The sequence below is a fragment of the Suncus etruscus genome, chromosome 1, assembly GCF_024139225.1.
Source record: "Suncus etruscus isolate mSunEtr1 chromosome 1, mSunEtr1.pri.cur, whole genome shotgun sequence".
NCBI lineage: Eukaryota > Metazoa > Chordata > Mammalia > Eulipotyphla > Soricidae > Suncus > Suncus etruscus.
This window is the reverse complement of record NC_064848.1, coordinates 168,080,953-168,153,041: the sequence shown is the minus strand read 5'-3', so window position 1 is coordinate 168,153,041 and position 72,089 is coordinate 168,080,953. Positions and strand designations below refer to the sequence as shown.

Here is a 72,089-nt window from a genome sequence, read left to right as displayed (position 1 = left end):
GCCATTCTCCATTTGTACCCTCAGGCATAAGGGAGGACATCTTGGAAGGGCTGCCCTCTCCCCATCTTCCTGTATATTCAACTCTATTTGCATCCGTGAGACATTTTTCTCCCAGTGGTTCTGCAGTGGCTCTCCCACAGTGCCCCAGACAGTGAGACAAATGTTGGAGGATAAGGTGCCATGTTCTCTGGAGGGTTCACTCTCACATCCACGGCAATACCTCCTCAGCTGCTGCCCAACATGGGGCACCTTCTGAGACTTGCCACCCAAATCCTCTCCTTCACAATTGTCATGGGAACCTATATCTCATTCATGCAACCAACTGTTCATTTGCACGTATTTTTTGGGGTAACTTTCTCTGCCCATAATTCCACATCCCGAAGTCCTTCTGTCTGAACTCTGTTCTCCATGCAGTGACCTTTAAGTCCTCTTTATTTAGCTTGGAGGTATAAACAGACTGTGGAAGAGGGTGAAGGCTTTGATGGGTGGTATCTGGACTGAGTGATGTTGTCTCCATTGGCTGAGCTTAGTCACTCCTAATCAGCCCCTATCACTTGCCTTCCCTATGGTCAGACTAACCCTTCTCTAACCATGGGTAGGTATAAGTGATAGGGACTGGTGGGGAGTGTAGCAGAGGAAATGAGAATGGATTGAGTAAGCTATCTGTGTGCTTTGGGGCTATTCCCAGCTCAGTGTTCAGAATTAGTCCCAGCAGTGTTTAGGGGAGCATCTGGCACCCAGGATAGAACATGAGACTCCTATGGACAAAGAATGTGCTCAGTTTACTGATGGATCTTACTGGGTGGGTAGCAAACTAGTCTCCTCATCTCATTCTCAGTAACCTCCAAACATGAGCTCACCTGCCCATGAGAATGATGGCCGATACGTATAAAAAGGGAAAGAAAGAAACAGGTCATGGGCCGAGCGATGGCGCAGAGCGGTATAGGCATTTGCCTTGCCGGTGCAAGCCTAGGATGGACTGGCGGTTTCGATCCCCCGGCATTCCCATATTAGTACCCTAGCCAGGAATGAATTCTGACTGCATAGCCAGGAATAACTCCTGAGTGTCACCAATGTAGCCAACCCCCCCCCCCAAACCCAAAAAGAAAGAAACAGGTCACGTGATCCTGGATAGGAAGGCATGAGAGATACCATTTTTCTGGACAGTTGGCAATGGTCCATTGTAGAAGGTTTGAAAAAGAAGAATCAGACACACGGTCCCTTCACTATAGTGCTAGAACGCCCACATTTCTGACTTAACCTGTGATATTACAGGAGCCTCACAAACCCCCAGAGAACTGGGGAGATAGCTTAAGGGTCAGAACACATGTCTAGCATGCACAAGGACCTGACTTTGATCCCTGAATCTCAGATCTTCCAGAACTGTAGGGTGTAGTCATGGAGGCCCCTTACTACTGTGCCCAAACAAAACCTTATCAACAAATCCTAGCATTGAATTTTCTGGCCTGCTTGCTTGATATCTCTGGGAGTGGACCCTAGAACCCTTGGGCACTGAGGGGTGTCTTCTACCACTATCCCTTGAACCCTCTAAAAAAGGGAAATCCGAGCCAGTGAGATAGTCTTGTTCTTTGTAATGGGCTGAGCTCATAGTGGTCTTGTGTCTTGAGCTCTTGTGTCTCCCACAGCCTAGATGAATCTCGATTCTACCCCAAATCTGCATGAAGAAGGATAGTCACTAGCTCCCTATTCTGGATCCAAAGAGGGGGGCTTCCATTGCAGGCTCTTCAGAGCTGGGTGGGGTGCTACAAGCAACTCCTCATAATGGGTACAGCTCATTTCAGAAAGCGTTATGCACCATGGGGCTTGTCTAGAGGTCTGTTGAATTGAATCTGGCTGGCCTTGTGGGGGCAGTCTGCATTGTGTGGGAGAGGATGGGTCTTGCTCCTTCCTGCTGGGGAGACTGACTGTGAGTCTGCAAAGATGTGGTTAGTTAGTAGAGGGGGCTTCTGGGACCTTCTTGTCCAGTCATTAAGCACAGCTTTCAGTGGCATGTCCCAGCCCAGATCCTCCCCTCTGTGAGCTATTCAGGGAAAGGACATGCTCCATTGAAGGGGCGGATGAAGTTCCTCACTTGTCAGCTGGAGGATGGGACTTGGAGTGGGCTTGGGGCTAGGAGAGATGGCTCAGCTCCCAGATATTCCAGGCCTGGGATAATAAGAAGTGCTCAGCCCTTCTGGCACACCTCCTGAGCTCTTCTGTATATGAGTGTATATGTGTTAGAGTGAAAGTGTGTGAGTGTATTTGAACATTTATATTTGTATGTGTATATGTAATTATGTATAGACTTACATGTGAATATGTATGTGCATGCATGAATATGGGTATGAATATGAATGTGAGTCTGCGTATGTGTTTATGTGACTACATATGAGCGTGTCAGTGTGAGTTTGAGTGTGTGTTAGTGTGTGTGCAATCACTAGGATCCCTGGTCTATGGCCTGTAAAAGGTAAAGCAGGGAAACTGAGTTTTGTTTATAATACATGAGGGGAAGCTACTAGGGATGCATGTGGATTTATTTCACTCTGGCTCCTGGCCTTCTAGAATGTCTCCTCTCCAGGAGGCCAGAGACAGTAGGAGGGAGAGGAAGAGGGTGGCCTAAGGGGCTGATGGATGAACTGGAAATGGGAGTATTACCTAGTCCGGGGACCTCTCTGGGACAAGTGCAAAGGGATCTGAACATCACAGTTGGTAGAGTGACCCCCCAAACTGAATGAGTATTGGACAGAAATTTTTCCTCTGCTCTTGATGGTTGGGCTGCATTTAGAGTTTCTGGAAATCTCTTCTTGTTCTTTTTGTTATTATAAGGTTGATGAAGAAGTGGCATTCCCAGCAATGAATCAGGGGAGAGAGAGAGAGAGAGAGAGAGAGAGAGAGAGAGAGAGAGAGAGAGAGAGAGAGAGAGAGAGAGAGAGAGAGAGAGTGAGAGACAGAGAGAGAGACAGAGAGAGAGAGAGAAGGAAATGCATCATCATCATATCTATTGATTGTGGAGAAGATGGAGTACCAAGTTGGGAATCCTCAGTGCTGAATCCTGAGGCTGAATTTTTGCTGCATCTGCGGTATTTAGCCTGGCAGTAGGTGTTCACTAAATACTCACCGAGGAAACAAATGACTGTCATGTAGACAGCATGGAGCCTGAACTCCAGCCAAACGGAGGTGGGTGAGAGGGAGGTTGGCATGACCCAGACACTTATTAAGTATCAGGATTAGGTTTCTTGGGGAACAGAAATTGGAGTCAGAGTTCCTTGCCCTGACAGAGCTCTCTGTTCTAGGAGAGAACTAATCCACTCACAAATGGAAGAGTTGAAGGGAACTTGTGTGAGAAAAGACAGACTTACTAAGGGCTCTGAAGTAAGGAGCAAACAGTTGTGGGATTAATTAAGAGAAGATTCTCGAAGAGAGTTGGCTTTTATTTGGATTGGTGGAGGGGAGCTCGGAGGCATTCTTGGTGAGGGCAACAAACAGAATAAAGGCAAGAAGAACGGATACTTATGGGAAAGAGCAGTGAAGAGATGAACCTGTTACGTTTAATAAGATCTCAGAACCTCAGGGATACTCCACCATCCAACCTTTCCTTTCTCTCCCTCCCTCCCTCCCCTCCCTCCCCCCCTCCCCCCTCCCTCCCTCCCTCCCTCCTCCCTCCCTCCCTCCTTCCTTCCTTCCTTCCTTCCTTCCTTCCTTCCTTCCTCCTTCCTTCCTTCCTTCCTTCCTTCCTTCCTTCTTCCTCCTCCTCCCTCCCTCCCTCCCCTCCCTTCCTTCCCTCCCTCCCTCATTCCCTCCACACCCATTTGTGCTCAGGGCTTTCTCCTGAGTGCTCAGGGTTCATTCTTAGTCCCCTCACTTAAGGCTCAGGGGACCATATGTGGTAATGAGGACCACACCTGAATTGGCTATATGCAAAGCAAATGTTGTTCTTGTTATACTGTTTTTCTGATCCCTTTGCATTTTTCTTAATGTCTTGAATCTTAAAATTGTTTCACTTTGGAGAAACAAGAAAATTCCTTGCCATCCCTGAGGGATGGAGGAGGAGAATGTGAGTGTGTGTGTGTGTATGTGTGTGTGTGTGTGTAGAAAGATGATGGTGTGTATGTCTATGCATTTAGGAAGATGGTGTGTGCATACATGCAAGTATATGTATATCTGTGTTGTGTAGGAGGAGAATGGTGCATATGTGTGTCTGTGTGTGTAGTGCATGTCTCTGTGTGTCTAGGAGGGGGCTGATCTGTGTGTGTGTTTGTGTGTGTGTGTGAGTGTGTGTGTGTAGTTCACTTGGATGGGGGCAGAGCCCAGAGCAATCCTGATACCTGTCTGCTTGACTTTGCCTTGGCTGTGGAGGTAGGTGGTTTCCTCACAGAGCAGATTCACTCTCCCCCTTTCTGGGATATGGGACGTGCTCCTCACTTGACCCGTTAATCTTTTCTTCTTTTGTGGCCAAACTCCGTCTCACAATGATGGCTTTGGGCAATTCTGTTTTCCCTTCCTCTGACACCCCACTGGCACAGATTTCTCTGGCTGAGTCTGGCTTTGTTTCCGGAACCTCTGCTGTTTTAAAAGAAAAAGAACAATGCCCTTCTTTTACTTCCAGGGATGAGGAATGATTTACCAGGCTCCGAAAAATAGACTGTGTGCTGGCAAGGAATAGATGAAGGCTAGTTATCCCCAAGACTATAAGTAAAAGACCAGAGTCAGCTCCTACCCCAAGTCTCTGCATGACCCTTTCACCCAGTCTCTGTTTAACCTCCGGGAATAGACAGAACTGGACTTGCTTCTCTCTAAGGTGCATTATTTTTTCCATTTAGAATTTCTTATTTCTGCTGCACTATTCAGGTCAGAGATGCATATTAAAATGCCTTTGGTATGGCCCCCAACTTTCTACTCCCCCAGCTCCTGCATGGATTGACTTGAGGTTCAGCTGCAGAGCTATGGGTCTTCTCACTCACCCTTTCCTACATTAACCATAGTGCTGGTTACAGGTCTGGGCTCTGTAAAATAGTCTGACTATTTTGCTTAACATCCTGGCTCCATTTGCTTTGGTTTCATAGGCAGCCTGGTTGTTAGTTCCCTCATCTATGGAAATGGGAATTCTTTTTTATTAAGGGGAGGGGGGCTCACACCCTGCACTGAGGTATCACTCCTGACAGCGCTTAGAGAACAGCCTGTACTGCTGAGGACTGATCCGGGTTGACTGTGAGCAAGGCAAGCAACAACTGTAAAATCTCTCTGGCCTGGAAACAGGAATCCTACTGATCCAGATGTGACAGCTGAGGTAATTAATGGGAGTGATCTGGGAAGATGGAGAGAGAAGTTGTTTAGATAAAGTGCTTAGTGCCAATATTGGCATATAGGGAGCACTTAGCACAAGGAATGATGGTAGTTATGATGGTAGCTTTGTTGTGTATCTCAGCAATATCTGATCCCCACCCCCAAATCTGGATGAAATTCTTCACTCCCACCATATCTGGTTTTTGCTTGTTCATTGTTTTGTTTTGGGGGCCCACACCCAGTGGTGCTCAGGGTTACCCCCATCACAGCATTTGGTGTTGCTCCTGGCAGCAGGTATGGTGATAGGGATGGAACTCAGGATACTTGCATGCAAAGCCTGTGCTCCACCTTTTGATTTAACTCCTGGGTGTTATGTGGCTCAGCCCTGCAATCTAGACCATGTCTAGACCATGTGTCCTGATTAATCTTGATTCCCTTTCTTTCTTCCTTCCCCCGCCAAAAGCCCCACAAAAATTTTTACACTCCATGAATATTTCACAGGTAACAATCCTCTGAAGTTGTGACTTTGGTTCACTCTCAAATATCTTTGTACAAGTCTCTTTGCTAGGTATGCCTGTCCTCATCTTGTATTCCAAACCTGATCCAGATGCTCCTTTATCTTTATCCATTTCTCCAACTAGTCAAACCGGCAAAAACTACTTTCTCTGAGGGAGGGTGGAATGTCCATCTATTAAATGGACCTGCCAGTAGACCACACTTGTTTCCTGACCCCCCTTCCTGCTGAGCAGATGTGAGCTATCTGAGAATGCAGATCACTTCATTGCTGTCTCTTCATTGTTATTCCTGTCCCACTGCTGGGTTCACTCAGTTCCCAGCCACACCATCTTTTCCTCACACATTGAGCACAGAACTGGTGGTCATTGAAATTGCTTGAATTTCAGAAAGAAACACTGAAGGTGATGGGGCCAGAGCAATAGGAAAGGTAAGGCATTTGCTTCACACAACCTGACTCGGGTTCGATTCCCAGCATTCTATATGGTCCCTCAAGCCTTAGAAATTACAAGGAGTAATTTCTGAGCACAAAGCCAGGGGTAACCCCTGAGTGTTGCCAGGTGTGGTCCCCAAAAGGAAAAAAGAAACAGTGAAGGTGAATATTGGGCATTTCAAAGGAAGGGAGCAGCTGACCCCATATCACTTCCCTCATTCCCAGAAGTCTTATTTGTTTGTTTGTTTATTTATTTATTTATTTTCTTGAGTTTGAGGTCACACCTGGAAATGCTCAGGAGTTATTCTTGGCTTTGCACTCAGGAATTACTCATGGTGGTACTCAGGGGACCATATGGATTCAGGGGATTGAACCTGGGTCTGGTACATGCAAGGCAAATGCCCTATCCACTGTACTACCACTTCAGTCTTGCAAGTAGCCATATATAATCTCAGAATATTCCTCTGTTATCTCTATTTCTACCACCAACACTTTAGTTCAAGCTAATGTTATCTTTTTAAAAAAATATCTTTATTTAAGCACCACAATTACAAACATGTTTGTAGTTAGGTTTCAGTTGTAATAAAGAACACCTCTTCACCAGTGCAACCTTCCTACCACCAATGCCCCCCCCCCATCTCCCTCCTCCCCACCCTCTGCCTGTACTCAAGATAGACATTCCATTTCTCTCACTCTGCCATTGTCATGATATTTATCAGTGTACTTAATTCTCTTACTGAACTCACCACTCTTTGTGGTAAGCTACACATCGTGGTCTGTCCTTCCAGCCCTCATCTCTATTGTCTCTGGATGTTAATATAATAATGTATTTTATTTTTCTTAAATCCCACAGATGAGTAAGACTATTCTGTGTCTATCTCTCTCTCTGACTTACTTTGCTCAGCATAATAGTTTCCATGTTCATCCATGTATAGGAAAATTTCATGACTTAATTTTTCCTGATGACTGCATGGTATGCCATTGTGTATATGTACCACAGTTTCTTTAGCCACTCATCTGTTGTCGGGCATCTGGGTTGTTTCCAGATTCTGGCTATTGTAAATAGTACTGCAATGAATACAGGTGTGCAGAAGGCATTTTTGTATTGTGTTTTTGTGTTCCTAGGACATATCCTTAAGAAGGGGATAGCTGGATCATATGGGAGCTCAATTTCCAGTTTTTTTTGAGGAATCTCCATATTGTTTTCCAGAAAGGCTGGACTAGACAGCATTCCCATGAGCAGTGAATGAGAATTCCTTTATTTCCACATCCCCACCAGCACTTATTTTTTTTTTTATTTTAGTGTGTGTGTACCAGTCTCTATGGCATGAGATGGTACCTCATATTTGTTTTGATTTGCATCTACCTTATGACTAGTGATGTGGAGCACTTTTTTCATGTTTCTTTGAGGAAGTGTCTGTTCATTTTTTCTCCCCATTTTTTGATAAGGTTAGATTATTTTTTTTTCTTGTTAAATTCTGTCTGTACCTTGTATATCTTATCTAATGGGTATTAGGTGAATAGTTTCTAATTCTTTTGGTGACCTTTGTATCCTTGTCACTGAATACACTTTTTTGTATGTGGCTGACCAGATGTCCCAACACCACTTGTTGAAGAGGATTTCCTTGATCCATTTTGCATTTCTTGCCTCTTTATCAAAGATTAATTGACTGTATGTCTGGGGATCATTCTCTAAATATTAAGTCTATTCCATTGATCTGAGGGTCTGTCTTTATTCCAATGGAATACTGTTTTAATGACTATTGCTTTGGGGAAGGTGATGGCTCCCATATTCTTTTTCATAAGGGTTTCTCTAGTTATTCGTGGGTGTTTATTGTTCTAAATGAGTTTCAGGAGAGTTTGATCCACTTCTTTGAAGAATGTCATGGGTATCCTAAGAGAAATTGCATTCAATCTGTACAATGATTTGGGGAAGTATTGCCATTTTAATGATGTTAATCCTCCCAACTGATGAACAGGGTATGTGTCCACATTTCCTTGTGTCCTTTTTATTTATTTATTTATTTATTTATTTATTTATTTATTTATTTATTTATTTATAGTTTTTGGGTCACACCCGGCGGTGCTCAGGGGTTACTCCTGGCTGTCTGCTCAGAAATAGCTCCTGGCAGGCACAGGGGACCATATGGGACACCGGGATTCGAACCAACCACCTTTGGTCCTGGATCGGCTGCTTGCAAGACAAACACCACTGTGCTATCTCTCCCGGCCCCCTCTTTTATTTCTTGAAGCAGGATTTTATAGGTTTTTTTGTATAGGTCCTTCACCTCTTTAGTTAAGTTGACTCCAAGGTATTTTAGTTTGTGTGGCACTAATGCGAATGGGATTGTTTTATTAATATCCATTTCTTCTCTATCATTATTTGTGTATTAGAAGGGCATTGATTTCTGCATGTTAATTTTGTAGCCTGCCACTTTGCGATATGAATCTATTGTTTCTAGTAGCTTTTTGGTAGTCTTTAGGGTTTTCTAGCTAATATTATCTTTTGCCTGGACTCTGACAATAACTTTCTAACTGATGTGTTTATAGTCACTCTAGAGCCTTGCCTGTATCAATTCAAATTAGGCTCTGTTATGTATAACAAAATCAAAATTACAAGGAAGAGTATGCTGTTCAGGGCTAACCTAGAGGCTTCGGTTCAAGGTATTGTTAGGCTCTGAACATACTTTTATTTTAATGTGCTGCCCTTTTCACCTTATCATCTCAGGGCCCAAGATAGTTGTTGTGACTCCAACCATTATATCTAAAGTCAGCCAGCAAGATGCACAGTCCCTCTAGTGGAAAACATTCCTGGATAGTGCACACATCACTTCCAAACTTCCAAGTTTAAATTTACTGAAAAGGAGTCATGAAGCCACAGCTAGATGGAAAAGACTTTTGGACATGCTAAATTGATAAAGCAGAGGAAGAAGTTATTGGGGGATACTCAGTAGACTTCTAGAAAGATCTATTGTAGCTTAACTATTTCACTCTCCTGCTTAAAACTCTTTGATGACTTTCAAAATCTTAATATCATTAGTCTTTTCTGGTTCATACCCAGCAATGCTCAGGGCTTATTCCTGACTGCACCTACAAGCCACTCTTGATGGGTTTAGGGACCCATATGTAGTGCCAAGAACATAACAAGAACCTTACTATTTGCAAAGCAAGCACCTTCCCCACTATAGTATATTTCCAGTCCAGATTATTTTTTTTAGAGAAGAGGGTTTGGCCACAACCAGTGGAGCCTGATTACTCCCAGGGATGCTAGGAAGAGAATCTGAGCCTCATGTGCTCCAGCTTTCCTTGGCCCTTAACTTGCTTCTTTAAAAATTATCTGACCTCATTGCCTTAAGCCTTTTCATAAACCCTTTGTGAAACTCAATCATAAGCAAATTTGTAACTTTGTGTCTCATGGTGATTCAATTAATATCCAGAAACAATTCAGACTAGGGCCAGGAGGACCACTCAGTCCATTTTAGAGTAGAGAAGAAACCACTATGACAATGATAGTTGGAAGCATCACTCTGGATAAGGACTGGGCGCTGAAAGGAGGTAAAGTGATATGCATGATATTCTTTCAGTAACAATGGTGTGGGGGAATGAATGCCTGTCACAGAGGCAGGCAGGCGGAGTGCAGAGAGGGGGCTGGAGGGAATCAGGACACTTGTGCTGAGAAATGTGCACTGGTGAAGGATGCTATACATTGTATGACAGAAACTCAATCATGAATAGCTTTCTAACTGTGTATTTCATGGTAATTCAATTAAAGAATTTATTTATAAAAATAAATCAAGGTATACAAAGTGAAACAACTGTTTTGGTTTTAACCAATTTTTCTCTCACATTCAGGCTTTTGCTTCACTCCTTTTGCCTTCAAAATACTTTTCCCTTTCTACCTTTCTCCTGTCTCCACCCACCTACTTGCCCTCCCTCTTCTCTCCCTCCCTTTATCTTTCTCTCCCTCCCTGTCCCTCTTTCTCTCCTTTCTTTATTTCTCACCTCTTTCTTTCCTTTAATTTTCTATACTCTTTCTTTCTTTCTTTCTTTCTTTCTTTCTTTCTTTCTTTCTTTCTTTCTTTCTTTCTTTCTTTCTTTCTTTCTTTCTTTCTTTCTTTCTTTCTTTCTTTCTTTCTTTCTTTCTTTCTTTCTTTCTTTCTTTCTTTCTTTCTTTTTCTTTCTTTCTTTCTTTCTTTCTTTCTTCTTTCTTTTCTTTTTCTTTCTTTCTTTCTTTCTTCTTTCTTTCTTTCTTTCTTTCTTTCTTTCTTTCTTTCTTTCTTTCTTTCTTTCTTTCTTTCTTTCTTTCTTTCTTTCTTTCTTTCTTTCTTTCTTTCTTTCTTTCTTTCTTGCTAGGATGATTGTCAAGGGCACCAGAAGGATCTGAAAAGAGCACCAAAAAGGGGTGAGGAGCCTCCTTGGAATGGGTACTTTGCCCGAGATTGGAACCCTGCGCTGGCATCTTTGTCATGTCTATTAGAATTCTTGCCATGGAATGGATGGGGAGACACATGAAACATCACTGAATAGTCCAAGACACTGTCTCCTGCAAGCTAGACTGAGAGAGGAGATAAAGTCTTAGACCCGAGTCTCCAGGGTGGATGGTCATGAGAGGTTTTGTATTAATAGTGAGACACTGATCCTGAGAGATGATGTGCTGCTCATTCCCAGAAGTCAGACTAGAGCTACCAGGATCCTTGACACACAAGACACCATAGGTATAGATACCACACACTAGTGTTCAGCATGAGTAGTCCATAGATGGTAGCAAGAGAAAAATCTATGGACCAGGGCGAGGGCTCAAGTGGTAATAGCAGATACATGCACTCAGATTCTTGTCCTTAAGCAGTCAATATTAAAAGAAGTGGACAGGGGCCGGAGAGAGAGCACAGTGGTAGGGCATTTGCCTTGCATGCATCTGACCCAGAAAGGTCCTAGTTAGATTCCCGGTATCCCATATGATTCCTTAGTCTGCCTGGGGTTATTTCTGAATGCTGGGTGTAGCCTAGAAATCAATCAATCAATGAATCAATAAATAAAGTTAAAACAAACAGGTGGACAAAAAGTTGAATGGCAAAACTCAGAAAAGACTTTATTTGAAGGAAGAGGAAGGAAAGGAAATGGAAACAGGGAACCTCCAAGATCATGGAAGGGGTCTTCTGAAAAAGGGCCCCACAGAAGGGCAGAAACCTTTCTGCTTTTATGCCCTTTTAACAGATGTGAGTAAGTGAGCATATCTTTATTATGTTATAAGAGTGTGGCCAGTTAAAACAGGAGAGAGGATGCTGAGATGATTTCTTCTGGTGTCTGGTCAATAGGGCCTGGACCCTCCAGGCAACACTTAGGTCGCCCTTATGATATTCCATATTGATAATTCCTTTTCTTTAAGACCACATTCTTTTTTTTTTTTTTTTTGTTGGTTTTTGGTTTTTGGATCACACCATATGGGATGCTGGGATTCAAACCACCATCCTTTTGTGTCTAAGGCAAACACCCCACTGCTGTGCTATCTCTCTGGCCCCAGGACCACATTTTTAATCTCACCCTGCCTGATCTCTTTTTGACTCAATCAGTGGGACACATGCTTTGCCCATGCAAAATTCCAAGTTTGATCACTGGGACCCAAAATCCTATGAACATGACTAGATTTAGTTCCTATGGAAAGAATTTATTATGAGTTGACTGAGATGGAGTTACATGAAGAAATGTGATACTTCTCCATCTTTAGTTTGGAGCTGGCAATTAGACCATGAGCCTTCCAACTCATGGGAAGCCCTGGACCTTTCAAAAAAGACCCTGCAGTATCTGCACAAGTATATACAATACATATTCCCAAGGTACGTGGACAGTCACTTGACAAGAGGCATCTCAGGCTAGTTTGAGAGTTACTGGTTACTGAATCTGAGCTGTCACTGATGCTAGGGGATCTGCATTGCCACCAAAGCTCTCCTCTGGGACTGGGGCAGGTATGAGAAGTCACTTAATGAATAGGATTCATCTGCAGTTCACAGACATTTTTTATAGATGATACTATTGGGTTCTGAAGTGAACGATCTCCCCAGAAATGTGCCTGGTCTGTCTGTCTGCTTCACATCAGTGTGATGGCAAGGAAAAGGTGTGGTTCATGGACCAGAATTTTCATGAGACTTGAGTTTTCTCTATTTGATGATGACAAAGGGAGAGGGCATCTGGGGCTATCTTTTGAGGGCCTCTCTTGCTGTTTCTCTGCCTGATAGCAGTAGTTAATGGGTAACCACAGGGAGAACCAGATGAGGACAAGGCAAGTGAGAAACTGACCATGGCTAAGCAATAGAGCTCCGTGGTAAAAAAAGCTAAATGGTGGTCAGTGACTGGCCTCAGGAGCTGCTGTAGCAGTGGGCAATGGACCTTGGGATCTTGACTCATTACCTTTCTGCTGGAGTTTTTATTTTAAGGCGATGAAGAATGCATCTGGGAAATTCAGTGACAACATGGGCTTATTTGGGGTCCCGCGCAGATCTGAGTACTACAAGGCATGTACTGTGGGGGAGCTCCATTGTCATTGTTGCTGACTTGATTTCTGTGCTGCTCTGGTGGACAGTTCTGGGCATGCTGCCAGCATCTTATCTCAGGCATGCAAAAGCACCACTGCTTCTCTGACTCGGGGCTTTCTCTGAAGCCAGAGAGGGCTGCTCAGTCTGCAAGAGTGCAATGTGGGTGTGCACAGGAAAGCGACAATGGCCCCTGGAGCCTAGAGTGGTACCCAGCTCTGGCTTCAAAAGAAAAAATTTTGAGATTCATGCCACATAGACCTATTTGGAGAGTCTTGAGTGTTTCTAAAAGCAACGAGCTCAACAATTTGCCCTTTTATTTTGTTCTCCAATTATTGATCTGTGTCCCTTCCCCATCTTGCTCTTCTCTTTTGCTAGCCCTTATTTCCTGGAAATTTCTTCCAAGGACCTGGCTTTACTCTCTGCTTTGAGAGGAACCCACTCCATGACATAGATTTTTCTCCCTGGAGCACTTATAATTACAACTTAGAGTTTCACCCATATCATTGTTCCTGAATTCCTCCTGACTACTAGGGTCAGGGGACCCTGACCTTTCTTATATAAAGGACCCTTCTTATATAACTATCCTCCAAGCCTCCCCGATAGAGTGCCCAGTCTGGTAAAGGCGCTCAGTAAATATTTGTTGAACAAAACACTCCCCAGCTGGAGAACAATCACCAGAGACAATTGTGAGTCTTGGCTCTCTCCTGCTCACAGGCACGATGCTGCAGTGCTGGGAAACGCCAGTGCTGGCTCCCTGTGTGGGACCCAAGTCCATTATCTGCTCCTATCAGACTCTAATACACCTCAGCAAGGGGTCTTAGTAACTAGGCTGGATAAGTGCCATACTGAACACCGCCCCCCACCTCCTCCTCGTCCTCTGGCTCAGCTCCCCCTCCCCAACCAGCCACATTAAGTAAGTAAGTAATGAGAATGGCTAGAAATTGAATTTTATGAAAAAGTAATCTGAGGCTTAGAGAACAAGCAGGGAGGAAGGGAGAGGGATTTGATGAGATGGGGGAGATGATTTTAAGGGCCGTGAGAGGGAAGGCAAGAAGGAGAGGCAGGTAAGAGAGTCATTCAATTAGGAAGGCTGAGATGGTGGTGAGAGTCATGTCCCCCTTTGCCTGCTTTTTAATTTTTTTTCCTTCGTCGCTCTTCTTTTCATCTCATCTATGGGTATTTTGTCTTCATGTTCACAGGGTGGCAGGGAGGAGGACGAAGACAGAGCCAGCAGCAGTGGGGAGCAAACGATGCTCAGACCACAGAATAAATTATTCTGCCTGCAAGTCTGAGAAGGCAGCATTGAGCCTGAGCAAGAAGGGAAGGTGTGGGGATGGAGGAGGGTGTGGAGAACCAGCAGGACCCTGACCCAGTCCAGTCCAGCACAGCGCGTCTCCTCCCTGGCCTCCCTGGCTCCCAGGCCCAGTTGTGAGGGTGAGCCTTGCTGTGGGACACCCTGTGGGCAGAGCAGGGAGTGGTCCTGACTGCAGGTCTGACATGCAAGCCCTCTCCCAGGCAGGTATGTGAGTGACCATATTTTATCCTGAAAGCAACTTGGTAGTGCTTCTCCTTTTCTTTTTCTGTCCTTCCTTCCTTCCTTCCTTCCTTCCTTCCTTCCTTCCTTCCTTCCTTCCTTCCTTCCTTCCTTCCTTCCTTCCTTCCTTCCTTCCTTCCTTCCTTCCTTCCTTCCTTCCTTCCTTCCTTCCTTCCTTCCTTCCTTCCTTCCTTCCTTCCTTCCTTCCTTCTTTTCTTTTCTTTTCTTTTCTTTTCTTTTCTTTTCTTTTCTTTTCTTTTCTTTTCTTTTCTTTTCTTTTCTTTCTCTACTCAACTATACTCAGGGTTTACTCCTGGCTTTGTTTCTCAGGAGTCATTCCTTATGGTGTGCAGGAAACCATGTGGTACACTGAGTTCTCTCTCTGGGTCTTGCCTTATTCGATTTGCTTGTTTGTTTGGTTTGGTCACACCTAGCAGTATTCAGGGCTTATTCCTGGCTCTGTACAAAGCAACACTTCTTCTTTTTCTTCTTTTTGTTTTATTGGTTATTTTATTATTTTAATTTTTATTAATAAATTTTAATTGAATAACCATGAGATAGTTACGAAATTGCACATTGCTGAGTCTCAGTCATAAAAGTTCCAACATTCATCCCTTCACCAGTGCACATTTCCTGTCCCCAATGTCCTGTTTCCCTCACACCAAACCTCCTCAACCTGCCTATGTAGTTGATATTTTTCCTCTTAGTTAATGGATCTTTCCCTTTTTTCCTTTCATCCACTGTGGTTTGCAATATTGTTACTGAAGGGGTATCATATATATTACTGGACCTCCTTTCAATACCCAGTTTTTGTCTAGAGTGGCCATTTCCAGCTGCCATTGTCATAATAATCCCTTCTCTGCTATCACTGCACTCCCAGGAATCACTTCTGGTGGGCATCAGAAAACCAGATGTGGTGCCAGGGATTGAACTGAACCATCTGTGTGTAAGTCAAACATCTTACTTGCTGTGCTGCTTCTCTGGTCCACATATTTCATTTTCAAGGTAAGTCAAGTGCGGCCCATAGAAGGGCAGTGAGTTCCTTGAAGCAGTGGTCTCAAACTCAATTTACCTGGGGGCTGCAGGAGGCAAAGTCGGGGTGATCCTTGAGTGCAAAGTCAGTAGTAAGTCTTGAACATTGGGGGGTGTGACCCAAACAACTAAATCAAAACAAAACAAAAAAAAGATTTCTCTAGGGCAGGGCCACAAAATGTTGTACGAAGGGCTGTTTGCGGCCCGCGGGCCGTGAGTTTGAGACCCCTGATTAAGGGGACAGAGTGTTGCCAGCCTGACCCAGGAGTTGTGCCAAACCCTATGATAGCTAATATTTGTGCTTGTGAATAGAAAGTGGTCCATGGAGGGCTATGGTGATGGTCAGGGGAGACCTGTACCCGTGAGCTCGCTCATAGGGAGCTAGATCCCATCTCACCTGCATCTTCAATGGTTCTCTACTTTATGTCTTCTGGAGAAGCCCCCTCCCAGATTTCTGCCTCCCTTACAAGCTCTTATTCACACACCCATATGCCCCCCCCTCAACTCTTACCACCATTTGCAAACAGTTAAGTGGAGCACAGCTTGAGCTTGATGCTCAGTGATGATGAGTTTCCCAGCAGGGGAAGGGTTTGCTTTGCAGAGACAAAGACCAAAGTAGCAACATTAAATCTTCCTGCTCAGCCACTCTCAAAAGCAAGAAGGTCCAGACAGTCTTCAGGGAAGGGGCAAGACCAGAACAAACAGAAACCTTGGGGGGCTAAATGCAGCAATAGAAATGACCAAGAAGGGCTGATGAGATAATGGAGGTGGGAAATATGGCCATTAACAGGCAGAGGAAAGGGCAGAACCACAGAGCAAATAGGCTGCAGGGAGAGGATGCTGGAGTAGGAAGTAAGGGGACATGGATGCCAGGCTGGGGCTTTTTTAATCCTGGATTGTGGGTACAACAGGATCTTTCTCTCTCTTTTAGTATTAGGGCCACACCCAATAGTGATCAGGGGTTTACTCTTGGCTCTGCATTCATGGATCCCTTGCAGTGCTCCTGGGTCCTTATGTGGTGCCGGGATCAAACCCAGGTCCATTGCTTGCTAGGCAAGTCTTACTATCTATCACTCGAGCTCCAGAATATTTTAAAATTTAATTTTCTTATGATTGAGGCAATAAGGTGTCTAATAATGCTAACCCTTTTTCTCTAATTACATAATTGTGCCCAAAGCCCTACACCACTGTCCCTAGGTTAATTGAACTTTGTTGTAAATGGGAGGGGAGAATTAGATTAGATTGCATTTAACTCCAGGCAAGCTGCAGTTTAAATAAACAACAACAGCCTATAATGTGTTACCTCTGGAAAGGGACCACATTTTTGGAGTGAAGGAGTAGATGTCCGTGAGTAACCCCACAGACATCGATGTCTTTGCACCCAGTGAGCATGAAAAGAACAGCCTATGGACCTTTGCCCTGGACTGTAAGCTGGAGAAGGAACTTGTCTAGCTTGAGGAGCTGATTTGAGGCTGGATGCAAGGAGCTGTCTGTCCCCCATCTGTCTGACTACCTGGTCATAGAGCTGTCCAAGGTGCTGACTAGGAAGGCACTCAGGCATCACACTGCACCCACATCCCCAAACCCTAGGGGCTGGGGAAGGGGAGTTTCATGAGGGATTTGCTTCCAAGTAAGTGTAAACATCTCTAAATATCACCCTCTCCTAACCTTGGTGCCTCAGGACACTTTAGTGTCCCAGAAACTTGTCATTACTCTGATTAGCTTGTAATTTCCCCTTCTGGCTGTCTGTATACAAAGTGGTCTCCCTCATGAAGAAAGTCAGGGGCTCAGAACACCAGCATCATGAACATGTGGTCCCTAAAGTTATTCAAAGGGAAGTTATACAAAGGCTTTCACAGTGTTTTGCTATGCCAACAGGCCTAGGGCTAACTGGTGCTCAGTGCCTGGCCTTCAGGTACCATGTGCAGGGGAGAGGGCCCAGAATGAGGATCCCCCCCCCCCATTCACCGCTGGAGCTGGAGGGCAGATGGGGATCCTTTGCCTGCTGCAATTTACAGCCTGCTCTCTGCCACTTAATTGCACCCTCAGCCCTGGGCATCAGGGGCCAGGTAAGGATGGATGGGCTGCTATTACAGGCCTAATGGCTGCAGTAAAGTGTGGCATTTATGGTGTTGAATGTCTCAGCCCACCCTAGGAGGCAAGAGGCCTTCCTTCAGCTCCATGTTGGGGTCAGGAGCTCAGTGCATCTGGACTGGCTTTGGTTGGTGTCTCAGAAAGGGGCTTTTTGATCCTCCACCTCTCTCACAAACCAAGGCAGTAGAACTGTGCTGGAAACATGGTCCAGGAGAGGCTCCTCTTCTCTTCCTCTCTTGGAGTCTCTGAGCCAACTGGCAACTGCCAAAGTCTATAGGCCTGGGATTCTCCAAGGCAAAGACCCCATCTCTATCTCAAGATGGGAAAATCCTGCTGGTTGAGAGTTAGACTCACTTATCAGTTTGGGGTACCACTGGAAAGAGCTCTATTTCCCTCACCAGTCTTGGGGCTCCACCTTCATCCTTCAGACTGACATTGAGCATGTGGTCCAGAGACCCTGGAAGTTAATGGCTCTATTCATTAGTCCTTGACCTCTTCAAGTCTCAAATTGCTCATCTGGGAAATGGACTGTCACCATTGATGAGAGTGAGAGATTTAACACTGATCCTCCAGCAATAATTCGCACCTCAAGACTGTAGGGTTTCAGAGTAGAAGGACGAGACCACACAACTGGAATAAAGTTTAATATCTTAATCTGTCTGCCAATAAGACCCCTGAGCCTGGCCAGCCAGGGCTATCCCCTGAAGGAGATGAACCCCACACAAGGTCATGAGGAAGATTATATAGGGAAGGGATATAGGGAGGTTCCAGCTTTCTGATGATCCTTAAAATGATTGGCTCTTGTCTAGGGGTAACTTCCTACTGCTCCCTTGTCCTTCCTTAATAGGCTACCTGCTATGGCCAGGTAGATTGAGGTGGAGTCTATGTAAATAGGCTTGTGAAGCCCCAGCATGTGGCTTACACCATAGGGTCCTTACAAATTGTGTCTCTCCCTGCTCAGAACCTAAGAAGAAGCCTGCCATGTGGTTTTTACAAAATGGCATCCCTCCTTGTTCAGAATTCAGGTCTCAACAAAGACCATCTGAGAGCTTGTTGGAAATGACTCTCAGGCCTGCTCTGAGATGCATAAGATGGGGATCTCAGAGCAACAAAATCCTGCTTGCTTGTGAGGGATTTGTTGACCAAGTGCACAAGACAATGCTTCAGACGCATATGGCTCCGATGCTTTTTGACCACTCTCCTCTTGATTTAGAAATGTTTGGTTCCCAATTTCATTATCAAGGCTTTGTAGCCACTCTGAATGAGTTGTAGGTATTCCCAGGGGCTGGTATACAGTGGGTGCTCAATAAATAATTATTAAGCACAAGCAGAAAGACATTGATCTAAGCTCTCCAAATCCCCAATTCCTCACTGCACAGGCCAGCCTCTCCACATGGGAACTTCTTTCATGCACTCATAATAATCTCCTTCTATTTTGATTCACTTTGACTCTAGTAACAAAATCAGACCTTGGTGCTGAGAAAAGAAGACCTTGACTCTATTCTCAGGGAGTCCTGGAAAGGGTGTGGGAATAGAGAAAGTTCTCTGACACAGAGAAGAATGATTATTTCTTTGATCTGGGAACCCAGAGCAAGAAGACCATTATTGTAGTGGACATGGGAGAAATCAGGGAAGCTGCCTAGAAGAGGGGGTTATTTGAGTTGATCTAGGAAGGGAAAAAGGATTTCAGTGGGTATACTGATTGTCCTGCATAGATGTCTCATAAATCCACCCCTTTCCCTTTACCTTGCCCACTATCTGCCTTGGTTCCTGCCTGCACCCATCTCAGGGGTTCTCTTAACACCTGTTTTTATCACCCTGTTTTTGGTCCACCCTCCTGTTACTACTTCTCTATTAACATCTTAGTGTTTCTTCTCAGCTCTCACTGCCCTGGAGCAAACCCCATGCTATGAGATCCTGAGGTCATGTGGCTTACTACAATGCCCCACTTTCTCCATATTTAACAGCTATGACCCACTCCAAGCTCACTAAACAAGCATGCACTTTGCACTGACGACCCTGAGCCCTGGTACCTGCTATTTGCTTGTATGGCACTTCCCAGCCTGCCTTCCTGCCGGCCAATCTCCCCTCTATCATTCGAAGCCATCCCTGGATGCCAGGCACCCTATGCATGCCTGATGCCCTCACAGCTCTTGAAGCTCTGCTTCAAGGACATTTCAGGGTGAAATTTCAGTTTAAAGCTGTAGGGCTGTGTAGTAGCCTCTGATTTGGTGTTCAGTTAGCAGTGCCAACTGTAAGTAGATACTTAGAACATATTGGGGGCACCAATAACCAAGCCTCTAAGTGGCATGCTAGGTCAGAAACAACTCAGGCCATGCTATGGAGGAGTGACTGCAGTGAGCTGTTTCTTGAGGCTGGAATAGAAGTGGGAGTAAGGGCAAGGACTATACCCTCTGAATGCTCATCCTCTCCTTGGACCCGAGTCTGGGAGCCTGCCCAGCTTTGCCAGCTGCCCAGCTTTGCTTTCCTCATTGCGATTCCTCCCCAGAGACCAGGAGGCGGAGAGATGACTTAGGTGCGGCAGTTCTCAGATCCATTCTTATCCAGCACCAGGCGCCTGCGGCCGCCCGTATATCAGGGGCTCTGTCGGCTTGTTGCTTGCTGGAAGGGAAGTGGGGGAGATAATTGTGTCTCTTCGGGAAGAAATATGGGTGCAGGCAGCAGCATCTTTCTTTCAGCTTGGGGGGGAAGAGACGTCTACTCAGCATCCTTCCCCAGAGCAGGATGGGGCAGGGCAGGTGTTAACCCTTTCCCTGCAAGTGCTCTTGGCCCAATCACTTCGCAAAGTGGAGAAATGCTTAAGAAACTGGGGAGCAAAGAGGTGGCTGCAGGAGAGGGTGGGAGCCAGAGGAGCAGAAAACAGGTGGGGCATCTTACAAGGGTTCCAGGCGGCAGTCAGATACTTGGTACAATACAGGACCCGTATAGGGAGACCTAGATAATCCCAGTGGTTTTGGGAGCTTCCAGAACTGCACCTGGCAATGCTGGGGATCATTTGGTGTTGGGAATCAATCCTGGTCAGGGCGCATGCTGAGCATGTGTGCTAACTCCTGGCCTCCCAGTTTAGTCTTTAAAAAAATTAGAAAATAATGTGCTCCAGCCCAGTGAGTCATCTTCATCCCTGTCTTAGTCTCTGGCCTCTCTCCTTATGAATATTTGTCTAGATTCTTCTATTGTGCCAGAAAGGAGAAAAAATGCTAAGGAAATGCTAGGGAGCAAAGAGGTGGCTGCGGGAGATGTGTGGGAGCCAGGGGAGCAGGAAGCGGGTGGGGAATCCTACAGGGGCCTTTTCATATTACCCATGTTGAACATGATCCCTGGAGCAAGGCTGGCTGGGCAGAACTGGGCAGGGCTTTTTCTCTGGACCAGGCAGCCATCCCTCTGTTAACTTGATTTTCAAAGAAGCTTAATCACACTATCCTCCTTCATGACCCAAGCTGAAATTTCTCCTAATTAATGATTGCAAATTGCTAAGTAAAGAGCCACTCAATGGGGCTGCTATTATTAATGGCTGGGAGTGGACCCAGAGTAAATGCTGGGGGTGGGTGGGTCATCAGATTTCTGTTGAGATTCTATTGTGCTGGGTATAGGGCCAGTAGCCCATGAGGAAGGCAGAGTGAGGAAATGTCCTCTCTGTGTCTCTGTGGCTTGGGTAGAAGGAAGGTGTGGGGCTAACTAACACATCTATAATGGTGGCCCTGAGATATCGAGGCCAGGGTGAGGGCCCAGGCCTCTGATGGTCAGAACTATACCTAGAAATATAGGAAAAGGAAACTGTAGGGCCTTGCCAATGATTTGATCACCAAGAAACAGAGAGGCAGGGGAAGGTCAGGACACCAGCATAAGCTGAGATTAGATATCACATGCCCAGACATTCTGGAACAGTCCATAGTGAATCCACTCTGCGTGGTGTACTCAGAGGCAGATGGGAGCTGGTCTGCCAGAGGTGGAGGAAAAGGACATTTCTTTGCAACTGGGAAAAGTGAACAAACTCCTAGGAGTAAGAACTATTAGAGTTGCAACTTCTGAGCATGGTAGCAAGGGAAAGCACTGACGGTAACATACGTGTGTGCATGTGTGATACATGTACTGGTGTATGCACACATGGGAAGCCAATGAGGAGAGAGGTATGATGAGAGGCACTAGCTGCTACCTGGGTGATGGTGATGATGAGGGGCCCCAGAGGTATCTAAGCCCCAGTTCAGACACTATGCTCTATGCCCTAGCTGCTTAACTTCTTTGCTTCATTCATGCAATGGAAGTAACAGCAGTGTCCACCTTTTAGTACAACTGTTGGGTAGAATCAAATGACTGAATACATAGAAAGTGCCTAGGTCAGCTCAGGAACTATAGGTTCTCTGACATCTATGGGATGTGCCATTGTTGCTACGTGTTGACCGGCCCCATTGTAAGCTTTGGAGGTTACTATCAGAGGAGGAGACTATCAGAGGAACTGGGTCCAAAATGCCCAGTGGGGCATCCAGAAACAGGGTATTTGGGCTTCTGCAATGACTTGGGCATGAAGCCTAGTATTTATGAGAGGAAGAGGCCATCAATTCTACATAATCCTATAAAGTGTGGGTCAAGCTTTCTCTGAGGGACTACTCTCACTTTTTCTCCTCTCTCCCCCCCATCTCCCTGTCTTACCTTCAGTTTGAGACCCATATAGAAATGGGGTGAGTGGGCACCTCCTGAAGTGTAGACTGGTGAGAGACAGACTAGAGGGTTGTGAGGCAAGTTCAGGGGCTATGGGAACTCAGCCTGGGGTCAGCCCTTTGCACTGAGAGAGACAGTCAATCTCTTTTCCTTCCATAAATGGAATTGCTGAAGGGTTGAGAGAGTAGGGTGTGGGGATCCAAAGGGAAGACCAGGATTTTGACAGCCATCACTTCCTACCACTCAGGGGAAGACTGATTCCATACCTGAGACTCCTGCTGGATCTCTGAGGATTTATTTTTTCTCACATTCCCCAGCAACTGGGGTGTCCCTGTGATGAGATAAAGTAACAGGCTCAGTTGTACCCATGTGGGCTCATCTCTGGGTTTGTCTGCTTTTCTGTTCCCAGCAGCTCATTTATTTTTTCCTTTGTCAACATAAGGATGCCTTTTGGTTTTAATTTACTAGCTACTCTCTGTCACTTTTGCTCTCTGCACCCTGGTAGCCTCCTAGCATGAATGTCTTTATGTAGTTTTCAATTCAAATTCTGCAAAGAGCTGGGATGTTGCTCAGTGGTAATATGCTTGCTTTGCCTGTGTGAGAGCCCAACAATTCAATAGAAAACCCAAACCAAACAGCACAAAACTTAGAGGGGAAAAAAGAGGCAAATTCTGCAAAGAGGGTATGAACTGCTTCTTTTTGGGGTGGGTTTTCCTAGCTTGGTGATTGGAAAAAAAGTACCCAAATCTGGACCCATCAACTGGGACATGACCAGCTGCCTTTACCTGCTGTGTATGACACTACAGAACTTCACTGACTTGAAGAGAATGTGGCTACTTCAACCCCACACTCTCTTCCTTCTAATTAACAAATTAAAAGAAGTTAAGAGCATCATACATGTATGGGAGTCTTCTCCCTCCAAAATGGGACCTCAAACAGTTACCATAACCAGAGATGGGCTTGATGTCCAGGTTAAGAGTTTCCTTCTGGTTTTGCTATATGGCTGTACTAGTTCTTGAGGCTAGTCCTGAGGTCCAAACTTTGGGTTGTCCCAATTACATTTCTCTTAGATTCCAGTGGCACAAAAGCAGTAGAAACAGGAGACCACGATCCACTGCCCCCTCCCTTCTGAGTCCCCCCCCTCTCTCTCTTTCTCTTTCTCTCCCCCTCTCTTCTTCTCTCTCTTTCTCTCTCTCTGAGGCATCACCCCTACCTGCAGTGGTGGGTGCTACAGACTCATGTGGGGATAGGATGCTGACCATGGTGTTTCTCAGTGAGGCTCTCTGCCAGAGTCTGACTTCTGTGTCTCAACTTTTCCCTTGGTGAATGAAAGAAAGCATCTCTCTTCTGACTAGAGCTACTCACTGAGTGTAGTTCTGTCCAGGCTGATTCAACTATTGCTCTCCAGGGGTCTCAAACTCAATTTACCTGCGGGCCACAGGAGGTAAAGTCGGGGTGATCCTTGAGTGCAAAGTCAGTAGTAAGCCTTGAACATTGGGGGATGTGACCCAAACAACTAAAACAAAACAAAACAAAACAAAAAGATCCCTCTAGGGCAGGGCCACAAAATGTTGTACGAAAGGCTGTTTGCGGCCGTGAGTTTGAGACCCTGCTCTAAGCTCTGGCCCCCATTACTGTGACAGTGATAGTTAGAGATTGAGGACAGGCTCTTATGACCCAAATCCCTGGTCAGTTCGACCCCATCAGGCTCTCAAACAGAAAGTTTAGGGGGCCTAATCTGCAGTGATGGCAGAGCTGAGAAGCTAGAGGGGGACTATCTCTTTATCCTCCATGGGATTTTACAAATCCCAGGTCCTCTCCCCATCTTTTCCCCTCTGTCGCTCTTATTGTTAATTGAGTTTGCTCCTGAGAAGCCTTAGGAGCTGTGCTTGGAGCCAGGTGAGGTTGGATATGAAGCTCATGGCGCAATGCACGCTAGGCAAGTGTTCCATAACTCATCAACTTTCCACTGTTTGTTTATGCTCCTCCCTCAGTTCAGGCAAGTGCCTATCACCTGCTCTCTAGTTCCACTGCCAAAGTGGAGTTTCAGCTTGGCTTGGAAGTTTCAGATCTTAGCCTACACCAGCCCTTGCTGTGGGGATGACTTCCAGAATTCTCATGGAGCACTGATCCAACTCATATCTATTTTTTTTCCCAATTCACTCTCCTAGAGATCTTCATGCTCACCATCTCCTTCTGAGCTGCTGGTCTGCCTGCTTTGTTTCTGTGTTTCTTTCTTACCTTCATCACCTTTTCTGCTAGGTCTAAGACCTCCTTCACAATCTCCATATCTCTCCTGCCTCCAAACATCTGGGAAGATTTATTTATTTATTTATTTATTTTTATTTTTTTTGTTTTTTGGGTCACACCTGGCAGTGCTCAGGGGTTACTCCTGGCTCAGAAATTGGTCCTGGCAGGCACAGGGGCCCATATGGGATGCTGGGATTCAAGATACTGTCCTGCATGCAAGGCAAATGCCTTACCTCCATGCTATCTCTCTGGCCCCTGGAAAGATTTATTGACACCCCCTGTCCCACAACGTTTTGTTGACACTCTGTCTTAAAAGGATCAGAGGCATATATGTGGCTGGGGTCCAGGGTGGGGACTTGGAAGGGGGGTGGGTGGGGTTTAGGATTGTTTGCTGGGTTGAAGAACAATCTTGTTCTCTGATTGTGACTTCTCAATTACTGTTGAGAAAATTAATAATCTTTTAGGAAGGGGTCCAGAGAAGGCACTTGCCTTGCATGTGGCTGACTAAGTTCAGTATCTGGTACCCCCATATGGTCCTTGGAGCATGGACAGGAGTGACCCCTGAGCACAGAGTAAACCCTGAGCACTTCTAGGTGTGCCCCTTCCCCAACAAAAAGGATGGAAGAAAAAAAAAAAAGAACTTCTAAAAACATAACAACAGACCTCTCAGGTTAAACACCTCTTCCAACTTGCTCCCTTCTCTACTGTTGCTGTTGTTAATACAAGCCTTTGTTTTACTGGGTGGTAACTAATGTGCGAAGATGTTTTCTGCTTTTCCCACTTAATAATATTTTACATGGACATTTCTATTGTGTCCACTTAGTCTGCAGAGCTGTCATTTTTAATAACTATAGCACATTAATTTGACCACCGTTGGCTTGCTGCTGTAGTTGGGCATTTGGGTGGCGGCCAATTTTCTAACCTTGCAGAGTGTTGCCGCAAACATCTTTGTCAAATGTCCCCCCCCCCCCCGCCCCCTTTTCTTTTCCATTGGACTCTTTCCCAAGGATTGATTCCCACAATGAGAAGCCCCAGGTGAAAGGACATGGATGGTTTGGGACTACCATTCTATATGGCCAGATTGCTTTCCCTAAGGACAGACTGGAAATACAGTGTGAATGGCTGTGGTACTGGAAAGGGGACTAAATGGCAGAGAAGGATTTCTGCTGAGTGAGCTAGGACCTTTCTTTCAACTTGCCATGTGATCTTAGGCAAGTCAGTTTCCCTCTTTGGGGAATTCAGCTTTTTTTGCTTGTGAAATGGAATTGGATAAGATTCTCTTTGGTGGGGGTGAGGGCACTTCCGCACTTTCAGCTGACTTGATGGGTGGGCCTGGTACTTTCAGACTCTGAGATTAAGACCCTTTATTCAGCAGTGGACAGGCTGACAGCATCTGTGTCTATATTCTGAGAGCATTGAAATCATGTGGGGTGTGGGAGCTACAGCTGCCTGATGCTGTGGGGGTCTGGTCTGTACCCACCAGTTGTCCTCATCATTTACTCTCGGCATATCTTCTCTTGGCTGACATTCATGGGGGCTGCTCTTGACATGTTTTGGGGGCCTCCAAAGCAGTACTCAGATCATCTGGGGGTGACCTCAGTGATTCTCAGCTGATGAGCTGCTGGTTCAGGTGAGAATGAGGGACTAATCTGGACCTGTGGTGCTAGGGGCCACAGTGGCCATTCTAGTATTGTTTGGGAAGCCATTCATTGCCAGGAATCAAGCCAAGGTTCACCCTCATACAATCCTCTAACTTTCCTTATTGCTTTCATATTTATTTATTTGGGGGTTTTGGATTATATCAATGGTGTTCAGGGGCTCTATTTTTTTATAGTTGTAACTAATTTTATTTTACAAGAGAAGGTCTCAAATCAATGTCTAAATTTGTGCCCAAGAAACTAGGAAATAAAAGAATAAATCAAAATCTAACAGTAGTAAGAAAATAATAAAGATTAAAATAGAGGTAGCTAAAGTAGAAAACATTGGAGTCTAGCAATAAAACTGGGATAGAGATTAAAGATTGCTTATAAGGATTAAGGTATTTGCCAAACAGAAAGTCTTTTGTGAGCATGGTTAGGAGAAATCAGTTCCCAAATTCAGAGCCAGGATTAGTCCTTAAATAGTTTGAGAGGCAGAAACAACTACATATGGTTCAAAAATCCAAAATTAATTAAAAAATTACTAATCAAAACATTAAATAAATTAAACAGTATTTTTTAGGGGGGCCACACCCGGCGATGCTCAGGGGTTACTCCTGGCTATGCGCTCAAAAATCACTCCTGGCTTGGGGAACCATATAGGACGCCAGGGGATCAAACTGTGGTTGTCCTAGGTTAGTGCATGCAAGGCAAAAGTCCTACCACTTGCACCACCATTCCGGCCTCAGGGGCTATTCTTATCTCAGTATTTGTTGGTTGTTCTTGGCTATGCTCTGGGGAAAATACAGTGCTAGGGCTTAAACCTGGGCCTCCTGCATGCAAATTATTTAGTTGACCCCACCTCCATTATGTGTTATTATTTTTTAATGGATTTAATTATTTTTGTCATCCTTGCACAGGGGGCATGCTAATCTTTTCTGTATCGTTCCAATTTTAGTATATGTGTTGCTGAAGCTAGCACTGGTTTTAATTATTTTTTATAAAATAAAGGCTTTAACTGAATCATTGTGAGACACACAGTTACAAAGTGGCTCAAGATTGGGCGTTAGTCAAACACTGTACAATGACCTTCACCAGGGTAAATTTTCTGCCCCCAGTGTCCCTAGTTTCCCTCCTGTTCTCCCCACCTCCCTCTCTTCTGCCTGCATCTCAGGCAGACAGTTTTCTTTTCCCTCACTCTCTCTTCCTTTTTTCTTTTTTTGGGGGGGTTGGGGGGCACACCCAGTGGCACGCAGGGGTTACTCTTGGCTCTGCACTCAGAAATTGCTCCTGGCAGGCTTGGGCCACTGTTTATTAAACTCCAGTCTGTCTTAGGTCGTCAGCATGCAAGGCAAACACCCTACTACTGTGCTATCACTGCAGCCCCAATCTTCCTTTTTCTCTTTTAAACATTGTGGTTTGCAATATTGTTATTAAAGAGTATCATGCATATCAATTTATCTCTTCTCAGCACCCAGTTCTTGTCTGGCATGATCATTTCCAACTATCATTGTCATAATGATCCATTTTCTACCCTAACTGCACCCCCCACTATTTGTGGCAAGCAACCTGCTATGGACTGGTTCTCATCTCTGTTCTCTCTAGATATTACCATGCTATTTTTTTTTTTTACAAATCCCACAAATGAGTACAATCATCCTATAATTATCCCTCTCCTCTGACTCATTTTGCTTAGCATAATTCTCACCATATCCATTGTGTTTTGTTTGTTTGTTTGGTTTTTGGTTTTTGGGTCACACCCGGCTGCGCTCAGGGGTTACTTCTGGCTCTAGGCTCAGAAATTGCTCCTGGCAAGCTCGGGGGACCATATGGGATCCCGGGATTAGAACCACCATCCTTGTGCATGCAAGGTAAACGCCTTACCTCCATGCAATCTCTCCGGCCCATATCTATCATGTTTAAGCAAATTTCATAGCTTCATTTTTTTCCCCTAACAGCTGCATAGTATTTCATTGCATAGATGTACCACAGTTTCCTTTTTTGTTCTTTTTTGTGTTTTGGGGGCCACACCCAGTGCTGCTCAGAGGTTACTTCTGGCTCTACACTCAGGGGTAATTTATGGCAGTGTTTGGAAGGTCATATGGAATTCCAGGGGTGGAACCTGGGTCAACCACATGCAAATCAAATGCCCTAATACTGTGCTATTGCTTAGACCTGATACCACAGTTTCTTTACTCATTCACTTGTTCTTGGGCACTTGAATTATTTCCAGACCCTGGCTATTGTGAATAGTACTGCAAAGGACATAGAAGTTCAGATGCTTTTTTTCTGCACTGTTTATGGGTCCCTAGGGTTTATTCCCAGGAGTGGTGTTGCTGGATCATACAGAAGCTCAATTTTTAGGGTTTTTTTTTTTTTTTTTGATGAGTATCCATGTTGTTTCCAAAAAGGCTGAACCAGTCAACATTACCACCAACAGTGAATGAGAGTCTTTCTCCCTGCATCTGCTCCAGCACTGGTTGTCTTTGTTCTTTGTGAAGTGGGCCAGTCTCTCTGTGTGAGATGATATCTCATTGTTGTTTTGATTTGCATCACTCTGATGATTAGTGATGTGGAACATTTTTTTCATGTCCCTTTTGGCCATCTGTATTTCTTATTTGAGGAAGTTTCTAATAATCTTTTATTCCTATTTTTGGATGGGTTTAGATTTTTTTCCTTGTTAAGCTCTATCAGTGTCTTATATATATTAACCCAGGGGTGGTGAACAAATTCGACACAAAGAGCCAAAATTTTGAACTGTGAGTCAGAGAGCCATACCACGCAGTGACCTGCCAAACAGACAAACACTCACACAAAAGCATCTAATTTTAACAATAATATATTAAACACATATTGCATTTTGCCATTTTGAATGAGGGTAAAAATCCTGCAGTGATGGTGAGGGTGTGCTGCGTCCTCCACACTAAGAACTAACAGCAAGATGTGACCCAGCATGTGACACAAGGGTCCTCCCCCACCAAGGGATGGGAGACGGGGACTATGCACTAGGAGATCTCTCCTCAGAGGTCCCTCCTCAGAAGCAGCAGAATAGAATCCAAACTTGGCAAAGAGCCACAGTATACAAAATCATGATAAGAGGCAAAGAGCCGCATTCCTTTTGGCCAGGAGCCGCATGTGGCTCGAGGGCCGCGTGTTCGCCACCCCTTACTAGATAGGTAGATAGGTGAATAGTTTCTTCCAGTCCCTGGGCAGTATTTTTCTTTTTTAATTTTTGTTCTGAGACCACACCTAGCTGCTCTCAGGGGTTACTCCTGACTCTGCAATCAGAAATTACTCCTGGCTGGCCCCAGGGGCCATATGGGACATTGGGGATTAAAACTGGGTCAATTGCATGAAAGGCAAATACCCTACATAATATACTATTATTCTGCTTTCACATAGGCACACTTTTTATCCTGGTTACCATTTCCTTTGAGGTGCAGGAACTTCTCAGTTTAATGTAGTCTCATTTGTTTATCTTTGCTTCCACTTGCTTGGTGAGTGATGTTCTGTCTTTAAAAATGCCTTTAGCTTCAATGTTATGGAGAGTTCTGCTTGCATTTTTCTCTATGTACCATACGGTTTCAGGCTTGATTAAGGTCTTTAATCCATTTTGATTTGACTTTTGTGCATGGTGTTAAAGAGAGGTCTGTGGTGTGCAGCTGACTAGTTTTCTTAGCACCACCTGTTGAAGAGGCTTTCCTTGCTTAACTTTGTATTTCTTGGCCCTCAATTGAATATTAATCAATCATTTATTTTAGGATCTGTCTCAGAATATTCAAGTTTATTCCATTGATCTGTAGACCTGTCTTTATTCTAGTATCATGTTGTTTTACTTACTATCACTTTATAGTCAGTCTGAAGTTTGGGGAAGTGATGCTTCCAATCTTGTTTTTTCCCCCCAACGATTGCTTTAGCTATTTGTGGAAGTTCATTGTTTTATATGAATTTCAGCACTGTTTAACCTATTTCTTTGAAAAATGTCCTGGGTTTCCATATAGGGATTGCATTAAATCTGGACAATGCCTTGGGGAGTATGCCATTTTAATGATGTTAACTCTCTTAATCAGTGAGCAGGGCATGTGTTTCCATTTCCTTGTGTACTCTTTTATTTCTTGAAATAGTATTTTATGCCCTCTTTTTGTAGAAGTTGAGTGTGTTTGTTTTGCTTTAAAGTACCCCTTTCAGATCTTCTTTTAAAGTTAGCTTTCCTCTGTGGAAAATAAACCAAGGAGATTCTTCAGGGTGACTAGAAAGAGTCTTGTCTGCTTAGGAGCCACCCATTATGACCTTTCTGACTCTGTCAATCATGCTAGGAGCTGGGCTGACTGTGCTGTGACCATTCTTCTGTTTTATACCTGGCCACCAACCACAGCAGGACCTGTGAGTTCTGGGGCAGGAAGGGGCCAATGTTTGAGGCCCAGCCAGTGTGAAGGCAGCAGTGTGGGGTTCTCTGGCCTGAATCTCTCATCCCTCAGATGTCCAAAGTGAGCAGTTATAATAGACATGGCAAGGTTTGCAAAGTGAGAACTTTTGCATAATGTGATATATTAGTTTTGTTATTGTTCACATCTAGCGATACTAGGGGACCCGAGGGCCACACCCTGAGGTATTTAGAGTTAGCAGGACCACACAAGTTATGGGGGGCCTGGGGTGTGTCCTCTACTGTTTATCCCAAAGTACATACTGTTTCCTGCTGGCTCTAGGGTTTCTATACTGTTCACTTTGTCTCCTGCCAATGAGGAACTGGCAATGGGGGTGGTTCTAGAGGCCAACATGGTCAAGAGGGCTGGACTGGGACCAGCAGTACCAGGACAAATACCCAATCCCCTGCTTCCAGGTTCCTTAGAGAACTGAGCTAGCACCTCACAGAAGGATGAGGAGCTCCAAACAGGCTTACTCACTCCCCATATCATAGTCTCTTGCCTTCTGAGCACACCCCTCACTGGAGTGGAGAGAATTTGGGGTAGAATAATTCTGGGGACTTCAGTGTCTTTTCACACACATCTTCCTTCATACCTCTGTCAGATTTATAGCAATAGGAGCACAGTGGAAAGGGGCAGAGCTTTAGCCTCTCACACCCTGCAGGCCCTTTAATTTCATTGTGTCCATCTGTGATGTGGGCACCCAAGATACTGGCTTCCAGCTCCCTACAGAGAATTCAGACACAGTGGCAACAGGCTGAGCTGACTGTCCCCAACTCTTCTGTCCCCTCCCCACCCCCAGACCCAGGGATGTTCCTGCACTGAGGCCAAGGCAAGAGATTCTTGCTCCTAGAAAGTGTCTTTCCAAGCTCAAAAACAATGCAATTAGCTGCCTCTATGTTCAAGGTATTAATGAACTTATTATTTTTTTCTTCCTTGAATGTACCTTCCTCTACGTACTGCCCCACCCCACCAGCCCATCATCTCTGGGGTGCTGGCAGGGGTAAGGCAATTAGATCTTTGTTACAATTAATTATGGCTTTCACACTGCTGGAGAAGCTGGGAGGAATTCCTCGACAGCACAGTCCAGGAGAAGGCCTGCCTTGGGAGCAGGCAGCAGGCCCTCAGCTGAGCTCTGGGGACTGGAAAAGAGGTGGTGGTGGCCAGGTCATGGTGCAGCAGGGAGGCAGGCCTGGCATCCCACACTTCTGCCCAATAACTTTCAGTAGCTCCCTTGTCCCCACTGAGCTGTGAAGACCCAGCACCTTGCTTGATCATGCGCAGCCAGAATTATCTAGTCTTCTTGATCACATCACATCACAACCTCTCCTGCCTATGTTCTAATCCCTCCTGTGAGTCTGTTTGATTGCATTTCCCTTGTCTAGAGGCTCACACTCTTTCCTTCCCCTGGAAATCCTTCCCCTGCCCCATACTGTTCTGCCTTCTAGCTTGACTGGCATTACCATGTGGCAAGGATCCTTGCCAGAGCATCTTCCCAGAATGAGGAGGAGTGAGCCTGGGACACAGATACTCTTGGACCATGATTAAATACCCCCTGGTTCAGAACACCAGTCCTCTCCCCTCTAAAACCTAATCAGGGTCTAGAGGACCCTGGTGAAGATCCTGTGCTCTGTTCCCAGCTTGTCTGTATCTCCTTGGCACCTCCTCCAAGAGCACACTGTGACCAGCATTTACCTCTGCTTTCTCAACATCCCACCTGGGTCAGGGAGGGGCCTGCTGCTATTCCCAATTCTGTGTTCCAGATCCTTAACCTCTGTGCCCAGGACACCAGGATTCTGTGCAGTACTGAGAGTCTCACGACTGTCCTTAAAGACTGTGATCCTCCTTTGGGGATTCCTGGACTACTTCAGTGCTTTTGGGGTGCTCTGGCATGTTCTGTGCTCTGTGTCCTGCCAGTAGAGCAGCACCATGTGCTTCTGTCAATGATAATTTTCTCTAGGTTCCTTAGATTGCTCCTCTTTGGGGGTGGCCCAATGAATCTGTGTCAAGGGCCTTTTCACTGTGGAACAATGAGCATCGAAAAGGAAGAAATGCTCCACTTTGAAGTGTTTCACTGAGAATTTTGTGCTGGTTCACTCTTCGTGTCATGGATGATGACACTGTTCTTATTGGCCTGTCCTGGAAAGTACCCTAGTCTGACAGGCCAGGAAGGCACATGGAAGTCTCAGATCCTGGCCCTTCCATGCACATATGTGTCCTGTGTGACACAAGATTGTTCCATGTATATGTGTGAGAACAGCTGTCTTGACTGTATATGCATGTGCATATGGACACGACTATGTGTGGATATGGTTGATATAGTGGATATAGTTGTTCTATGTATGTATGTAGGTGGATTTGTATATATACAGTGGTTGTCTGTATATATACATAGCTTTCCTCTGTGTGTGCGCATGTCCATGTACACATATAGCAGTTCTGGGCAAGTAACTTTACTGGGCAAGTGTTTTTTATGTGCATGTATATGGCAGGTCTCTGTGTATGTGTTTGTGTATATGCACTGCTTGTTGTGTCTATGGACATAATTATCCTGAACTGTGCATGTGTGTATGGTTATCTTCTGCGTGTGTATTCATGTTGTCTTGTGATGTGTATGCATGAATGTCCTCTGTGTGCATGGCTATTGTGTGTTATGTCTGTGCATGCTGTCTTCCGTATGTATATGCACAGCTGTCTACTGTGTGTGGACACGACTATCCCGCATCTGTGCATGGCTGTCATGTGTGTGTGCATAACTCTCTTGGGCCTCTTTCAGAGTATTGACCTGGTACATCTGTGTTGAGTGGCAGGACTGTCTGTGGTGGACTGGGACACCCTGGGAGATACATGTGCTCGGTGACACACCTGTTTCTGCATGTCCCTTAGGAGAAGGGCTGTCAGCAATTGTCAGCCTGCTCACCTGTAGTCTTCAGTCTTTCAGAGAGGTGGAATCGTTTGTTTGGCTTCAGGGAGCCCATCATTCAGGCTTCCTGGGGTTCTGGCATATGACAGCTGATGCAGCTGAGGGGGCCTCTGCTCCTGCCCTTCCCAGTTCCCCCATTTTGCCCTCTGCCCTCCCCAAACACCTTCCATTCTCCACCCCTTGGGGACTCTTTAGCCAGCAGAGGGTCCCTCAGAGCTCCTCATGGAAGCTGAACTGGCCCCCACCCCAAGTTCTCTCACTGCCTTCACACTGGACTTGGGGTTCTTGTTCCCTTCAGCTGCTCTTCAGACCTCACACTTCTCCAGTTTATGCTTTTCTTCATTCTCAAAATTCTTTTATAAATTTGTCTTTTACTCACAACTAACAGTGCTTAGGGCTTACTGCTGGCATTGTACTCAGAGAACACATCTGGCAGGGCTTTGGCCACCAAATGGAATTCTGGGATTAAACCTGGGTTGGCTGCATACAAGACAAAGCCCTTTGTACATATATTGATGTACCATCTATATATCTCCCAACTCTCACTTTTTTTTCTCATCCCGAACTCTTCCTTTGATCTCCTAGGTTGAGCTCCCTGCAGTGTACAAAGTGAATTAATTAGAGTTAATAAAGGGCTTCCAGGAGCATAGTGCTTCTTCTCCCACCCCATATCAGGCCCTGCCTTGTCAATCCTTCACATGGGCTGTGTTTGTATTTGCAGTGGAAAGTGGCTCCTAATAGGAAACTAATGTCCCAGAACAGCGGAGCCCACCTATTGGGAGTGTGGGGCCCTCATTACCCCATGGCTAATTAACTAGTGGCTTAGAGGTGACGGCTTTGGGGAACATGGGCAGGACTGGAAGCCTCCCTGCTTACCAGTGTTCAATCTGCGAATGGTAGTGTCTATTTCAGCCCTAGAGAGAGCTGGGAGCTTGGTCTCTGCTGGGATTGTTAGGACCCAAGCATGCATGCATATTTGTGTACATGTGTCCAGGTGCAGGATGGAGGGGCTCATGCAATCTTCAGTGGATGATGAACTCCAGCTCCTTTTTAGGCCTAGGCCAGATTCCTGCTGTGTGGCTTATCATTCTGGGCTTATCAGTCCAGATAGTTGATGTGAATAAGGGGCTCCTCCCTGCTCAGAGCCAGGGTGGCACTTGTGGGTCTCTTGATCTGTAACATGGCAGCCTGGTCCTCATCAGCTGATCATGTACCCTCTTCTCCCTGCAGACATAAAGACTTGGTCTGTTGCTCTGGATGTGAGGCCTTTGGCTGGTGGTTTGGGGATGAAGGAATGGTTTAAGGAGGTTAAACCAATGGTAGGGGCCCTAAAGGTGATGCTGTTGGCAGCTTGAGGCTGACCCACTGGTCCTTGCAGGTCATCTTGCAGATGATCTTCCCATATTTTTCTTTTGAGTGTCCTAATGAGTACTCAGGGGACCTGGGACTCCTCCCAGTAACTATTGTCCAACTGGACTAGTTATTCAATAGGATTTGAGAATAACATGGTATTCAGGGGCTGGAGCGGTGGCACAAGCATTAGGGTGTTTGCCTTGCCGACACTTGCCTAGGATGGACATATTATTGTTCCATCCCCCAGCATCCCATATGGTCCCCCAAGCCAGGAGCGATTTCTGAGCACATAGCCAGGAGTAACCCCTGAGCATCATCGGGTGTGCCCCACCCCTTAAAAAAAACAAAACCAAAAAACCAAACCAAAACAAAACAAAAAAAACCAACCAACCAACCAACCAACCAATAAAAACCATGCTATTCATAAGGCCTAATGGTGTCCAAGATTTCCTAGGCTACCTTGGTGGTACCTGGAAGACATGCAGAGCTGCCCCTGGTAATGCTTTTTGAGGGGTCATGTGGAGCTGATAATTGAACTGGAGGCAGCTGCTTGCAAGGCATGTCCCTAACCTCTATACCAGGGGTGGCGAACACGCGTCTCTCGAGCTGCATGCGGCTCCCGGCCAAAATGAATGCGGCTCTTTGCCTCTTATGTGCTAAATATATTGTTAAAATTATATGCTTTTGTGTGAGTGTTTGTTTGTTTTGGCAGGTCACTGAGTGATGTGGCTCTCTGACTCTCACAGCTTAAAATTTTGGCTCTTTGTGTCAAACTTGTTCTCCACCCCTGCTCTATACTATCTCTCTTGTTCCTTGTTTGAACATCTTGATGTTTGAGGGCTCAGAAGATGCCTGCTCTGTATATGGGAGTTCGGGTTTGAGCCCCTACACCATTTAGTCTCCTGAGCACTATTGGGAGTAGCTCCAGAACACTGTTCAGAATGACCCCAAGCTCTACTAGATGTGATGCTCATACACCTCAAAACATGCACAATGGAACCTTAACCTTGGAGTCAGTGCTAGGGTTTGGGGTAAAGCACAGGTGTGCCATCGAAGTGGTCAGATCTGGTCCCTGAACATGTAATACAGAGAGATATGGTCTGGGTATAAGATGCACTGGGTGTTGAGAGATTTTTGTATGAAAACTAGAATGCAAAATAAATCACACACATTTTTATATTGATTATATGTAAAATGGTAATATTTGTGTTGGGTTTGGAGAAATATTTTTCCTAGAATTAGGTTCATGTATTTAGTGTAACATTTTAGAATGGGGCTCTTAGAAATGAAAAAAATCCCATTGAACTTCTTTGGGAGTCTAGACTTGCATTTTTCTTCTTTTCTTTTCTTTTTTTTTTTTGGTTTTTGGGTCACACCCGGCGTTGCTCAGGGGTTACTCCTGGCTGTCTGCTCAGAAATAGCTCCTGGCAGGCTCGAGGGACCATATGGGACACCGGGATTCAAACCAACCACCTTTGGTCCTGGATCGGCTGCTTGCAAGGCAAACACTGCTGTGTTATCCCTCCGGGCCCAACATTTTTCTTCTTTTCAATGCATTTCCTGAGCTAGATTTCTCCTGGGTTCAAAAACAACACCTGACCCCTCATAGACTGCAGAGCCTCAGGCAAATACTTAGATGCTCTGTGCCTCAGTTTACACAGTTTACATCTGTAAAATGAGGCTTGCTCTGGATTCCAACACACTGAATGGTTATAAATATTAAATGATTTAATTTGTGCTTTGTAGATAGAAAAACCAATATAAATATTAGACATCCTTCTGATTAGTTAATTCATATTTGTTGAATTAGGCATGGAATTCCTGAATCCTCACCACCCTACCTCTATCCCATCTCCAAGCTCCCATTTATTTGTCATTCAACATTTATTCAGCAAATATTTATCAGAAAATACAATGAGGTGGGCACTGTGATTGACACAGCAGGCAAAGAGGAACATTTAATCGATTAGTGAATCAATTCAGTCGATCTTAAGGCCTTCTCTCTTCTGTACCAGGTACTGGGGGTCTCTGGGGTTCCCCGGGGACAAATACCACCTTCTGGTTCTCTTAGGCCCACTGAGGACACAGCTACTGGTAAGGTCAAAGCTGCCTTGTGTCCTTTGCGCAGGGTCACTGAGGTCCCAGGAGAGGAAGGTTGGGTTGCAAGCAGGTTGAAGAGTGAGGGAGTGTCTGCTTCCTGGAGGCCTGCTGATGTGCCAAAGGGGGACTAGGCAGTGAGGGGCTGTGCTTGAAGGAGGAGAGACATTTCCTCCGTCATCCATCAGATGCAGAGCAGAGAGAAACGGGGTCACTCGACTTAACCTCCAACGCCTTGCCTCATCAATATCCGTCCAGTCGGCTGTTTGTGGCTAAGTGGACAAGCTGGCTGGTTGATTGAATTTTTCACTCATCATTAGGGTGCTGAACAGAATATAGAAACTAGAGCCTTCCAATGGGATCCCCAACATCCCTGAGGGCTTGAGCTCTGGGGTCCTAAATGGCAACACCCAGCTAGTCCCCCCCCCAACCCTAGAGCCAGCCTCTTGAGCTGGCCGGCCGTTTAGTGCACAGCTGGTAAGTTAAAAACAGTTTAGCGATAATTCCACCTCCGCACTGAAGTCTTCCAGCGACTGTTAATGAATTTAAATGCTGGGGATTTTCTCGGATGCCTCATTGCATATGCTCCTCACATTAAGATGCTAATGAGGGAGCTTGGACGCAGGCCCAGGAGTTGGACCAGGGATGGTGGCCTGGATGGGCCGGTCAGGGGGCCTTTCTCATTTCTTATCGGCCTTTAATCAGCAAACTGTCTCCACAGGTTCACCAGCCTTGGAGCCTATGGAGTTTGGGATGATACCAGGACTGGAGGGTTTGGTTTACACATGGGGGTCACCATAGACTTGGGATCATTTGTAGCAGTTGTGTCCTTTCTGGGGGGCACTTCAGATGGGTGGGGAAGGCCTGACAACTCGTGTTCTCACAAGGCTCCCTGCTTGCAAGGGAAGCATTTTCCGTCAGTTCCATTGATTGGGATGGAGCAGGGGAAATGGAGGACAGAAGGGGCAGGTGGAGGAGGGCAGAATGCCTCACAGGGGCTCTTTACCCTGGCACTGGTCAGTAGAAGGGCTTCAAGATTGGGGAATGGCAGGATCACACTGGGAATAGTAAGAGGCACTGCCATTGGCCCACGGTTTCCACAGGTATGGAAAGATAGGACTGGGATCTCCTGACCTTCACCCTCATTTTGATGGAAGAGAAAGAGAAACAAGAGGTGGAGTGTCTAGAGCAGCAGGGAGGTGAAAAAACCAACTCCTGGTGCCAGACAGTCTGGCTCAGCCTTGACCTGGCCTCCACTGCTTATGTGACCTGGGGCTTAAGCACTCGGTACCTCAGTTTCCCCTTTCATCAATTGTGGGTAATCGTAACATCTACCTTGTTCAGGAAGATAAACCGATCTGTTTGGCCAATTATGCCTCAACAAAAGTGAAAGAAAAGAGTAGAAATAAAAACAAGAAGGTTGGAACGAGTGTCTGTATGTTTAGGGCCTGTGAATGCTCCCTTGGGGCAGTTAATCACATTTCTGCTGGACAACATAGCTAGAGTGCTCAGGGATGGACAGTCAGGCACTGCTTCTGCCCCTGGGTCTGGGAGAACACTCCCCCACTCTCGTCACTACTCCCCACACAGCTAGTGGCTGCCAGCATCTTCAGAAACCATTTCCCTAGGCTGCCTGCAAATCCACCGACAATTCTGTAAATTTGCTTAAGGATTAAATCAAGAAGCTGCTCTTTCTTGGTCCCCGCGGCTGTGCATACAGCGCCTTCAGAGGCCGTGTCTGGAGGAAATTAAGTCACCTCCATGCCTGTCTCTTGTTGGAGTGCCTCATGACTGACTCCATGTCATTCTGGGACAGAGACCTCCCCTTTTGTGCTGGGGCAGGTGACTCTGGATGTTCCCCCATTTGTGCCTTTGTTTCCTCCCTTAGACCCCCGGGACCCATGACCTCAGTACTGATTCCTCCATCAGACTGTGTTTCTCAGATAGGCCCTTCCACACTACTCCACCAGGAGGGTTAGAGTCCTGAGCCCCAAGTTCTTCTGAATAGGGAGCAATGTGGGAGGCTGGGTGGTAGGAGTTGGCAGGACATCCTTGACCAGCTGTTTGGACACATCCTTGCATGACAACAATCCTTGTCCCATTTCCAGTGTGGGAAGGTGGAAGCTCTCTCATTCCTCCACTAACCGCCACATGTTCCTGAGTTCCTTTCCCTGATCCCATCAGGACTGGTGTGCTCTCACCCTGATACCTCCCTTGCTCCAGGATCAGAACCCTCCAGGTGAATGTAGCTCTGGGGACCTGGGATAAAATGGAAGACCCAGTGTTGGGCACCCCTTTCTGTGCCCCTTCATCTCTGCAGTCTCTGTCTCCCGCTCCGAGGCAGCTCGCCACCAGATGAACTTTCTGCAGAGTAATTGGTGCTGGAGGGACGTGGCATCCATCCAGACACTGCGCTCCCAGCCTCTGATTAAGGGGCATGGGGTTAACTGGTCGCCATTCAGCAAGCAGGCAGGGAGGAGGCCCACCTCCTGACCCTGCTCCTTTCCCAGCCAGGCGGCAGCTTACTAACAGCTACTGTGACCAGGATGCCTGTGGGTTCTGGGAGGGCCAGGATGGAGAGAAGCTGGGCCCTGCCTCCCTCCATTAGGCCCCAAGACAGCTGGTGTATAAACCCTCCAACCCCAGCCAGGACTCTACTTTTAGAGAACCCTGGTTCCCAGAGCCTCAGAGATGCCAGATCTGATCCTGTCAGACCTACATGGTATCTATCTATCTATCTATCTATCTATCTATCTATCTATCTATCTATCTATCTATCTATCTATCTATCTATCTATCTATCTATCTATCTATCTATCTATCTATCTATCTATCTATCTATCTATCTATCTATCTATCTATCTATCTATCTATCTATCTATCTCTCCAGGCAGTGCTAGCTTGCTTCCAGGGCTGGGGAGCTCACTACCTCTTCTTAGGGTCCATTCATTCTGCAAAGGATTATCTTGTCTGTTATATTGTTTTTTTGGGAGTGGGAGTGGGGTGGGAGGGTATCTGGGAAAATTGGTGAAAGGAAATGTATGCTGGTGAAGAGATGGATGTTGGACAATTGTATAATTGAACCTCAATTACTAACTTTTTAATTCTATCTCAAGGTGAGTTAATTAAAGAAATTGAAAAATTAAATTAAAGAAATATAAAGGATTGATATTGGGGTATCAAACCACAGTTTTTCTCTGTATGGCTCCCTTCTTAGACCTGAGAGGCAAAGTATGGCAAGTCTTCTTTCTGGAACTGATCTTGGAGTCATGTTTGGGTAGAACTGTTCCTTGCCTGCTGAGAAACAAGCTCCTCTTTGCCAATGACAGTTCTACCCTGGAGAAGCAGAGAAGAGAAAAATGAAATCACATGCTGCTAAGGCAGTAACAATAACTGTTCTTTATCCTAAGAATTCTTCTATGTCAATTCTTCTATGTCAATATTTACAGTGGTGCCAATCCAGAATAACATGGCTGCAGTTGTGACCCCTCTGTTTTAATTTTTTTAATTTATATTTGTGAATTGGCCAGGAATTTCTACTGACCACTGTCAGGCCACACACTGGCAGTTGAAAACCAGAAGCCTTCACTTTGCTTGTTGCCTGATTCTGGAAACACCTTGGACTTTGGAGTCTAGAGGTCTTGAATCCTGCTCCGTTTAATAGTAGCTTTGTGTTTTGGGCACAGAGATATGGCTCTCGGATCTACCAAAAGGGCCGACTGCAGGAGAGGGTCATCAGTACAGGTTCCAACACAGCGGAAGTATTCAATGTTGTGATTCCTTCCTCTCAACCAGAGTGTGTCCCCCCCAATTGGTTCAAGCACTCTTGTTACCAGTCTCTAGGCTTCCCATCCCTCCAGCTTTCTGTTCTTTACTGTGGGAAAGGGGCAGGTTGGGTGAGGGGTTTCTCTGGACCTTGAGCTCCTCATGCCCCTACCTCACAGGCACATATGCACATACATGGTAGACACTATTTAGATTTTGCCTTCAATAGTTTTTCACCCTTGGGTTGTACCTTGTGGTGTTCTGGGTCCACCTGGTGCTGGGGATGGAACTTGGGTCTCCCATTTACCATTGCCCCAACCTTTGTCTTAAGTCATGTTATCTTGGTGAATGGTATTGATATTGTGGAAAAATCAAATTGAGTGGTGGCACTGACTAGGATGTCTCTTCCAGCCTGTATGACTATGGTTCACATGTCCTAGTCAGCACCCCTCACCTGGCGAGTGTGATGCTGCCCCTAAGTGCTCCTCTCACATGTCTCATCTCCTGCTCCGTCACACAGACTGACATTCATCTGGTTCACTGCTTGATTCTCTGGTGTCTTCATTCAAGATCAACACCTCCCCAGTCCCCCAAATAGGCCTCAAGTAGAGGGTGGGAAACACCTCTTCAGTTCTGCATGTGCCTGACTACAGCACCTTTCCAGGGGTCCGGGGTTGGCTTGGCCAACAGGATAGAGCAGAGGCACTGTGTTTACAGCTGAAAATGTGGACTCCAGAACTGTAGTTTCCTTTTTGCCTCCTTGGAATCCTGTGCCAGCCTGTCTTGAGAATGGTAGACAGGTAGTCACAAGGTAGGGACAGAGCCTCCTGCCAGCATCCTTGCCAGTTCCAAGGCAAGGACATCTTTCTTCTTCCAGCATAGGACTCCCACTAGTCACACAGAGCTACGTGTACCACATTCACCTTAGTTCAATGAACTAAAGACAGTGCATGCTGCTACCTAGGCTGTTAGCTCCTGGCTCCTATGGTGCACCCTCAGGCTGAGGTCCAGGTTTCAGCCTGGCACGGGTATCTGCAGGTGATCTGGGCAGAAAAGGCTGAGATCACAGATACTCCAGCCCTTTAGTCTATTGAATATACACTCCTCAGCTCTCTGTAGGTCCCAGGACATCCTGATGTGTACTCAATGGGGCTAGTGAACTCCTTTAGTGGGAATCTGGGGACAAGTGGATCTTTTGATAAGCAGAGTAATGATAAGAGAGGTGAATGGTGGTTAGGGCTGGGGTCAGGGATGCCCCTCTCTCCTGAGTCAGTTCTCTATGGTCAGAACCATCCAGCAAATCCTGTACCATTTTGTCTTGTTTAGATCTTTATTTGCATTTTGGTAGTACTCAGGGGCTACTGGATCTGTGCTCAAAGGTCAGTCCTGACAATAGTCAGGAGACCATATTGGGATCAAATCAGGGTGGACCTAAGTGGCAGTATGCAAGGTAAGAGCCTGACCTTCTTTACTATCTCTCTGGCCATCATGACTTTGGAATATTGGAGTTGGCAGGTAAATAGATGAAGAAAAAAAAACATTAAAATTATTTGTACCTGGAACTGAATTCTATTTTCTATGTAAATACAAAGCATCTGTGTCACAGCTTTAAAATGCACAGATTTTTCCAGGAAACCACGTCCAGTAGAAATGGAAGGGAGACTGTACTGTGAGCTTGTGGAAAGGGCATCTAGAGTTAGTCACTATGTTTAAAAAAATAAATCACATTTTTTTTTTTTTTTGGTTTTTGGGTCACACCCGGAAGCACTCAGGGGTTACTCCTGACTCTATGCTCAGAAATCGCTCCTGGCAGGGTCAGGGGACCATATGGAATGCCGGGATTCGACTCACTGACTGTCTGCATGCAAGGCAAACACCTTACCTCTATGCTATCTCTCTGGCCCCAACAATCACATTTTTGATGACTATAGTCTTGGAGGTGTCAGAGTCCTAGACCCAAGCAGGCTTCTTGTGTTAGGCTGCCTGAGATCCAGTGTGTGTGTGGGGCCCAGCTCCAACTTCATCATTTCTGCGAGAGTCGTCAAGCCTAAGCATTTACATATTGAAATATATATTTCATTAAAAGTTAGCCTCATTTTATTTTATTTTATGTTACTGTCAGAACATTATGCTGATTTATTTTCGAAGAATGTGTCTAGGTAGGTTACACCGTCAATGAATTTCACTGCAGGATTGTAAAGGACTTATTACAAACTATTGGTTAGGAAGGCAGCGGCACCCTCCTGCGCCCTGGAACTAGAAGGTGTGTAGTGGTGGTAGAGGTGTAGAGGGAGGTGGTGGTAGGTGTGTAGAGGGAGGGCCAGGGCTGGGGAGATCATTGAACTCCTGTCATCTGGGTGCTTCTGGAGGGTGGGTAGGTGAGGGCTCTGGGATGAATATTTATGTTATTTCACAAATGAGAAAATTGCAAATGGAAGTTCAGGGAGATTAAATGACTCATTGTGATTATTGGGCTCTGCAGTCATCAAGCTGATCCCAAATTCCCTTGGCAACCATTTGGGGACCCCCTATACCATCATGAGCACTGACTGACAGGGACTGCCAGCAGACACACATTTACTGTCTGTTTTGTGGCACTAAGACAAGACAGATCTTCCTGCCCCTCTATTTCTGTATAGATGGAAAATAAACATGTGATCTGGAATTCTCAGCTTTGGTGCTACTGACTCTTGGAGTTTGGTAGTAATCTGTTGTGGGGAGGTTGCTGTGTACTAGATGATGTTCCCAGCCTCCCTGGCTTCTGCCCATCAAATGTGACTACCATTTGCCGACAACACCCAAAATATCTGCAAGGATCAAGCAAAGAACCTTGAGAACATAAAGTCATCCCAGTTGAGAAGCACTATAAATAAAATAACCATGAAGGAAACATTGACTGTAGGGAAGCACTGTAGAGACGCAGGTAGTAAGATGGTCAGGATCAGACCTCAGAGCATTGCCAAATGCCTGCATTGCTGTTTGAATAAATCTGCTCCATTCTCTCTCCAACACCCTCTGAGCTACTTTCTAGACATGGAGACACAAGAAACACAGCAAGTTCACTCTTGAATTGTCATGCTTCGGGGCTACAGATGTCAGTGTGGTAAAAGCAAAGAAGACTGGGGAGACTAGAGGAAGGTGATCTGGAAGATGCTTCATGCAGGTTTTACAGACTGTGCCATGGTGCTGTGGTGGCTGCACTGGGTTGTGCCATGGCTCTGAAATCTGCCTGCTACTCCTCTGACTAGAAGTATGCACACCCAGGAGATCTCAGCTGGGTCCTGCTCTGGGAATTAAACTAGGTTGGGAGAGTTGAATAGCCCAATCAGGGCACCATCCTTCCCTGGGACAAGACAGTCCCAACCCAGACAGATGTTTGCAGCGAAGTATAGTAAATGCTCCCTGCCTGGACCCCTCTGAGGTCTCTTCCTGCTCCTGGCCTGGTGGGATCTTCTGAAGCTTCTCGTATAAATAGACTCCACCAACCCAGTTTTTTTTCCCCCAGGTCATGAGAGATTTCCTGAGATGTTGGTGTGGGAAGGTGGTATTAATAGGACTTGAAGTTTGATGTGTCTAAAGGTGCCAGAATGGATAGGGGGAAGCTCCTTTCTGGGACTCAGCACACTTGGAGGGGAGAGGAATGGATTTAGGAAGGGACAGCAGAGGTTGCTGAGGTCACAGTTAGGTCTGTAACGCCTCTGCCCATCCATCCCAGGAGCTGTGAACTAGGCACAGGCTCACTGAGCCTGGTTTAGAGCAATGGTGAGGGCTGCAGATCCATAGCTAAGCAGTCAGCACACAGAGGAGGATGAAAGCAGAGGCGAGCAGATGTAATTCCTTGAAAATGGATTCTCACAAGACCTAAGGGGTGCTGGGATAACCCCATGATTTTGGGGGGCCTAGCAAAGAATACTGAGGTCAAGGAGAAGGAGAAAGGGCAGATTTGAAGGAAGGAGCATACAGTGTTAAGACTTCCTAAGGGGAAGAGCTACCCAGAACAAAAACAACCCTGACTAAAGAAGGAAGTAGAGCAGTTGATGCTGGGGTTGCCCCCCAAATGTAGGCATTGGTGGCTTGATGACAGTGCCACACAACCCCAGGAGTGGGTAGAGAATTAGGGCTGGACAAGGAGAAGGCAAGATACTCTGAAAAGCATCTCAGAACTGCCCATAACCTTTTCCACTGACCACTAACCTTGCATGTGAACATTACTCAATCCTGGCAGCCTTCCCATTGCCACTGTCTGGCAGGGGAGAAGGGGCACTGCTTGCAAGGGTTTGGAGAGCCAATCTCCTGGAGGACAGAGGGAATGTCATGCCTTTGTTTCCCACCAGGGGGCAATCCCGAGGGCTTAGAGAAGGAGTCTCCTGATCTCAGTCAGACTGCTGTGAAAGTGGAGATGTGATTCCTTCTTCCTTTGGAAGCTAATTTCCTGCAAAATTTTGAAGGCTGGGAGAGGAGAGGGCTTGACTTTCCTCTCAGCTGCTCATCACGACCCCATTCTCCAACCCTTCCCCAAACTGAGCAGAAATCCTGCAGGAATCCGTGCCTGGCATCCATGGTTTCACCCCTCAGGAAGCCGCAGATGGCAGGCTGGATCTGTGTCCACTTCTCACACAAGGAAACTGAGGCTAGAAAAACAATTTTTTCCATACCCATCTAAGTGGGAAGCTAGAAAGCTTGAAAAGAGCCCCCAACTGCCTCAGGTCTTCTGAGTCATTTAGTTGCACACTGTTCCTTCTTAGTCAATGGAGAAAAATTCCCTGACTGATAATCTAGAAATTTCTTCCTGGATTCCTGTTAGTTTGTTGTTTGGGAACAGAGCTTGTCAAGGAGGATGGGGGTGGTGGAAAGGAAGGACCAAGGGATGCTTTTGAGCTGGGTCCTCACTTTCTCAAGCCCATCTCTTCCCATTGTTTTCAAATGTTCTTGGCTCCTGTCTCATCGCCAGTCTGCTGGGCTCCAGAGAAACTGCTCACCCCGTAACTTTAAACTTGGTCCTATTACCGGAACATACCATATGCAGCTGATTATGAATGAATTAAAAATAAAGCTGTAATTATCTTGTTAATAGAGCAATTATATTGCATTGTAATGTCTGTGTTAAGGCAGCACATTGTGAAACACAGGGCTGTAACATGTATACACACACACACACACACACACACACACACACACACACACACACACACACACACTGCCCTCTCTGGAAGACGAGCTTGGCAGTCCTCATTGTTTGAACACATGGGGAACCTCACGAAGGATCACAGCCCCCAGAGCTTCTGGCACAGGCTCTTGCCTCGAGCCTGGGTGAGTGCTGGGCTGTACGCAGGCTCTGTGCTTAATTCCCTGGGCACTCTTCAATTAGTTTTCCCCTTGTAAAGAGCAGTGTTTCCCCTGAGCCTGGAATTCCACAGGCTATCAAAGAACCTGCGGAATCAAAGCAGAGGCAAATTGGAAAGATGACAGAGACCCTGACTCTGCAGTTTCTCTCCTGGACCTTGGGCAGGGGGCTGAGGTCAGCTGGTGGAGAGAAGCATGTGGCCCATTAAGGGAAGACAAAGGTTGCCTGTGTGTGTGTGTGTGTGTGTGTGTGTGTGAGAGAGAGAGAGAGAGAGAGAGAGAGAGAGAGAGAGAGATGAGAGAGAGAGAGAGAGAGAGAGAGAGAGAGAGAGAGAGAGAGAGAGAGAGCCTCCACTTCCTTGCATCAACTCTGGATTCTGAACTAAACCAACTCTGTAGGTACCAGGGATGACAGGAAGTAGCAGGGAGAGAGAAAGATCGAGAGAGACTGAGAGAGAGAGAGGCAGGACAGAGAGAGACTAAGAGAGACAAAGACAGAGGCAAAGAGACAGAATTATAGGGTGCTGTGGCTGTAGTCAGAGTTGATCAGTACATGCTTTCTGGACCATACTGCCATGATCTCCATTCCATAAACCAGGGTCTTAGCATTTCCCTCAAAGAATTTTTGGGTCTCAGGAGGGCAGGCTGGCTCTGGAGCTGAGTGGCTGACTCTGAGGGTGAGCTTGCCACATTTTGGCCAGGCTGACCGCATGTCACTCCGGGTCAGTCACTGACTTTCTTAGAGACAATAACCCTGGTTGCCTGGGGCTTAGCTCTAGTGCAGAGCAGGGCTGACAAAGCTTAAAGCTCAGTAACATGAACCCTCATGGTTTTGTTTGTTTGGGGAACTTCTGTGCTTGCCCTAATCAGGGCAAGGGCTTCATGGACAAAGGGCTTCATGGACACAAAGACTCATTCTGTGCAAGGGTAGAGAGCAGAGGGCAGGGACCCAGCACTCTTTTCTTTCACTCCTCTCTGTCACCATTTGCTGTGACCCAGCGCCATGACCCCACTTGGCTCTGGGGCTTTCGGGGTTTCACACTTGTTTGCAGGTCGGGAACCAATTACACTTCATATGGGCTGGGTTGATGCTCTATCTAATAGAAAGGAGTAGTCCCAAAGCAGGGGCTTCTGGAGGTCACACAGCCTGGGCTTCAGATCAGATACCAGAGCCCCCTGCCTAGGCTCACTTCAGAAAGTGATGGTCCCTGGAGAGGCTGAGGTTACAGCCTCAACCGCCCCTCAATCAGCAATGCAGTAGGGGAGCCCTAAATCATGGTAGCACTAACTGGGCTTTGAAACACCCTCGTCTGAGCATTCCCATTCAACAGAAGGCAGAGGGATTGGTTATGATGCAAGCTGTTCATCAGGTTTAAATCTTGCCCACCCTCCTTCTTCCTCTTCCTGACCTCCTCATTTTTGTTCCCTCCTCCTGTCTCCTACCGACTCAGGGCTCAGCCCAGGGAAGTAAGTATATGAGTGTGGGTAAAGAAGGGAAAAGATTCAGGAAGCCAAGCACTCCTTTGGGAGTTCTCCCACTACTTGGCCTCTCTTCCACCCTCCCCCATTTCCCTCACCTACTTATTTCTTTGCTCATTCTATTTGCTGGATTGATGGTTTACTCATTCATTCATGGGTCCCTCGCATTACAGAGCACTTCTTTGGTGTCAGCTGCTCTCTGCCTCTTGCACCCAAGCATACATTAAGAATCAAGCTTTGAGCTGGAGAGATAACACAGCTGTAGGGCATTTGCCTTGCATGCAGCCAACCCAGGACCAATGGTGGTTCAAATCCCCGCATCCTGTATGGTCTCCCCCGCTCCCCATGGCTGCCAGGAGCAATTTCTGAGCTGAGAGCCAGGAGTAACACCTGAGTTCTACTGGGAGTGGCCCCAAAACCAAAAACCAAAGAAACAAAAAAGAATCAAGATTTGGGTCCATAGCTCAGAATTTCTTCCAGAACTCTAAAGGGTCTGGGAGAGCTGCATGTCAGCTCTGAGAGGCAGGTGGTTTGGAGTCTAGCCTAGATTGAGCCCTCACTAACCCCCTCCTCCTCCCTTTCTCTCTCTCTCTAGCCTGATGATTCTGCTTTTCTCTCATGAGTGCCTCTATCCTGAGCACCAGGACACCTCTGGCCAACAATCCTTAAGCCTCAAGGCCCTTCTTAGGAGCCTCTTTCTGACTGGTTTCACCTTCTCTGTTTTTGTTTTTGCCTTTGGGTCACACCCAACTGTGCTCAGGGCTTACTCTTGACCCTGTGCTCAGGGATCACTTCTTGAAGGGCTCAAAGGACCATATGGGATGCTGGGATTGAACATAGGTAGGCAGTGTGGAAGGCAAGTGCTATATCCACTGTGCTATTTATTGTTCCAGCCTCTTTTTAACTCTCTCTTTAGCCAAAGACTAGCCTGGCTATACCTGTACTAGCCTGGCTATGCCACTAACCTGCTCTGAAGTCCCCTGTGGCTCTCCTTTACCTACCTCATGAAGCCCAAACTTTTACTCCTGAAATTCAAGGTCCTTAGTTTGTGACTTTCATCTCTGGTTTTGTCTTTGTCTTTTCTTGTTTATGTATACTATTACCCTTCAGAAAAATAGCTCCATCTCCTCATGCCTGACCATGTCACAGGACATGCCACTGTAAAGACTTTGCTTATACCATTTTTTCTTCCCAGGTATCACTGTCTCCTATCTACTAGATTAGGCCACTTTTTATTTATTTGTTTTTGTTCAATATTTGAAGATGTTCAGGGCTAATTTCTGTATGCTTATCCTCTGTGCTCAGGAATCACTCTTGGCTGTGCCTGGGGGACCATATGGGGTGAGAAGACTAACAGAGTCAGTTGCGTGCAAAGTAAATTCCTTACCTATCTTCCTAGTTCCCTGGCACTTAAAGCATTAGTTTTGTTTGGGGGCCACACCCAATGGTGTGGCCAAACCCACCAGAGTTTATCCTAATCTTCAGTCAGAGATCAACTCTTGGTGGGACTCAGGGGACCATATGGGGTGCTGACCATAAAACTTAGATTGACTATCTGAAAGCAAGTAGGCTGCATGCAAGACACCCTACCTCCACTATTTCTTTGGCCCCTGGTGACTATTTTTAAGTGCCTCATGTCTCTTTTCCTGGTCCTGTTCTTTCACAGCTGGATTAATCTCTCTCTGGGTTCCCAGAACAATTTGCTTGGGCCTTTCAGACAAATGCTCAAACATTGAATCATGGGATTTGTGGCTCTATCTTGGCATTTCTCAAGGCAGGTGGCATGGTTTGGTCTTGACTATATTTCTACAGCCTTTGTACAAAGCACTGCTCACAAAGGCACTCCCCCATCTTCCCTTGCTCTTGGTCATCTACTGCCCAGTAATTCTCTCTCAGAGAGGCAATCCCAGAAGACAGAAGAGATTGCAAGCAGGTTAGCATGGGGGTAGGGTGGGGCCATGGCATGGCTGATTCCCTTGATTAACATCCTTGCTCTCCCCAGAGCTCCGTCTGCTTACAAGCAGATACAGATGGTGGTGATGTTACTGGATTATTGGGACGATGGTGTAGGAGAATGCTCAGGAGCCTCTAAACACAGCCCCTGTCACTCTTAATAAATGTTCTGCTCCATTTTCTGATCTCTTTTCACTGTTATCTGCTGTGCAGCCTCTGGAAATATATTCATGATTCCACTTGACTTTCTCATTGGCAAAATGGGAAGAATAATCCTTCCCGGGTTAGCTTGTGTTGTTACTGAGAAGATTCTTTGAGAATAGAGATTGTATGAGTTAATTGATTATTTCACAAAGAATTGGGAAATTTCATTTGCTCATGTAACTCAATCCTGGGAAGGCTACAACCATTCTACCTTGGGCACCTGCTTTTCATTTCTCAGCTACTTTGTGTGCACAGAACTTTATCCTCAGAGTGAGAAAGCTGAGCCAGGCTTGCAGGAGCCTTCAATTGAACCAGAAAGGCGGCTTTTCTCCAATCTCAGGGAGAAAAATCCTGGGATTTTTCTGGTCAGGTTCTGATTGCACAGGCCTGGCCACATGACCATTTGAGTATAGGAAAAGGAGAAACTGCAGTGGAGAAATGCTGCTACTTAAGGAAAGGAAAATGTCGTCATGAGATGGAGAGGACAGAAAACTGGGGAGACAAGTGGAATGAATGTCCCCTCTACCCTAAAAGCACTGCATTCATTCACTCAGGACACATGAATTGAGCACTTTCTCTCTGTCTAGCACTGGTGTGGGCATTGAGAAAATTGAGATGTGTGAAACATACTGCTCAGTGCCTCTCTTCCCATCTAGTGAGGAGGTTTTATAAATTAGCATCTGCTTTACGGATGCAAGCTGACATGTGCTAGTCTTCCTATCTTTCTACTTTATGGCTCAAGCTGTTTGCGGTAATGCTAGAGAGTAAGGGGAGATGGAACGAATGAAACAGAGAACAGAGCAGGACATCACAGAGGCCAAGGATGTGTGTGCATGGGGTAAGGGCATCTTACTACCACAACAATAGGGTTTGTTCATATGGTCTCATGCCATCTTCACATATTTAGAGCAACTGTTAAAAGAGACTCTTCATGGCATATTTAGAGGTAAGGAAGCAGGGCTTGGAGGGAAGGGTAGCATGACAAAAAATGGTGACAGTAGGGTTTGAGTCCAGATTTGTCCCACAAATACCTCACAGAGAGGGGCAGTGAATGATCATTCATCCTCATCAGAGAAACCACTGTTCAACATGCCTTTGAATAATCCAGAACTTTCTTGGAAAGAGTTTGGGGCTATAGTTGGGAGATTGATGCATCTAGTCTAGGATGAGTAAATGGTAACTAGAAAAAATAATATATATATTTTTTGTTTTTTCGGCCACACCTGGTGATGCTCAGGGGTTACTCCTGGCTATGCACTCAGAAATTGCTCCTGGCTTGGGGGACCATATAAGATGCTGGGGGATCAAACCGAGGTCAGTCCTAGGCTAGGGTGCACAAGGCAGACATGCCTTATGGCTCACACCACCACTCCAGCCCCTAGATAAAATAATTTAGGAGAGCCAGAGAAATAGTACAGTGGGTAGGACATTTACCTTGCATACAATCAACTTGGGTTCATTTCCTAGCACCACTTCTGGTCCACCAATTCCTTCCAGGAATGAATCTCTAAGCACAGAGCCAGGAGTAAATCCAAAACACCAGCAGGTGTGACTTCCAAAAACACAAAAAATTCAGGAGGCAGTTTGAATAATCCTTGCAGGGGGTTATGTGGGAGAATCTTACACAAACTCCCGTCTCCCTCTTCTAACCCACTCTTTCTCTTCTTTAACCTAACTTCAAATGGCAGATTTATTCTTTTTAATTAACAGCCCAAATGCTGGGAAAATGTCCAAATTCCAGTGCTCAGCCTCAGGCTTGCTGGATTTCCATGCTAAGGGGGCGAGGGGACAATGCCAGGAATAGTAATGAGTGAGGGTAGACCAGCTGGAGAAGTCAACCTCCTGGCCTGAACCTGGGAAGTCCCCACCCACTTCCTCTCATTCCAACCTGAACTTGCTTTGCTGGGGCTCAAGCTGGGCTGGCCTTCAGGGAAGGAGAGGCCAACCCAGTTGGTATGGGAGCACTTGGCTTTGGTCTCAGTTCTCCTGCTGTGTGACCTTGGTTAAGCTACTTGACTTCTCTGATGAATATGAAATTCATCAGTAAAATAAAGAGGATTTGAAGTCCTCTCAGGTCCTAGCAGCTCTCAGTTTTGATTTCGAGTATCTTCTAGAACAAAATGTTCTCCTTTCCTAATTTCTTCTTCAGGAGAATTCCTTGAAATCCCACCCCGAGGACTTGTCTCCTAGGTCTGTCTTTTGAATTGGAGCCTTGTGAACCCAAGGCAGATCCATTGCCTTGTCTGAGAATCACAGAGCCTTCTCTTCTGACTTCTGTCCATCTTGAGCTTGTCCAGACTCTATGGGTCCTTGCTTGTTAGGAGCTCTAGACACACCTGAGTCTGTTCATTCATTGCATACTGAGGATGACAAAGCCTATTTCCAGTGTGTGCATAGGGGGAATGGTTAAAAGTTTTGGGGAGTTCATGAGGGAACATTAACCCAAAGCCTGATGCATTAATAAACACAGGACTCTAGGGCAGGGAAGATAGCATGGAGGTAAGGCGTTTGCCTTGCATGCAGAAGGTCGGTGGTTCGAATCCCGGCATCCCATATGGTCCCCTGAGCCTGCCAGGAGCGATTTCTGAGCATAGAGCCAGGAGTAACCCCTGAGCGCTGCCAGGTGTGACCCAAAACAAAACAAAAAATCCAACCAAACAAACAAAATAAACACAGGACCCACCCACAACCAAAGGTTCACAGCCTCCTCTCTAGCCCCACTTTCTATGTGGATCCTTCCTGGTTTGGGGCAATGCCCAGAGGAGGGTTTGCAGTAATTAGAGGTGAGCAGCAACCACTGAGGAAGGACTTTCAGTCCCTGGCTGAGGCCAGTTTGTAGGAAGCTCTTTAGAATCTAATTCAAAACTTCTCCTGTGGTGTTATCTCCTCATCCTCAACTTGGCTCTATCTTCATGCTGTGCAGAGATCATGCAAAATTATTCCACTAAAATCATCCAGCAGGAAAAGCAATGTGAGCAATCATGGTTTACTGCTGAGAAGCTGTGGCCTTAACCTAAGCTGGGCAGCAGGAGTCTGGTGGGCTTAAGATGAGGTTTGCTTCAGCGTTTTCCAGAGATGAGGAATACATCCCCCTCTGGGCTGCTGTCTTCCAGCAAGAGCTCAGCAGTGAATCCCAGAACCAAAGGATCAGGCAGCCTGGTTCCACTGCAGTCCCAGACCTGGCTGGGTGGCCTCATCAGGTCTTCAGGCTTTTCTGGGTTTTAGCTCTGCTGAAAGGCATTGCTGGCATGAGCAAAGGATTTTGGAACTCCCAGACTTTGCTTCTGAGCTCTCAGAAACATGCCCCCTCCTGAGATCTGGAGAGAAATGAGGATATAAAGGAGGAAATTAGGGCCAAGAGTGGGAGAGCAGGTAGAGGAAAGAGAAAGGGTTGTAGGAAGAGATCTAAGAGTATTGTCCTTTGGAGCATGGTCACATGGGTGACATACGTGTATCTTCACCTTTGTCTAGAATGCTGTGAAGATTCAGAGAATCCTTATCAATGAGTGTGTTAATTCCTCTTTCAACTGGATATATCAAACTTATTCATATATCTATTCATACATCCATCCCCTATTTATTGATCTATAGATACTACATCAATTAATCACCCATCCATATATCCATCCACCAACCACCAACATCCCTACCTCTATATTCATCCATCCATCACCACCCAACCCACCCACCCACCCACCCATCCATCCATTCATCCATCCATCCATCATCTATCATTTTATCTATCCTTTACCATTTATAGAATTAATACCCCATAGCAGGCTCTTTGCAAAGAATAAAAAAATGAATTATAAGGCTCTAAAAGTTTTTAAACTCAATTTTCTCTTCTGTTCTTTATATCCTTGGAGTTTGGCCCACTCATCTATTGAATCTCCCAGTTGGAAACTGCTACCTGTGCTCTGAAACCTTGTCTACCTCCTTGCTCCACCCCAACTCTCTTTCTTTTAATTCACTTCACCTTCCATTATTTCTGACTTTGATCATTTAACTACCTGTTCATTCTCCAGCACCATTATCTTCCAACCAACACAGGAGAAAGCCAGACTTTGGGAAGGGTTTGGCTTCTTTTATCCTTAATTCCATGCCAGGATGGGGTATGGGGTGAGACTATGGAGTCAAACAGAGTTGTTTCTAAGTCTGCTGATTCCCAGCAGTTGTACCAAAGGCAAGTTGCCTAAATTATAAGTCCTCGTGTCTTCTTTTGGAAAATAAAGGAGGTGTCAATACAGTTTCTGAATGTGGAGGAAATTGCTCAGTCAGATAAGAAAGTCAAGTACCTCTGCAGTGCTTGCACACGATAGGGGCTCAGATGACTCCCCTTCCTGTATTTTCTCCTTCCTTCTTTCCTTCTATTCTGTTCATAGCCACATACTTCCTGACTCTGAATGCAGAACTCAGAGAAGTGGGGTCAGCTGCCCCAGGTCTGGCATGGGAAGGAGATTGGATATCTCCCAGGTCTGGCATGAGAAGGAGATTGGATATCTCATCAGTGCTCTTGACCATAGGAAAATACTTTGGTTGCCTCTAGAAGTTTACTAACTATGAGACAAAAGACTCCCTGATGGGGATAAGCCTAGAGAAGCCCAGGGGTCTTTAGTGATCAAGGTGAAAAGGAGGGGTCCTCCAATTGAGTCCCAGGTAAGGGAGAAAGAAGCAGAAAGTGCTCTGTGATTGTCAAACTCCTTTCCCTTATTTAGTGTTGGGCAGAAAAGGAATGAGCTAGGTTAATATTTCTGTTATGGAGCATTGACTTTTTAAATGGTAGAGGATAAGTGGGTAGGTGAGTAAATGGGTAAGTGGTATGTAGATGGATGGGTGAGAGGATGGATGGGTGGGTGAATGGGTAAATGGAAGGATGGTGGGTATATAGGATGGGTGGATGGGATGGGTGAGTGGGTCAGTGGTGGACGGTAAGAGAGTAAGTAGGTAGGTGGATGGATGAGTAAGAGAATGGATAGGTGGGTGGATGTATGATGAGAGGATGGGATAAGTGAACGGAAGGGGAATATTTTCTCAGGAGCAGATCTCCTGGGTTAGGGGTAGGGGTACTATGCAGAGATACCATGGCTGGTTCTACCCTCACAGCCACACAAGGAATCTTTGTACCTCCAACCTTTTGAGGTCAGACTTACTGGGGTCTGCAGGTCAGGGAACCCTGAGAGCTCTATTGTTCTTTGGCGATTATTCATAGAAACACCTGGTTCAGTTCACTCAGGGAAGATGCATCAGTCAAAGACCCAGAGAAGTCACTGGATCCTCCCTGTTCACACAGCATCAAGTGAGCCTCAATGGAGGATATTCTCCCCTGGACCTCTCAGGGAGGTACGTGCCCCCTACTCCTCATCCCAGCCTGGACCCCAGGAGGTAGGGAAGCAAAGATGGCACCCACTTCCCATTTCTGGGTTTCTCCAGGTGATGCAGGTGTGGCTGTGAGAGCTTGTGACTTGGACGTCTTCAAGACTCAGGGCCAGGTAGCGGGTACTTTCTTCTCTTAGGCTGTGAGCTGTGGGCGGGAGGAAGCATGATTCATGGCTCCTCTCTGGTGCTTAATAAGAACACGGCTATAAAAGTAACCGGCCATTTACCTCTGTGCGCTGGAAGGCCCCTTAGGGCCTGTCTGGCCTAGTCTGCTCCCTCTCTCCAGAAGAAACAGGGCGGGGGTTGAGGGGAGGCTCTCTTTTTAGCCTTAGCCTTAACCATATTCTCTTCCCCCTCCTCCTAAGAGCTGGCAGGCTCTTGGGGGAAGGAGTAGAAAAGAGGGACAGCCTGGCTTAAATATTATCAACTAAGATCAAACATGATGGGTTCAGTTCTTCATTCAATCAGGGTTTGCTGGGACCTACAGTCCCAGTGTTGGTGGTGAGGTGGGGAGAGGGGACCAGACTGGTCAATACTGGAGTCTGTCCTGGATGCTTACTGGAACTGGTAGGGGTTCGGGGTGCTCAGGAGGGAACAGATCACAACGGGACAAAAGATGGGGCTGGGGTCCACAAGCCAGCAAGCCAGGAGGTTTGTTGGGCTTTGGAGGTCCATGGGGAGGTCTTAGAATAAGGCTGTGACAGGGGACCCTGCTTTATCTTGGGGACTGCAAGAGGACTGGCACAGAAAGACTCATAGAGGGGATCAGGGAGTCGGGATTGTGATATGTTGAAATCAGTCTTAGAAACTTAGAACTGACTAGGAGTCAGCTTCTGCTGGATGTCAACTGGTATCACCCAAAATCTTTCCGAGAACCCCTTCCTTGCAGTGTCTACTGGGTTTGAGCTGACATGGCAGGCTTTCCTGCATGCTGTCATCATGCCCCTGAGCCTACAGTCCACACCCCTATGCAGGCTCTTTCCCTGAAATGCCGCTGCATCTTCCTTCAAAGACTAAACTTTGCTGGGAAATGTGGGCATGGAAGGGGCTCACACCACTTCCTGGAACCTCAACTCCTAGCCTTTCAGTGTGCCTCATGGCCTCTCCCACAGAAGCCCCCACTTCCTCCCTCATGGCGGTGATATCTACCTAATACCCTGGCAACACTGCTGTGAATGAGGTCACATTTAGTGACTTGGAGATCAGTCCTAAAATCGGATTTCTCTGGCATCTACCAATGAACCAACCCTAGTGAGCAGGGATGCTCAGTCCTCACATTTGCTGCTAAGTCAACCAGGACCAACTCTGGAAGCTGCTACTCTCAGTGCATACTGGGTATAGACCATTCTACACCCACCTCAGTCCTGCTTTTTCTAGCTCCCCCCACCGGGCTCCTTGCACCTTCACACCACACTTTCCTTTGCTTTAGACTTTTCTCTCAGGGATCAGGACTATTTCCCACCTGATATTAGGTTTCTAAGGCTCTTCTGGTTCTCTGATTCAGAGAGGGCAGTCTGAAGTCTCCCAATATGTTAAGGGCCATATTGTGGACTGAGTCAAAATAAAATTCAGGGGCCGGGCGGTGGCGCTAAAGGTAAGGTGCCTGCCTTGCCTGCGCTAACCTTGGACGGACCGCGGTTCGATCCCCCGGTGTCCCATATGGTCCCCCAAGCCAGGAGCAACTTCTGAGCACATAGCCAGGAGTAACCCCTGAGCGTTACCGGGTGTGGCCCAAAAACCAAAAAAAAAAAAAAAAAAAATAAAATAAAATAAAATAAAATTCAGTAATAGAGTTCAGTAATAGAGCATTGCCTTGCATGTGCTTATCCTGTAAAAAAATGTTCAGCAGCGAAAGCATTGGGCTCCCATTTGATGCTACCAGTTTCTGGTTGTCAGAAAACTCTGAAGATGGGGCTGGAGCGGTAGCGTGGAGCAGTAAGGCATCTGTCTTGCCAGCTCTAGCCTAGGACAGACCACAGTTCGATCCCCCGGCATCCCATATGGTCCCCAAAGCCAGGAGCCATTTCTGAATACATAGTCAGGAGTAACCCCTGAGTGTCACTGGGTGTGGCCCCCAAAACAAAACAAAACAAAACAAAAGCTCTCTTTGAGGCTCAAGTTTTTTTTATTTGCAAAAGACACAAGGACGTGGAGATCAAACCTGAGTTGTCCACATGCAAGGCAAGTTTCCTATCCACCACACTATTGATCTAGCCCATTATCATCATCATCATCATCATTTTAGTGCTGGAGATGGAACCTAGGACCTCACACATACAAAGCAAGCTCTCTATGGCTGCCAGCTCTCACCACTAGCTTTCTGTTTTGTTTATTTGGATGATGTAATGAGCAATCACCACCTCCAAGTGCCTGACACAGATGTTCCATATAGGCTGGATTCCCTTCCCCCCTCCATGAACCCAGAAGAGGCCATTGAATGGAGGAAGGGCTTGATAGGTGAGACAATATAGAAAACCCAGCAAAAGATCCAAAGTCAGGAGCTGCCCAATCGATGCAACCGCAGAATCAGACCATGCTATCATTGCTTAACCAATTTTGCAGGGGAAAAAATTTCAGAGGATAGCTACAAATGAAAAACAAACAGAGCAAAACCAATACTCATCTATCTAAAACTAGTTTGCTGTCAGATGAGGGGGGGCAGTCTCCTCTGCCCAAGAACCTGTCGATTCCAACTGCGTGGTAAGTTGTCAGGCAAGAGAGATTGTGAGAAGCTCTGTCTTTCTCAGCCCTGGAGGATGAGAAAGGAGAGGAGGAATTTTAGCCAGAGAAGAAAGAAGGACTTCAGCTGGCCAGGTTGGTAGAGGCATTGGGTCACTTCACAGATTGCTTGGTGAGCCTCCCATGTTGGGCCAGGGGAGCTTTGCTTAGTACAAAAAGAACTTTCTGGCTCTGTCCAAAGATCCAGAGTAGCCAGAAAAGTTTCGCTATTTATTAGCTGAGGCATGAATACTGGGCAAGGGATCCATGACCTGCTGTGTAAGTTGTGTTCTGCACAAAGACTCAAACAGGTACATGGCTGCTGAAATCTGATGTATCTTCCTGTAGGAAGCAATATGACTCTTCCCCCCCCCCCCCGCAGTTTTAAAGGAAGACACTGTTAATAGTGCTCTCATCTTTGGATAATGCGGAGAAGTTTCTGGCACTGGAAATAAGTTTGCGTGGATTCAGGTTAGTGGAAAGGGAGGGAGAAGACTCTTTATATCAACCCAAAAGGCTAAGCATTTTGGAAAACCTATTATATGGCCTCATTTCTCTTTCATACCAAAACTATGAACATACCTGGGAACAAGGCCATGTCCTCATCATTTTGTAATCATTCATATATATCCCAGACAGGGCACTAGGCACTAGTGACTGTTGATCAAATGGATCTGGGGTGGGTGAAAAAGAAGGAATGAAAAGAATGGAGATGGAAAGAAGGGAAAGAAAAGTGACAGAAGAATGAATGGAGAATGCAGCTCAGGAGGAAAGCAAAAATTAGGCTGTGGAAATGGAGAGATGCTAAGTAGCTACAGAGGAAGGGAGGAGGAGGTGGGAGACCTGGCAGACTTGGGATGAGAAAGTTGGGAGTTTAGGGGTTCTTGCTTCTGATTTTCAGGGTGCCATCTGGCTTTGGTAAACTGAATCCATCAACAGGTCCAGGATATTCCCAGCAGCCTTCTTCAGGGCCAGCATGATACCAGGAACCTTACCCATGGATTACAGACAAGGGACCAGGAGCCTCTTGAAAACTCTCCTTCCTATGCTTCTTCCTTTAAAGCTGTGGAAAACTTGTCATCTGTGCTCCTGCAGGCCCTAGTATCAGAGTTACTCTTCTCTCTGTGGGTCCAATCATTTTATCACCAGCTTGGGTTCATGGGAATAGTTCAGAGGCGCCTCAGGCCAAAGCTTTACTCCTGGCTTTGGTTGCCTTGTTCAGCTGAAACTCTTGAAATGTGGGGCTTTGGAGAAGTTAGTAACCATCCTTGACCCTCAGTCTTTTCAGTAGTAGATGGTTTTTCTTAGAGAGAACACAAGCTCAAAGATGCTTCCATAGGGCATATCAAACACTCTCTTTTTCGTCTACCTTTTCCGAGTTCCCTAATTCTTCTTTCTCGTGTTTTCTCTCAACAGGTTTTGTGCTGCCTCTGTGTATATGAGGACACTTGAAAAATTTGTGACCCCTTTCTCCTTGCCCAGAAGGAAAAAGAGTAAAGGGCTCCTGCTGAGAGAGAAAAGGCATTTTTCTTATCCATCTCCCACTGTTCAGTCCCAAAAATTCTGGAGCATTTGTTGAGGCCTTCACACAGGAAATGAGAGCATCAGGGCTGGAAAAGAAGAGCTGGATTCAAAGTCTCACTGGTCTAGGGTGAGATTCCTGTTGTGTTTTGCACATGGTGTGCCTAGGCAGGTCCCACTTGGGCACCATGCAGAAAACTCCAAGGGAGTTCAAGGAATAGGGAAGGAGAAATGCTTGGAGAAAATGTGAAAAATCCTTTTTTCTTTTCCTCCTTCCTCCTCTTGCCTGGAATTCTGGGAATGTTTGGCAGTGTGAATGGAAGCAGCAAAATCAGTAGAAATAATGACTGGTGAGCACCAAAATACCCAAGCCCCTCTTTTGGCTTTTGGAGCACATCTATTGATATTCAGGTATTACTTCTGGCTCTGAGCTCAAAATTACTTGTAGTAGGCTCAGGGGATGATATGAGATGCCTGAAATAGAACCTTGGCCAGCTGCATGCAAGGCAAATCCTTACCCTTGTGCTATTGCTCCATCTCAAGTACCTAAGTTCAGGGTCAATACTTCTCCATCTGATCAGAGGAGTAGTGGTCCCAAGAGGACAGAAGATTTTTTTCCCTCCCTCCCCCTCCCTCCCTCTCTGGCTTCCTCCCTTCTCTGCTTTCCTCCCTCCCTCCCTCCCTCCCTCCCTTTCCTCCCTTCCTTCCCTCCCTCCCTCCCTTCCTTTCCTCCCTTCCTTCCCTCCCTCCCTCCCTCCTTCCCTCCTTCCTCCCTTCCTTCCCTCCCTCCCTCCCTTCCTTTCCTCCCTTCCTTCCCTCCCTCCCTCCCTCCTTCCCTCCTTCCTTCCTTCCTTCCCTCCCTCCCTCCCTCCTTCCTTCCTTCCTTCCTTCCTTCCTTCCTTCCTTCCTTCCTTCCTTCCTTCCTTCCTTCCTTCCTTCCTTCCTTCCTTCCTTCCTTCCTTCCTTCCTTCCTTCCTTCCTTCCTTCCTTCCTGCTTCCCTCCTTTCCACACTGACCTCAGATGCAGATATGCTCATATAAATACATGGCAGATTAAGGCAACTACAGTCCAAGTTTTCTGGCTGGAGGACTGAAAAAGAAAAGCCACAGGAAGCCAGAAAATCCTAGAGTAATTGTGAAAGGGAGGAGCTTGGGAAAAAGATCCTATTCATGAAGATAATCTAGAATCAAGGATTTGGAGAGCTGAGTCAAACATCGAGGTTCCAGACCTACCAAAGGTGGTATACACAGAGGTCAAAACTGTTTCATGCTGTAGAGACTTTAAAAACTAAGTTGATATCAGAACCACAACACTTGGGAGGCAGCTTCAAACTTGTGGTCTTAATCTAGCTGGGTGATTTGTTGTATGCTAAAACAAAACCAGGAACATTATTCATAGGATTTATGTAAGACCCAAAGTCATAACATAATATCTAAAATATACCATCAAACTATATTACATCGGGGGTGGAGGGAGGACAACTTTGGTGATGGGAATTCCCCTAATTCAATGTTAATATGTACCTAAAATATTACTGTGAAAGATATATAAGCCACTTTGGTCAAACTAAAAATTATTATAAAAATAAAATAAAAAATATACCACATAAAATATAACATAAAATATTATCAAAATATAATATCAAAACCACACAATCAAAATTACTTGGCACATGAGTAACCAAGAAAACTTCCATACTTATGGGAAAAGATAATTGAGAGACACTAATGCCAAGATGACAACAGTGTAATTGTTGGACAAGATTTTGTTTTTTGTTTTTAGGGTCACACCTGGCAGCGTTCAGGTGTGAATATGTCTTCTATTTTTGCTGGTTCAGTAAATGCCTATTTGATCCAGTTTGTGGATGATCTTATTCATTTCTACTAATTATTTAGTCTACTAGTTCTATCAGTAACTTAGAAAGAAATATAAATGTTTCCCTTATAGGAATATTAATAAATGCATAATTGAAATTCATGTTAATTTAATTATAGATTTTCTCATTCCTCATTTTCATTATTTCCATTTTGCATCATTCATTTTGAAGTTTTCTTTTTAAGTGCATTCACATTCATATGTTTCTTTTATCATTATGTAAAAATATATATATATATATAATTTTTGTTAAATTTTTTTAGTTTCATGTTATTGTAGCCACTCTGATTTCTTTGGATTAGTATTTAAGCTCTATGCTCAGAAATTGCTCCTGGTGGGCTCAGGAGACCATATGGGATGCCGGGATTCGAACCACTAACCTTCTGATTGTAAGGCAAATGCCTTACCTCCATGCTATCTCTTCAGCCCCTGGACAAGATTTTTAAGACAGGAACTTTTTAAACGCTAACCTGGTAGGACATGTGCCTCAGTAGTAGTTCATATGTTTCCCATCTATAAAGTCCTGTGCTCATTCCCTCGCACTGAATAAAATAGGCATTAAGAATCAAGGGAAATGTACTGAAATAAAATATAGGAAGTCTTAGCAACTCAGAAAGTATATATGTTATGTATATTTAATATGATAGGAATTTTAGAATTAAAATATAATACACATAGTTAAAATATCTTATGATGATATTACAACTGAGATGACAGGAGAGTTCATGAACTTAAAAATAGATGAGTAGAAATGATCCAATATAAAAACACAGAGAAAAATTGTTTAATAGAAATGAACTAAGCCTCAGGTTCTATGGAATATCAAAAGTTTGCTATTGGAGGCATCAAAGTCCAAGGAAAAGAGAAAAATTGACTGCCTGAAAATCATTTGAAGAAATAATAACTAAAATCTTCCCAGATTTGGTAAAAGACATTAACATACAGATCCAAGAAGCTCACCGGGATTAACCTGACAGGATTAACCCCAAGACATATTCATCCAGGAACATCAAAATTAAACTGCTGAAAACTCAAGACAAAGACTAATCTTAAAGCATGACAGACTGCTTATTGGTGAGCAGGGATTTGAATTACAAATTCTCATCAGAAATGATGGAAAGTGGGAAGGAAGCGGCCCAACATTTTCAAAAAGCTGAGAGAAAAGAACTGTCAGAATTCTATACTTTGTGAAAATATCTTTTAGGAACTGATGAAATAAAGACAATATCTGCTGAAGAAAACCTAAGAGAATTAACTTCCATCAAACTTTCTTTAAGAGAATGACTAAACAAAGTTATTCAGTTAGAAGAGTAATTATAACAGAGGGCAATTTGGAATATCATGAATTAAGGAAGAACAACCGACATTGCCAACACCTGAGTATATACACTTTTTGTCTTTGGGGGTCCTCTATAATATGTTAGGTAGTTAAAAGTGAAAGTTATAATACTATATTATTTTTTGTTTGTTTATATGCTACATCTGACCATGCTCAGAGTTTACTCCTGGCTCTATGATCAGGGCTTACTCCTGGTGGGGCACCAGGGACCATATGTGGTGCTGGGGATCAAACCAGGGTCAGCTGCATGCAAGGCAAACATCTTACCACTGTACTGTATCTCTGGTACCTCATTAAGTTATATATATACATATATATATCTCCTATGTATAATAAATATAAATTAAACAGGCAAGGATAAAGGAACCTATAGTGGTAAGGCTTTATATTCCACTTGAAGTGGTTCAATAATGGTTATAAATAGACTGTGAAAGTTAACTAAGTTTATTTTAATTTTTGGAACAACCTCAGTAAAAACTATACACAGTGGTGCAATAAACATATAACAGTAAATGAAAATAATTTTTAACTCAAAATGTGTAAGAAGAGGAGGAACTAGAGAAACAAAAATAATAAAGGGGTTAATCAGGAAATGTTAGATTTAAACCCAAATATATCACTGGTTACATTAAATGTAAATGGCACAAAGTGATTACATTAAATGTAGAGATCATCAGAATCAATTGAAAAAACTTCCATCAGACTTCTTCTTCTTCTTCTTCTTCTTCTTCTTCTTCTTCTTCTTCTTCTTCTTCTTCTTCTTCTTCTTCTTCTTCTTCTTCTTCTTCTTCTTCTTCTTCTTCTTCTTCTTCTTCTTCTTCTTCTTCTTCTTCTTCTTCTTCTTCTTCTTCTTCTTCTTCTTCTTCTTCTTCTTCTTCTTCTTCTTGTTTTTGGGTCACACCTGGCAGTGCTTAGGGGTTACTCCTGGCTCTACACTCAGAAATCGCTCCTGGCAGGCTCAGGGACCATCTGGGATGCCGGGATTGGAACCACCGTTCTTCTGCATGCAAGGCAAACGCCTTACCTCCATGCTATCTCTCCGGTCCCACCATCAGACTTTCTTTAAGAGAATGACTAAACAAAGTTATTCAGTCAGAAGAGAAATTATAACAGAAGGCAATGTGGAGTATCATGAATTAAGAAAGAACAACCAACATTGCCAACACCTGAGTAAACAAAGTAAAACACTCTTTGTCTTTAGGGGTCCTCTATATGTTAGGTAGTTATAAGTGAAAGTTATAATACTATTTTTTGTTTGTTTATATGCTACAAAGTATATGCTGTTTCTTATACTCACATAAAATATAACATTGTAGATTGGCTAAAATTGGATTTTTGGGAAAATATATATCACTTGAATACTAATCCAAAGAAATCAGAGTGGCTACAATAACATGAAACTAAAAAAATTTAACAGAGATTATATATGATTTTTTTTACATAATGATAAAAGAAACATATGAATGTGAATGCATTTACAAAGAAAACTTCAAAATGAATGATGCAAAATGGAAATAATGAAAGTGAGGAATGAGAAAATTTATAATTATAATTAACATGAATTTCAATTATGCGTTAATTAATATTCCTATAAGGGAAACATTCATAATTCTTTCTAAGTTACTGATAGAACTAGAAGACAAAATAATTAGTAGAAATGAATAAGATCATCCACAAACTGGATCAAATAGGCATTTACTGAACCAGCAAAAATGGAAGACATATTCTTTTCAAAAGCATGTGGAATAGCCCAAGATATCATGACACATATATATCATAAAACAAAATTGAACTATGTTAGATTAAAATTGTACAAAGAATATTCTCTGACCATAGGATAATTAAATTTGATATTAGTGATAGAATAATAGGAGGAAACGATTTAGGTACTTTGAAACAACCAGAATTATGCCTAAATAATGTATTATCAAATAAGAAGGGACACCAGGAAACATTTTGATTTGAATGAAAGAGAAGATGCTGGAGCAATAGTACAATAGGTAGGACCTTTGCCTTGCAATTAGCTGACCCTTGTTTGATCCCCAGCATCTCATATGGTTTCCAAGCTTACCAGGAGTAATCCGTTAACTCAGGACCAGGAGTATTCCCTGAACATGGTTAGGTGTTGTGTATGTAAATATTTTGGGGGATTACTATGTTGCTCACCCTAAACTGATTAGGTGATTGTGCCCTACCCTAGGGTGTGACCTGGCATTTTGCCCCCACCCTAGGCTAGGACCTGATTCTGCTTTCACCATTGGTTGGTATCTGATCCCACCATTGGGTGGTACCTGACTCTGGAGTATAAAAACAGAGGTCTGTGGAAGGCCAGAGCTTTTTGCTGGCTGGGACTGAATCTGAGTCTTTGGACTTCAGTTTTGTCCTTCCGAATAAAGCAAATATTTCCACGAGCCTGACTGTCTGCGAGCTGTTTACCCGCCGTTTCACCTCAGAACCGTGGGCTAGACAGGGTGGCAGACGCGTGCTCCGAGCTGGAAGAAAAGGGCCTCATTCTTCATCCCACCATCAGTCAACCTCTTCAGGGGCTGACCTGATACATAATGGCGCCCGAACAGGGACCTGAATCCTGGACCCAAGAAAACAGCAATTATGGTGAGATTTCTGCTTTTCAGTTTCATTTGGGCTTTTTTTCAGTTGCGGTGAGCCCAAAACCTTGGGCTACCACGTGAAGCCATTTTCAAAAATGGCCATCACCCCATCTGGGGGCTCAAAGGCCATTAAAACAAGAGAGGTGGAAGCTTGCATCATCTCCAGCCCAGGCCCAGGCCCAGAACTGAGACTTTGTTACAAGAAACAAAAACCTCGGCCTGTACAAAAACTAATTAAAAGCTTAAATTGGAAACGGAGGAGAAAAAAGACTATTGAAAATGGACTGATTTTCTGAGAATAACCTTTGGCTTGAATTTGGATTTCGACTTTGAAAATTTCGAACTGGACTTTTACAACTCTGAACTCCAAAAGCGCCCTGTAAAGGTGTGGCCGAAAACTTGCTTGCTAAGTGCCGCCCGGAGGGGAAAAGCGGCTCGGCTCGGCTCAGCTCGGCTCAACTCTGCTCCAAAACTGCGAGCCTGAAATCCGGCTGCAAAACCTGGAACCACATGGTCAACAACAGCGCGAGCGAAACCGGCCTGCACAAAGTTTACAAAAGCCACGTGGTGAGATCAGCGTGGAACAAATTAATCATCTGAACTTATAATTTTAGGTGTGGGAACTAAGCGGGTAGTCATATATTTCACTCACAGTTGGTAATGGGATAAGTTTTAGTAAGTTAGTGGTTTAAAAAAAAATTAGGGAGGTAATACAGCTTAGCCCATTTAAACATCTGATTTCTAACCACCTGCATCTTTGTCTTAGTCATTTTCTTTATAATTTAAATGTGTTTTGTTGTCTTTCATAGTTAATAATTTCAATTGCAAAATGTTTTACTGTGTATTTTAATGTACTTAGCCTGTTTTTAAAATGTATGTTAAGCATTTATGCTGTAGTACTTGTGTATAAAAAAGGTATAAAAACAAAAGGTTCCCCCAATATAGTTTAAAAGTATAGGAACATGAAAGTTCCGGAATAGTGCTTGGTAAAAAAAGCATTAATAGAATTTTAGGTTACAGGTGTATAGTATATTTTGCAAAAATGTTATGTTTTTAAAAAGGGTTGGTATATTAATTTTCACTTTATTACGTTGCTGCATAAAAATATTAACCCACCTTTGGCTAAAGGTGGAGTCAAAATTACAAAAGGCTCTTTTTATATTTCAAAAAAGGTGGAAATGTTGGATACCTATCTGAGACCCACCCATTTCTGGGAGGGGTCTTGGGAACCGGATAATAGGTGTGACCTTACTTCCAAGACCCGGCCCATTCCTGGGAGGGGTCTTGGAATAGGTAGATAAACCCGGAAGCCAGGGGATTAAAGGCTTTTGCCTTTTGGCCCTGCTGGGCTCTCGGAGGAAGATGACTGAATTATAAGATGCAGGGCTAAGAATGGCCGAATGCTTAAAAGGTTATGAGATAGGCCACACACACGTGGTGGCTAGGGCCTAAATAAAAATGATTCTTCCTGAAGCCTGCCTGTGAGTGAGTGATTTCGCGTTTCACCTGGGCCTGGGACTCGCCGGCTGCATGGGGGATGAAGCCACGTGGCTGGGGCCTAAGCACAAAGGCCTCCATCCATCGCCATCCAGCCCCATCCTTAATTATTTCATGCTACAGTTAGGTATGGCAAAAGAAAAAACGAAAGAAGTAAAGAAAATAAAAACACAGCATACCAAAACTTATGGGTTACATTTAAAACAGAAGTAGTTTGAAGGAAATTTGTAGAATTAATCAGTATTAGATATAAAGAATGCTTTGAAATCAATAAACAATTACTCTACTTTAAGAAACTAGAAAGGGCTCTTTTCTACTGAGCCAGCCTAGCCTACAGACACCAAGGACTGTAATCTCTCCAGGACCCACACCTGGTAAGATGTCCCTGCCCAACGAAGGTGGGGCCAATTCCTGCCGTGTGATTGGGAACCCAGAGACTTAAACAGAACAGCGGCCATGCTCTCTGCCTCTTTTCTACTGAACCAGCCTAGCCTACAGATACCAAGGACTGTAATCTCTCCAGGACCCACACCCAAAAAGCGCGGCTGCTCTGCTATGCTCCATGGCTGCGCTTATCTTGTAACCCCTGAATTCCATTTCTGCAAATTGTAAGAAGCAATCTACAGCCTTACCAATGGACTAATTTTGCAGTACACCCCCATATTTACAGAAATCAAGATGGCTCCTCTAATAATCTAAAACTTAGAAAACAGCTAGCTCTTGCCAGGTATAGGGTTTGGGGAGGAGCCATACCAGGGCCCTTATCCCTAGCCTGAGGGGTGCTGGAAGGCTTGGCAGGCCCCCAGCCATCCTTGTCTTTTTCCCCTGACTCCAGGCCTTCCCTGGGTGCCAGCTCAGATGGCCAGAAGTGGGTTCAGATGGACTCTTAGTGGTCCTCAGGTTCCCCCCTCCCTCCGCACTCCAGGGGGGAGGTGCATGGGGAGGAGGGCGGGCAGACATCTGGCTTCCAGTTTCCTCCTTGATTCTGGAGACCAGCTCTTGCCAGGTATGGGGTTTGGGGAGGTCCCATACCAGAGCCTTTCTCCCTAGCCTGGAGAATGCTGGGAGGCTTGGCAGGCCCCCAGCCGTCCTTGTCTTTTTCCCCTGACTCCAGGCCTTCCCTGGGTGCCAGCTCAGATGGCCAGAAGTGGGTTTAGGTGGACTCTTAGTGGTCCTCAGGTTCCCCCCTCCCTCCGGACTCCAGGGGGGAGGTGCATGGGGAGGAGGGCGGGCAGACATCTGGTTTTCAGTTTCCTCCTTGAGTCTGGAGACCAGCTCTTGCCAGGTATAGGGTTTTTTTTCCCTGGACTTCAGTCTTTCCCTGGGCACTGGTCTAGGTGGACTCTATAGGGGTCAACAGGCTTTCCCCCTATCTCTCCCTACACTAATATGAATGCGCTCTGGGAGGAGGGCAGGCTGTTCTAGCACTGGTTTATGTTGGGACAGTCAGTGGAAATTTTTTCTCTTTGTTTTCATATTGGTAGTATTGTGTGCATATATCCATAATATCCATCTTGTATTGGGACCTTGATACTGCCCTACAAAGCTCATTTCTAATATTTTACTGCCTCAGTCCCAACCCTTACTTCCTCCCATCCTCCCATGTAGGTGCAGGTAATGACATGAAGCTCACCACATAGAGTGATAAGTGCAGTTAGAGAAATAGCTACACTGAAAACTATCATAACAATGTGAATGAATGAGGGAAAAAGAAAGCCTGTCTCAAGTACAGGTGTGGGTGGGGTGGGGAGTAGGTAGATCTGGGAAATTGGTGGTGGGAATCCTGCACTGGTGAAGGGGGGGTGTTCTTTACATGACTGTAATCATATAACTACAATCATATTTGTAGTCATGGTGTTTAAATAAAGATAATTAAAAAAAAGAAACTAGAAAGAGAGGAGCAAAATAAACCTAAAGCAAGAAGAGAGAAAGACAGTATAAAAATGGACTATACTGGGGCCAGAGAGATAGCACAGCAGTAGGGCGCTTGCCTTGCATGCAGCCAATTCAGAGGACAGGCAGTGATTTGAATCCCGGCATCCCATATGGTTCCCCTGTGCATGTCAGGAGTGATTTCTGAGAGCAGAGCCAGGAATAACCCCTGAGCACCACCGGGTGTGACCCAAAAAACAACTCCCCTCAACCCCCCCCAAAGCAAACAAATTCCAAAATTGACTATACTCTGATGATGGGTATAGTGTTGGTTTTTTGTTATCTTTTTTTTCTGTTTGGGGGGCACATCCAGCAGTGCTCAGAGTTCACTTCTGTTCTGTACAAAGAGATCATTCCTGGTGGGCTTGAGGGACCATGTGGGATACTAAATATTGAACCCTGTTCAGCTGCATGCAAGTTAAAAGTCCTACCTGCTGTACTACTGCTCTAGCTCTATGTTGTTGGAATGTCATATGCATGAGAAGTATAATTAACAGTATTATAAATTTTGGTACTTCAATAAAATGGTAAAATAATAAAAATTATATTGAAAACTAAAACAATAGAGGAAGCAAATGAAGTCAGAAAAAATTTCTCTGAGTATTTCAACCAGACTGATAAAACTTCTGCAAAACAGGATAAAGAAAAAAAGAGAAGATAAAGTGGCCAATATTAGAATGAATGAAAAAGAGATCATTATAGACATTAAAAGGACAAAGGAAATAAAATGAGCCGCATCAGCTCAAAACATTGATAATATGAATTGGGCCACAAAACTGCCAAACTAATCCAAGATAAAATAGATAACTTAAACAGTTTTATCATCTTAAAGAAATTAAATTAGCAGACAGATTTCTTTCTCAAGAATAAAAAAAAAAAACATTTACTATGATTTATTTAGCAAATATTTTTTAAATCTTTAAAGATTTCTACACAATGTTTGCCAGAAAATGGAGGAGAAGGGAACATTCCCAGCTCATTTTATGTGTTCAGCATTATCTTTAATAGATACAAAAGAGAGAGAAATCACATTTAAAAATATACAGATAGCAGCCAGAGAAATAGTTTAAAGGGCCGAGTGCTTGCTTTGCATATAGGATACCCAGATGTGATACTTGGCATCACATGGTCCCCTGAGATCTCCACGAGCGACCCATCAGCAATAGCCAAGAGTAGTCCCTGAGTACCACTGTTGTGCTTCCCAACAAAGCAAACAAAAACAGCTTCCCAAACCCAAAACAAATAAAAAACTATAGGTAACTTTTATCAAAAACGTAAGTTTAAATTGTATTAATAAATATAGATATAAAATTTCCTAACAAAATGTAAGCACATTAATTCCAAGAATAAATAAAAAGATACTTTGATTAAGTAAAATTCATTACAGGAATGCTGGATTAGTTAAATATTTGAAAATTAATCGGTGTTAGTCACAATCAACAGTCTACAGAGGAAAAACCACACAAGCATGACAAGTAGCACAGAAAATGCATTTAACAATATTTAATATCAATTTATTATACAAACTCTCATGAAACTAGAAATAGAAAAGGACATCCTCAACCTGATAAAGGATGTCTATATAAAATTTAGAACCGACATCATACCTAAGCAGGGGGGGGAATAACTGTATTTCCATTATGATTGGCAATAAGTCAGGCATATATACTCTTCAGTATATACCAGCAATGAATGATAGTTCATTTAAAGGACCTGAAAGAGTGTCCATGGGTTAAGACCTTGCCTTGCATGTGGCAAGTTCAATCCCTGGCACCTCCTATGGTCCCATAAGCACCACCAGGGTGGCATAGAACCAGAAATAATTTCTGAGCACTGCTGGGTGTGCCCTCCCCCAAGATAAAAACTCATTTTAAATATATATATAAAACTATGATATACTTAATGTATAAACATAAAAAACTGTAAAGAGTCCCACACGTGTTGGAAACCACACATTATGATGACAGAAAGGAAAGATGGCCCTAAATTATTGTAGAGACACATGTGAGTATTTTGGAAGATTCAACATAAGAAATGAGTCAATTTACCCCTAGTAGATGCTAGATTTTAGGCAATTCCAGGAAAATCTAGAAGAATTTTTGGTAGATATAGATGAGAAGTTTCTAAAATTATCTAGAACACATCTTCTCCACACATGAATTCTTGCCTTTTTCTACAGAGTGGATGGAGCTAAGAGTAGTCATAGTAAGTGAAATAATTCAGAAGGATGAGGACAAATACCAGGGGCCAGGTAAATATTATAGCAGATAGGGTGCTTGCCTGCATGCAGCCAACCCAGGTTCAATTCCTAGATTATTGAACCCCGATAGGAGAAACCCCGGTGCGTAGAGCCAGGAGTAAGCCATGAGCATTGCTGGGTATGGTCCTAAAACAAAAACAACATTTACATGGAAGAGAAAAAAAAAACTACAGAAGCCAAACAATTTGGAAATAAGGAAGTTTGAGTACTCACATACTACTTTTAGACTTACCACAGAATTGAGTTACTAGGTTTTGTTTTAATGCCAAAAAAGATACACTAGCAAAAAAAAAAAAAGGGGGGGGGGCCCTTAGGTGAATAGAATAGCAGCAAAGAAAATTCAGAAACAGACATCTACATCTATGATAATTTGATTTTTGACAAAGGTGCAAGAATTACACAGAAAAAGTAGGATTTTTAGACCCTCCAATAAATGATATTAGAATAATTGAGCAGCTATGTGCACAAATGTGAGCCTGAACTTCTTACTTTACAAAAAAGTTCAATCCATGGGGCTGGAGCCATGGCTCAGCGGTAGGGCATTTGCCTCACACACAGCTGACTTAGGATGGATCAGGGTTTAATCCCCCAGCGTCCCATATGGTCTCTGAAGCCAGGAGCGATTTCTGAGCGCAGAGCCAGGAGGAACCCCTGAGCATCACCAGGTGTGGCCCCCAAACAAAACATAACGAAACAAAACAACAACTACAAAAAAAAAAAACCCACTCAAAAATTCAATCCAAATGAATCCTAAATCTAAATATAAAAAATAGAATTAAAATGCTAGAAAAGAAATTGGAACATTTTAGAATAAAATAGAATAAATTCTAGTCTAAATGTTAGAATAAAAATAGAATTAAAAATTAAAAATGAAGAAATCACAGGAAAGATCTTAGTGATGTTGGGTTAAGCAAAGTCTTTGATAGTATATCAAAAGCTTCATCCATAAAATAAAAACTTGATGCTTTGGACTTCACCAAATTAAAAACTCTTACTAAATAAAAGTCACAGCTAAGATATGATGAGAGTAGAGAAGATATTGTCAAATCTCATACATGAGATAAACTCTGAAGTTAACTCTGAAGAATAGAATAAGAAAACAGCCAATAAAAAGTGGTTAAGACTGGACTGGTGAGACAGTACAGGCATCAAGGTACTTGTCTTACACATGGTTTTCCCTGTTTGATTCCTGGCACCATTAAATTCCTCTGAATCCTACCAGGAATGATCCCTGAGCACAAATCAGGAGTCTGACCAGAGCACAATGAAGGTATGGCTCAAAAACAAACAACAAAACAAAAGACAATACTAGGGAGATAGCTCAAAGGAGTAGACCACACATATACCTAGCATGTCTGAAACCCTGAATTCAATTCTAGACCCTGAATGAATTCTTGAGCAAGGTGGGGTGACCCTGGGAGCCCCAGCAGCCAGGGC

At 44.8% G+C, this 72,089-nt stretch overlaps 1 non-coding gene across 1 annotated transcript; it reads right to left on the bottom strand.

Annotated features, from left to right (window-relative positions):
• Positions 1 to 26,858: 26,858 nt before the first annotated feature.
• On the bottom strand, positions 26,859 to 26,965 carry LOC126028525 (U6 spliceosomal RNA). The gene has a single exon (XR_007502441.1). It is a non-coding gene; the product is annotated as a U6 spliceosomal RNA (small nuclear RNA).
• Between the last annotated feature and the right edge of the window lie 45,124 nt (positions 26,966 to 72,089).